The following is a 65,627-nucleotide window of genomic DNA, read 5'->3' on the forward strand; positions in this document are numbered from 1 at the left end:
TCAGGCCCCACCCACCTGCTCTGACTCCTTTTCGGCCATTCTCAGCCTCTCTCCCCAAGCCCCAGTCGCCCTGGGATTCTCTTTGCTTCCTAAAATACAGACTTTCAGGCCAGAGATCTTCCCACTGATCTGTATGCCTTTCTCCCTCTAATCCTCTTTTGGCTCCATTTTATATGTCACTTCCTCGTCCCACTTTTCATTACTCTTTATTATTCATTACCAGTTATGGCTTTTGAAAACCTCCGTCTCTTACTATCTCTCTCACTTTCTATATCCTTGACTTCCAGCCAAATGCAGAAGATTTGCAGGGAACCCTGAAGGCCCCTTGGGGATAGCAGGGCCATCAGATAGGAGTTGGGTTCTTGAATATGCTGAGAGGAAGCCCACCCTTCAACTGCTCCTTAATCTATCCATGACACCTGGTGTATGAGTTAACTGTTGTTGTGTAAAAATTATCCCAGGACTCTATGGCTTAAAATTTTAAAAAGCAATTTATCTCACTGTTCTGTGGGTCAGGAATTCAGGAGCAACTTAGCTGGGAGGATCTGACTCACAGCCTCGTGAGGTTTGTAGTGAAGCTGGCCAGAGCTGCAGTCCTCTGAAGGCCTGGCTGGGGCTGGAGGATTCCCCTTTCACAGGGGTCACTCTCACAGCGTGGGCCTCAGTTCCTCAGCACCTGGACTTGCCTGTTGGGCTGCTTGTGTGTCTTCCTGCCATTCCTACCCCCTACTTCATTTTATTCTATTCATTACAAGCCAGTCACTGAGTATGGCTTACATTCAAGGGGAGGAGAATTAGGGTCCACCTCTTGAAATGAGAGGTATCATGAATGTATGGACATGTCCCCAAACTGCCACACCCAGAAGGTTCCATCCCTGGCTGAACACTTCCACCAACTTGGTGCCTGTGCGGGGGTAGAAATCAACTCAGATAACCAGAAGGTTGTTTCACTTTGAACTCAGGGCCAGAGGGCCATAAAATTCTTTGGACACATATGCTTCCTGGTACTCCTGCTGCAGCTCAATACAAAGTTCCTGTGCCCTCTTTCTGAGATAATTAATCCCAGCTTCTCCGCACGCCTCACTTCTCTTTTCCTGCTCCTGTATCTACCTGAATCCACATCTATATCCACCTCCAGCTCAGACAGAACTGTCTCTCCACCTTTCAAACACTCAGGATCCTCCTCATCTGCTCCACCTTCCCTACCTTTCTAAAATTTTTTAAAATATGTTTTGTTTGGGATCTAAACTAAAGTGGGATCTTTAGTTGCGGCATTTGAACTCTTGGGCTTCCCGGGTGGTGCTGGTGGCAATGAACACGTCTGCTACTGCAGGAGACATAAGCTGCGCTGGTTTGATCCCAGGGCGGGGAAGATCCCTTGGAAAGGGGCGTGGCTACCCACTCCAGTATTCTTGCCTGGAGAATCCCACGGACAGAGGAGCCTGGCAAGCTATAGTCCATAAGATTGTAAAGAGTTGGACATGACTGAGGCGACAACACACACAGACACACACGTGCTAACTCTTAGTTGCAGCTTGTGGGATTCAGCTCCCTGCCTAGGGATCAAACCCGGGGCCCCTGTGTTGGGAGCTCAAAACCTTAGCCACTGAACCACCAAGGAAGTCCCTCCTCTCCCCTCCCCTATGGCTTTCCCAGAGTCCTCACTTCGCTATGTGGTTCCTTGTTTGTCATCTTTTATTGAATGCATGCTCCAGGAGGGCAGAGATTTTTATCTCTTTTGTCCACAAATTGATTCTCTACACTTAGAACAAGGGCTGGCTAATGGTGATGACTCAGCATATACTTGCTGGTGAATGAAAACCCATGGGAGGAGGGAAACTCCATCTGTTCTAACGGGAAAAAGATGGGAGCAAGGGAGAAGCAGGAGGAAAGGAATGTGCCTTGGGCTTCTTACCCTGGGCAAGAAGGCTCCTGAGAGCGGAAGGTGTCTTTTTGTTCACAACTGAGTTCCCGGCACTGAGCCCTACTCTGACGCAGAACAGGTTCCACACAAGTGTGTTGATGGGCTGAGTGCCGGCTGATTGCCCAAGCCACACCTTTCTTTGTCTGTGCTAGACCTGGGCAATAGGTGCTGTCCCTGGACCTGTCCTTTGTATTGTGTGTCCCTTTCACTGAACCCCTGGTGGCCAAGCTGCGTCCTGATGTGGCCTCAGACCTGGCTGCCTGCCCCCTGCGGTGGGCAGAGACTCGGACTTTGAGCTCTGTTCTGCCCTCCTAGGACACCCAGGTGGTCTAACCCAGTGGTGGCTGTCCCCTGGCTTTGCCCAGAGACTGTTGGGAAGGACACAGCCCCCCGACCCTGCTTGGATTGGGGGTGGATTCATCACAGACCCTGAGGGAGTTGGGGCCAGACAGTGGGACCTGGTGGCTTATAGGAGGGCTGTGGTGTGTCAGGGAGCCAGACAGTCCCACCTCAGCCACTCTCCAGGGTGACTTAGGGTAAGTTCCTTGCCCTCTCTGAGCCACTGCTTTTTCATCAGTGAAACAAGTTGTCACAGGACTGAGAAGATGGACATGTTGCAAAGTACGGAGGGTGAGAGTGGGGCTGTGGGCCACACTGCCCGCTTCACTTATTTATAGAAATTCTCCTTTTTAAATTTATTTATTTCTCTTTAGCCGTGCTGGGTCTTCGTTGTGGTGCACGGGCCCTTCTCGCTGTGCCGGGGCTTTCTCTAGTTGCCATGCTCGGGCTTCTCCTCGCGGTGAGTTCTCTTGTTGCAGAGCATGGCCTCTAGGGTTCACAGGCTTCAGTAGCTGTGCCGCACAGGCTTAGTTGCCCCTAGGCATGTGGGATCTTCGTTCCCTGACCAGGGATCAAACCTGTGTCCCCTGCGTTGGCAGGTGAATTCTTAACCACTGGACCACCGGTGAAGTCCCCACACTGCCTGCTTTAAATCCTGACTTTGTCTTTCCCTATTAGCTGTGCAAACCTTGGGCAAGTCGCTTAACTTTTCTATGCCTCGGTTTCCTCATCTATAAAATAGGCATGAGAATAGGACCTGACTCACAGGACTGTTTTGAGGGTTAAACATGTGTCTGGTAGACAGTCCGAGCTCAACATGCAATGGGCTGTATAACTATCCTTGCAATTTATAGCACATGTACAGTACTTTTTTAAATTTTTATTCTGAGCCCTGCCCTGATGGAGGTCACAGACATTGGAGCAATTACAACATAGGATCGCACAAGACTGTGCTCCCATTGGGTCAATGCCACTGGTGCCAAGACAAAGGAGAAACTCACTCAGATTCTTAGCTGATGCTAGAAAGTGTCTCTGGGTATGTGAGAAGGGTTTTCTGAGCAAATAGGAGACAGAGAGCATCTTACAGAAAGAGGAGCCAAAGAGGAGACACCTAGTCTGAGGAACAAGCATATTTCAGGGAATGGGACAAGTTAGTCGGCCACAATACAAAGAGGGTCATGTGGAAAGGGGGAGGCAGGCTGGATATAGATTGTGCAGGAATCCAAACGCCCAGTTGAGAAGGTCTTTGGCAGAGCAGCCAGTAGAAGTGGAAGTGGGTGTAGCCGATTGGCTCACTCAGCATCTGTTGCCACCGCCTCCCAGCTGCCTTCCTGGACTGCAGAGGCTGGAACAGTAAAAACCACGTGTTCCAGGCATTCCTCCCACAGTTGCAATCATGCGAGACTTACATTTGGAGCTGAATGAAATGGTGGCTCTCCAGGCATCACTTTGGCCACTGTGATTCTGGCAGGTATAGTGTGGCTCTAGGACTCCTGCACCACAGAGGCTTCCACGTCTCCAGGTTGCACTTGAACGGCTGTGAGTGCACTGCCTGTAATACACGGCCCCAGTTAGACCTTGCAGGCGCCCTGCATTTATAAAAATCCCAGCAGAGACTCTTGCCTCATCCTCCACAAAGCTGTTACTCTTGGGATCCCTGATTCTGCCACAACCTACCACCCACAGGTTACCAAAACAGTTCACTTATCCCTCCATCACCCATTCTTCTATCCATCTATCCAGCCATCCATTTGTTCATTCTCTCCTTCAATACTCACTGAGCTCTTATTTTTGTACCAGGCCCTGGAGCTGGGCCTGGGAACAGGGAGACAAACCAGACGTGCTGCCGACTACCTGGGTTGTCAATGACTGTGGAAACAAAACAAAACAAAACACCTGAAACTTAGAGGTTTGCAACAAGAACAATCATTTATTTCCTTACCATTCTGCAATTTGGTCAAGGCCTTGCACGAGCCTCACACGTGGTGCAGTTCTGCGGGGTCATTCTAGGAAATCGGGAGAGGCTGGGAGTACTTGGGAGTGTTCCATCAAGAAAGTGGCAGGACAGGACTTCCCTGACGGTGCAGTGGCAAGATTCCAGGCTTCCAGTGCATTCTATCATGCCTGTGTGCTAAGTCACTTCAGTCGAGTCCAATTCTTTGCGACTCTATGGACGGTAGCCCGCCAGACTCCTCTGTCTATGGGATTCTCCAGGCAGGAATACTGGAGTTAGTTGCCACACCCTCCTCCAAGGGATCTTCCTGCCCCTGGGACCGAACCTGTGCTTCTTACATCTCCTGCCTTGACAGGTGGGTTCTTTACCACTAGTATTACCTGGGAAGTCCAGCATTCCACTGCATGGATGCATAATTTAACCACTGCCTGTTGATGGATGTGTAGGTTGTTTCTCAATTTCCTCTATTACAAACCCTGCTTTAATGACTTCTGTGTGAGGATAGGTTCCTAGAACTGGAATTCCTGGGTCATTGGTATCGGAATTTTCTGGTTCATTGAAATCTTCAAAATCATTTTATAAATTATTATATAAGTAGCACTAAACAGGGTAAAACACAGTAATGTCCCCTCACAACACCCCACCCCCATTCTCCTTTCTCTAGAGATGTCCATTGTTCAACAGTGTACCCTTCTTTAACAGGTGCATATCATACATATGTATATAAATATACACTCATAGCTTATTTGTGTTTACGTAAATGAGATCGTGTTTATAACATTTTTCTAAAGGTGACTTTTAAAACAATCATTTCTTAATTGATTTTGGGCTGTGCTGGGTCTTCATTGCTATACGTGATTTTCTCTAGCTGTGAAGAACGGGGGCTGCTCTCCGGCTGAGGTGTGCCAGCTCCTCACCGAGCTGGCCTCTCTTATTGCAGAGCGTGGGCTCCAGGGCTCAAGGGCTTCCACGGCTGTGGCCCCTGGGCTCAGTAGCTGCGGCTCCCAGGCTCTATCTAATGCAGAGGCTCAGTAGTTGTGGCGTAGGGTCGCAGTTGCCCAGATCAGGGATCGAACCCATGTCTCCTGCTTTGGCAGGCAGATCCTTTACCACTGAGCCACCAGGGCAGTCCTGAAAGTTACTTTTTTAACGTCATAAAATGTCTTAGAAATTTTTCTATACCAGGATACACAGATTTGCCTCATTCTTGTTACTTAAATATTTCAGATTACAAAAAGAGAAAAATGTAGGCACACGCACATACCCCCCAACCCAGCGCAGGAAAAGAAACACTATAAACACAGCTAAGTATCTCTGTAGGACCATGTTTCTTACATTGCCCCACTTTCATCCTAAATTTGGGGCAGTTCTTTATATTTTCACTAGTAAGTAAATCTCTATCCATAACAAAATGTAAGAAAGGGTGTCATATTCTACGTGTTCTTCTGTAACTTGTTACTTTAATCAACACTTTTTAGAGATTTCTTCATGTTGAATTTGTCGTTCTGCTGCTAAGTCATGTCCGACTCTTTGTGACCCCATGAACTGCAGTGCACCAGGCTCATCTGTCCTCCACTATCTCCCAGAGTTGCTCAGATTCATGTCCATTGAGTTGGTGATGGTATCTAACCATCTCATCCTCTACCAACCCCTTCTCCTTTTGCTTTCAATCTTTCCCAGCATCAGGGTCTTTTCTAATGAGTCAGTTCTTCACATTAGGTGGCCAAAGATTTGGAGCTTCAGCTTCAGCAACAGTGCTTCCAATAGATATTCAGGATTGATTTCCTTTAGAATTGACTGGTTTGATCTTTTTCCAGTCCAAGGGACTCTCAAAAGTCTTCTCCAGCATCATAGTTCAAAAGAATCAATTCTTCAGTGCTCAGCTTTCTGTATGGACCAGCTCTCAGATGAAGACATGACTACTGGAAAAACTATAGCTTTGACTGTACAGACCTTTGTCTGCAAAGTGATGACTCTGCTTTTTAAAACGCTGTCTAGGTTTGTCTTAGCTTTCCTTCCAAGGAGCATGCGTCTTTTCATTTCATGGCTGCGGTCACCATCTGCAGTAATTTTGGAGCAGAGTCCAAGAAGATAAAATCTTTCACTACTTCCATTTTTCCCCCTTCTATTTGCCATGAAGTGGTGGGACTGGATGCCATGATCTTAGTTTTCTGATTGTTGAGTTTTAAGCCAGCTTCTTTCACTCTCCTCTTTAACCCTCATCAAGAGGCTCTTTAGTTCCTCTCACTTTCTGCCATTAGAGTGCTATCTTCCACATATCTGAAGTTGTTGATATTTCTCCTAGCAATCTTGACTCCAGCTTGTGACTCATCCAGCCCAGCATTTCAAATGTTGTACTCTGCACAGAAGTTAAATAAGCAGGATGACAACGTACAGCCTTGTTATATTCCTTTCCCAATCTTGAACAGTTGTTTCGGGTAAGGTTCTAACTGTTGCTTCCTAACCCACATACAGGTTTCTCAGGAGACAGGTAAGGAGGTATGAGACTTCCATCTCTTTAAAATTTTTCCACAGTTTCTTGTGAACACAGTCAAAGGCTTTAGTCAATGAAGCAGAAGTAGATGTTTTTCTGGAACTCCCTTGCTTTCTGCATGATCCAATGAATGTTGGCAATTTGATCTCTGTTTCCTCTGCCTCTTTGAAACCCAGCTTATACATTTGGAAGTTCTCAGTTCATGTACTGCTGAAACCTAGCTTGAAGGATTTTGAGCACCTTGCTAGCATGTGAAGTGAGAACAATTGGAAGGTAGTATTCTTTGGCATTGTTCTTCTTTGGGATTGGAATGAAAATTGACCTTTTCCAGTCCTGTGTTCACTGCTGAGTTTTCCCTCTGTTCATTTTCAGTATACAAAATTCCATCACATGATTAAATTACAACTTACGCATTTTCTTCTAAAAATGCCTACTTGCATGTCTCCTCTACTTATGAAGAACCACAATGAATATTCTCTGCATGTGTCCTTTCTGTACACATGGGAGACTTTCTCAAGGAGTGAAATTGCTAGGTTGAAGGGCAGCTATGTGTTTAAATCTACCAGATATTGCCAAACCACTCTGCTTTACCTTCTTCCACCAGAGTTACTTTGCTTCTTGTTCTTTTTGGCCATGCCTCAGCATGTGGGGATTTGGTTCCCACCAGGTTAGAACTCATGCCCCCTGTGGTGGAAATGTGGAGGCTTAAACACTGGATCACTAGGGACAGGCATGTTAAGACTTTTACTTTTTGCCAACACTATGAATAAAAAATTATATCTCATTTTTATTTGCACATTCATTTCCCTAATTATTGGTGATGTTGAGTACCTTTTCAAGTTTTGTGGATTAACTGGTTTTATTACACAGTCAAGGAATCAATAAAACAGCATTTCATCTAACAACTAGAAAAGTGCTCCAACCATTTTTCTTTCAGGTTTTCTTGTTGATTTGGAAGAGTGCTCTTCATATTCTGGATACTAATCCTTAGTCTTCTCCCAATCTGTCATGTATTGTTTCCTTTACTTATGGAATCTTTTAATTTTTTTAATGGCATAAATTTATTGAGGCTTATCTGACATATGTCATTTGTCCACTTAGAGTGCACAATTAAACAGATTTTTAGCAAATTTATCAAGTTATACAACCTTCATCGTAAATCAGTTTTAGGACATTTCCATCACTTCAGTATGATTCTTCACGTCCACTGTTAACCCTATTTATGGAATCTTGAGTACATAAAAATTTTATGTTTTAATGAAGTCAAATGTATCCATATTTGTTTTCCTTTATGGTTTGTGCTTGTTGGGTCTTTTTAAGGAAATCCTTGACTACCTCATATTTCCCCATATTTTCTTCTGAAAGTTTCAAATTTTTGCTTTTTAACATTTAAGTGAATCAATTTTCCTAGAACTGATTCTTGTATACGGTGTGAAATAGAAATCCAGTTATTTCCCACATGGATAATCAGTTGTGTCTGGAGGAGATAGTTAATACTGAGTCATCTTAAAACTATTTGTTGGTCTATTCATGTTCTCTATTCTGTGTTGCGTCAGTCTTACACACCTTTTCTTTTCTAGGAAATTATTCCTTTCACCTAAGTTTTCAAATGTATTGCCATAAAATTACACCTATCATATTCTTATTATTTTTAAACCTTTGCTGTGTTTGTGGTTATCTCCCATTATTATTCATTATATTTTTTACTTTTAACTTCACTTTATGTTCTTAATCAGCCTTGCCAGAGTTTTGCCTATTAGCTTATTCGAAGAGCCAGCTTTGTACTTTATTAATCTTCTCCCTTTTATTGACATCATAGAAGTATTGAGTGTTCTGCTTCACAGATATGGTATATCTCTCCATTTATTTAGATATTTAATTTCTCTTGGCAATGTTTTGTACTTTTCAGTGTACAAGTCTTGCATATTTTTACACCTCCTGACCTGGGGAGTTCATCTTTCAGTGTCCTATCTTTTTGCCTTTTCATACTGTTCATGGGGTTCTCAAGGCAAGAATACCGCAGTGGTTTGTGGTCCAGTGGACCACATTTTTGTCAGAACTCTCCACCATGACCCATCCATCTTGAGTGGCCTTACACAGCATGGCTCATAGTTTCACTGAGTTAGACAAGGCTGTGGTCCATGTGACCAGTTTGATTAGTTTTCTGTGATTGTGGTTTTCTGTCTGCCCTCTGATGGATAAGGATAAGAGGCTTATGGAAGTTCCTGATGGGAGAGACTGACTGTGGGGGAACTGGGTCTTGTTCTGATAGGGGGGACCATGCTCAATAAATCTTTAATCCAATTTTCTGTTGATGGCTGGGGTTGTATTCCTTCCCTATCGTTTGATGTTATCACCCTTATGGCAGAAAGTGAAGAGGAACTAAAGAGCCTCTCGATGAAGATGAAAGAGGAGAGTGGAAAGAAAAGCTGGCTTAAAACTCAACATTCAGAAAACTAACATCATGGCATCTGGTCCCATTACTTCATGGCAAATCGATGAGGAAACAATGAAAACAGTGAAAGACTTTATTTTCTTGGGCTCCAAAATCACTGCAGATGGTGACTGCAGCCACAGAATTAAAAGACACTTGCTCCTTGGAAGAAAAGCTATGACCAACCAAGACAGTGTATTAAAAAGCAGAGACATTACTTTGCTGACAAAGGTCCGTCTAGTCAGAGCTATGGTTTTTCCAGTAGTCGTGTATGGATGTGAGAGTTGGACCATAAAGAAAGCTGAGCGCCAAAGAATTCATGCTTTTGAACTGTGGTGTTGGAGAGTCCCTTGGACTGCAGGGAGATCCAACCAGTCCATCCTAAAGGAAATCAGTCCTGAACATTCATTGGAAGGACTGATTCTGAAGCTGAAGCTCCAATACTTTGGCCACTTGATGCAAAGAACTGACTCATTGGAAAAGATCCTGATGCTGGGAAATATTAAAGGCAGGAAGAGAAGAGGACGACAGAGGATGAGATATTTGGATGGCATGACATGAGTTTGAGCAAGCTCTGGGAGTCAGTGATGGACAGGGAGGCCTGGCGTGCTGCAGTCCATGGGGTTGCAAAGAACCAGACACAGCTGAGACGGAACTGAACTGAAGCAGTATTTTTAAATTTTTAATTTCCAATTGTTTACTACTAATATTTAGAAATGTAGTTTCTCTTGTATACTGACCTTCCATCCTACACCTGCTGAACTCACTTAGTTCTAGTGGCTTTCCTGTGGATTCCTTGGTGGTGGTTTCGTCACGCAGTCATATCCAACTCTGTGCCTCCAGGGACTATACGGCACACCAGGTTCCTCTATGAGATTTCCCAAGCAAAAATAGTGGAGTGGATTGCCATTTCCTTCTCCAGGGGATCTTCCTGACCCAGGGACTGAACCTGGGTCTCCTGCATTGGAGGTGGATTCTTTACCAACTGAGCCACCAGGGAAGCACTTAGTAGTGTTTATATAGACAATAATGATGACCGTGAGCAAAGACAGTTTTATTTCTTCTTTTACAATCTGTAATTTTTTTCCCTTTCCTTAGTCTCCTGGCCAGGACCTCCAGCACAGTGTTGAGTAGCAGTGGGAAAAGCAGACATCTAGCCTTGCTCATCTTAGAAGTTATATAATTTGTTGGCATAAAATTGTATGATACTCTCTTATTGCCCTTTTAGTATCTGTAGAATCTATACAGATAGCACCCCTCTCAATCCTGGTATCAGTAATTTGTATCTTTCTCTTTTTTTTCCTGATCAATCTGATTGGAAAGTCTATCAGTTTTATTTATCCTTTTAAAGAACCAGCTTTTCCTTTGATTTTTATTTCTGTATTTCATTGATTTCCTTTCTGAATTTGATTACTTCCTTTATTTTGCTTATTTGGGGTTCAATTTTTCTCTTCTCTTTCCAGTTTCTTAAGGTAGAAGCAGAGGTCATAATTCCAATCCTTTCTTCTTTTCTAAGATAAGCATTCAGTGCTATAAATTTCCCCCAAATACTTCTTTAGTGGAATCTCTTAAGTTCTATTATGTTTTCACCTTCACTCAGTTAAAAATACTTTCTAATTTTTCTTGTGGTTTATTCTTTAATCCATTACTTACTTAAAAGTGTTTTGTTTCAAAAAATTTGAGGATTTTCCAAGGATTTCTCTTGATTGCAATCTAATTCTATTGTGGTCATAGAAATACTTTGTATGACTTGAATTCTTTTAAATTTATTGAGTCTTGTTTACTGTCCCAGAATAAATCCGTCTCCCTGGAGAGGAAAATGGCAACCCACTCCAGTATCCTTGCCTGGAAAATCCCATGGACAGAGGAACCTGGCAGGCTACAGTCCACAGGGACAAAGACTAACATGAACGAGCAACTTGGCGCACACACACTATCAGTCTAGGTAAATGTTCTATATTCATTTAAGAAAAACATGTATGCTGTAACAGAACATATAAACTGTTCTGTAAATGTTCATCAGGACAAGTTATTGATATCATTGCTCAAGTCTACTGTGTCCTTGCTGATTTTCTGCCTACTTATTGTTCTGTCAGTGAATGAGAGATTATTAAACCCTCTGACCATTATTATGTATTTGCCTATTTCTCCTAGCAATTCAACCAGGGAAGTCTCATCAGTGGTGATACTGTTTGCTTGGAAATCTACTTCCGTTCAGTGTGCGGCAAAAAGAGTCGGGCCTCCATCCTTAAGCTCGAGACCTCTAAAAATGAGAGTCAAGTTCATTGCCAATGTCAGCCCAGGGTGCTGAATCCCACTATACTGGAAGCACAAAATATCATGGGAACACATAGAAGGGGCCCCCATCCAACTCAAGAAGTTAAGCAATGTTTACTGTGATTATAACTGAGAAGAAAGACATTCCTTGGAGAAGGAAAGGACTTTGTGGACAACATTTAAATGAAGGAAAGAGGAAGAGGGCAGATACATAATTGGGGGAAACACAGAGGCATGTCGGGTCACAGAAGCTCAAGGAGAAGACTGTTTAGAATCAAAGAGATGGGGACGTCCCTGGCTGTCCTGTGATTAAGACTGGATACTTCTACTGCACCGTGCACGGATCCTATCCCTGGAGGATCAAAGATCCCTCATGCTAATCGGTGCAGAAGGAAGGAAGGAAGGAGAGTGCGGTTGAGTCACCAAAGAACTGAAAGCTGCCCACTGGATATAGTCATTAGAAAGTCACAGATGGTCTTATAAGGGAGCCAGCTCAGTGACAGGCTACAGGTTAAACTGATCAGGCCAACTCAGGTTAACAAGTGGTGATAAAGGTGACTGAGGCTAACAGTATGGGAATTGAGTTTGACAGATCCGGTGTCCATCCCAGGACTTGCTAAATCTCTGTACCTCAATTTCCAACCTATAAAATGAGAATGTATAAAATAAGAACACATAAAATGCATTGCAGGAGACATAGGAGACGCGGTTAGAACCCTGGGTCGGGAAGATCCCCTGCAAAAGGGCTTGGCAACCCACTCCAGTATTCATTCTTGCCTGGAGAATCCCCTGGATAGAGGAGCCTGGCGGGCTACAGCCCATAGGTCGCAAAGAGTCGGACACGACCGAAGCAACTGAGCACACGGTACAAAACGAGACTAGCACCACTTAGCTTATCAACTTCAGTGGTTGATGATTAAATGCGATGACGGAGGAACACGCAACGCACGGTGGGCGCATTAACTCTATTCTCTCAATGAGCAGACTGGGTTGGCTGATTGACAGCCAAGATCTGGCGATCTGTGGCAACGGAGGCCCAGGACAGAACGATCTAAGAACAGCAACGCAGTAGGCTTGGGGAGGGGTGAAGGCACGCGACGGTGAAGTCACTCCCTTTGCATAGAACACTCCCATCGCAAGGTGAACTGGAATGAAACGTCTATCTTCTACTCAGTCCCAGGTACACCTCCCTTTTGCGGCGCAGCAAACGTTCCCCTGGGGCAGACTCAGAGCACCCGCCCACGGATTGCGCCCTCTCTACTCGCTACCCTTCTGGGGTTGGAGCTAGCCCTAGGCAACGCTACCTTCCGCCCCTAGCAACGGCTCAACTGCTTTCCTCTTCCTATAGGCCAGCAGTTTTCATTTCTTTTTCTGATTGGTCCGCGTAACTCTATTTTGAGCAATCAGTAGCAGCCACGGGGATCTAACTCACTCCCACCCAATTTGGGGGTGATCGAGGAGGGAACACGTTTTTCTTTCCTGCATCCAGTTCTCTGAGAAAGCACCTAACTTATCAAACTGTTGTGAGTCCCCTTGGAATGAGTCTCTAAGACATTCTGTTTATTTCTCTTAGGCCCGTAATGTCTTTCCCTTGCCTACGCAGCCCCTCCGAATGGTACGGCCCGCACGACTCCCCTCCCACCCTCCTCTCCCGCTAGCAGCTTTGAGAGCCCGGGTCCTCGGGTAAGTTAAGTCCACTCAGCGGCGGAGACGCTACCATCTGTGCTTAGTAAATGGGGAGACTCTAATCTTCCCCGGGTGCCCCTCTGCTGCTCAGACCACCTCTCGCCTCTCTCATCTGTTGCGCGAACCATAGGCGCGAACCCCAGACAGGTGGTGGCACTGCCGCTCCCGGCGCCACCGGCAGCGCGGGTACGGGAAGAGGGCGCGTGGTACGACCCACGCCCCGCCCCGCCCCGCCGGAAGTGAGGTGTCTCACCCTCCAAGTTCCGGCTCGCAGGGGGTGGGGAGTGTTGTTAACCGGAGCCGCCTCCGCAGTCGCGGGCATTGAGCGGGCTCGCGGTGCTGGGCTCCTGGTGAGTGGGCCGGGGTCGGGCCCGGGTTGTGGTTGGAGTCGGGACCTGGGCGTTCCCCCTCGAAGCCTCCGGGGTTGACGCGCCGCCTCAGCCCCGCCGCCAGCTGTCGGCCTGTCAGCTGGTGGTAGACGGGCGCCCGCGCGGCCGCTCTCCCGGAGGCCCGGCCCCGCCTGCGACGCTCGCAGCTCCTGGCGCTTACAGGTGCGCGGCGGTGGGGGCGACCCGGGTCCCTATCCGTCTCGCTCCTGCATCCTGACGGTCGGCCGTTTCTCCGGTGTCCCGAGTTGACACTGCCCCGGGGGTGGCGGCGCCAGGGTTCCAGGCTGACGTACCCCGCCCCGCTCCCGCGGGGCGCGCGTCAGAGCTGCCCACCCTGACCGAGCTGTCACTGGCGCTGCCCCTGTCCGGCTGCGCCCCCCAGCACCTTGCCTTTTCCCAGACCGGGCAGCTTGTTCCCGCTTCTGGAGGTTTCTGCTGTTGCATCCCACCCCATCAAAGTCACTTTTAGGGGCAAAGGGAGCAGGTCCCTTCTCCGACTTTGCCGCCTTTCCTCATTCTTCCCTAGAGGCGGCGGTCTGGCAAGGCAGCGTGGAAAGAGCCCTAGATTTGAAACAGGACTAATTCAGGCTCCAGGCCTTGCGTCAGTGTAACCTCTTAACCTCTTTGAGTCTCAGCCTTCTAGTTTGTAAGATAGGGGAGCATATGTTATTCTTGACGCGATGATGGTGAGGACGAAGTGAGGTTTTCTTTCCTTTCTCCTGTTTATTAACACGGCGTCTCAGGCACAGTGCTAGGTTTGCACGGTATGGGCATCAACAATTCTCTCTTTTCCCCTTGCAGGTCCTCAGGCCAGGGCAATGTTCCGAACTGCCGTGATGATGGCGGCCAGCCTGGCGCTGACCGGGGCCGTGGTGGCTCATGCCTACTACCTCAAGCACCAGTTCTACCCCACGGTGGTGTACCTGACCAAGTCTAGCCCCAGCATGGCAGTGAGTTCAGGGCTCGGGGAGGGAGGAACTCCCTGGGAGGGAAGGAGGAGTCGGCTTGAGACAGGGGTGGGGCTAAAGGTCAGGTAGGTAGAAGAGTGAAGTAGCTGCCAGACCTAATTTGGAACCAGTTGTGTTGGGGATGTGGAGAGGTTCTTGAATGATGAGCCCCGGACAGAACAAGGCAGAAAGTGACCTCAAAACATAGCCTCTCTTCACTCCTAGGTCCTGTATATCCAGGCCTTTGTCCTTGTCTTCCTCTTGGGCAAGGTGATGGGCAAAGTGTTTTTCGGACAGCTGAGGGCAGCAGAGATGGAGGTAAGATGATCATGGCTCCGAAGGTGAGGAGCAGGGAGCTGGGCAAACAGAATGTCTGAGTTCCATATCCTTCGTTGTTCAACCTCCAGCACCTTCTGGAACGTTCCTGGTATGCTGTCACTGAGACTTGTCTGGCCTTCACCGTCTTTCGGGACGACTTCAGCCCCCGCTTTGTTGCTCTCTTCACTCTCCTTCTCTTCCTCAAGTGTTTTCACTGGCTGGCTGAGGACCGTGTGGACTTTGTGAGTTGGGTCAGGGGGTTCTCTGGACCAGAGTGGCTAGAGGGCAGACTCGTGGAGTGAGGGCTGGGTTCGGGGTGTGGGGTGAGCCCCAGACTTCCTGACAGGCCCCCTCTCTGCTCTGCCTCAGATGGAACGCAGCCCCAATATCTCCTGGCTTTTTCACTGCCGCATTGTCTGTGAGTGAGACCCACGGGAATGGAGAGGAGGGAGCTTGAGGGAGAAGAGGCGCCATGAAGGACTGGAACATGAAAAGTCATTACCCATGGAGCATGCCATAGAGCACAGGCTGCCCGCTCCACCCACAGCTGTACAGGAAAGATAATTTAGGAAGTTAATTTGCATCATCTCTGCCCTGTTCCACTCCAGGGCTTCTCAACTGCCTGGCCCCTTGTTAGCTCTTTGCCTCCTCACCTGGAGCTTGGGCCACCCTTAGGGAGAACCAGAGATCCCAGGGGGCCGGGTTCGGTGGAGTGTGCCCACTTGACTAGATGGCTGGGGCCATGGTGGGCTTGAGGGTGGGAGCTGTCTTGGAGCAGGAAGTGGCTGTCAGGCCCTGGGCTGACCCCACCAACCTCCCATTTGGGGGGTCCCCACAGCCCTTATGTTCCTCCTGGGTATCCTGGACTTCCTCTTCGTCAGCCATGCCTATCACAGCATCCTGACCCGAGGGGCCTCTGTGCAGCTGGTGTTTGGCTTTGAGGTAAAACTGGCTTGGGAGGTTGGGAGGACAGGCCTGAGGTGGCACTGCACGTGCCTTGAATCACTTCACAAACCTTTACTGAGCACCTGCTCTGTGGCCAACCCGTGTGGCCACCAAGGAGCAGCTGTCAGTCAGTCCCAGCCCTGCCCACTACACACTCCTAAAAGAGTGGGCAAGGCCTAGAAAAGCATGTGTGGAGGAGCCCTGACCTGTTGCTCAGTTGATGCCAGAGGAGCTTGCTGTTAATGGACAGAAGGAATTAGCTTGATGGACAGCTGGGGAGGTGTGTCTGGTGATGATGGTCCATCTTTGTTGAGTGCTTTCTGTATGCTTGGCCCTGTGCTGAGCACAACCTGCATCTGTTTTGATCAGCAAAGCAATACTGTTACACAGAAGCAGTTAATTCTGTCATTGACAGACATGCAAACTGAAGTTCAGAGTGGTCTAGTGAGTTGCTGAAAGTCCCATCAGCTAGTGAGTGGAGAAGCGAGGAGGACCCTGGTGGCGTCCAAGCCTGTGCTTGTCCCGTGGCACTCCGCTGTGCACAGGCCTGGGGATAGCAGAGTCTGGCTGGAGCAAGGGGGCTGTATCCTTATGTTCCCTGCCCTCTCCACCAGTATGCCATCCTGATGACCATGGTGCTCACCATCTTCATCAAGTATGTGCTACACTCCGTGGACCTCCAGAGCGAAAATCCCTGGGACAACAAGGCTGTGTACATGCTCTACACCGAGCTGTTCACAGGTGAGGAGCCTGGCCCTCGCCAACCTGTACCGGCGTCCCCAGCCCGGCCTGCCCAGTCCCGTGACCCGTCACTCTCTGTCCCCGACGCCCAGGCTTCATCAAGGTTCTGCTGTACATGGCTTTCATGACCATTATGATCAAGGTGCACACGTTCCCCCTCTTCGCCATCCGGCCGATGTACCTGGCCATGAGGTGAGCCTAGCCCGGCCCTGCCACACCTTCGACCCCTCCCCCTCTGTCTCCCTCCTCTACTGAAACTGTCCTTTTAGGCAGTTCAAGAAAGCTGTGACTGACGCCATCATGTCTCGCCGAGCTATCCGCAACATGAATACTCTGTAAGTGGCCCCGTCCCAGCTGCTCGCCCAAGCTCTGCCCCAGGTGCCCCACCTCCAGCTCTGGTCTTGACGTGCCCTTGGCCTGTTCTGACCAGGTATCCAGACGCCACCCCAGAGGAACTGCAGGCGATGGACAATGTCTGCATTATCTGCCGAGAAGAGATGGTGACTGGTGCCAAGAGGCTGCCCTGCAACCACATTTTCCATACCAGGTGGGAGAGGCCGAGGAGCCTGGGCATCAGGGGTGGCTCTGGGAGGCAGAATCCCAGGGACCTGCCAACCACTGCCTGGTCTTGACCCCCAGCTGCCTGCGCTCCTGGTTCCAGCGGCAGCAGACCTGCCCCACCTGCCGTATGGACGTCCTTCGGGCATCGCTGCCGACCCAGTCACCGCCGCCCCCTGAGCCTGCAGATCAGGGGCCGCCACCTGCCCCCCACGCCCCACCACTCCTGCCCCAGCCCCCCAACTGTGAGTGGCCCCTTCATCTGACCATCCAACAGTGTTGGATACTTGCCCTGGACTGGGAATGGGAAATCCTGAGGTGAAACAGAGTCTCTGCCCTCTAGAGGAGGTGGGGGGGCCACAAGGGCTGGTCACAGGAAGAGACATAGATGATTGCAGTCACAAGTGATCTGTGCTGAGCTCAGAGAGGGCCTGTGGGGGCAGAGGACAGGGGACGTCCAGACCCCCTGCCCGCGACCTGGATCTGTCAATTGGACCTTTTCTCACCATGGGTCTTTTCTCTACAGTCCCCCAGGGCCTCCTGCCTCCCTTCCCTCCAGGCATGTTCCCGCTGTGGCCCCCCATGGGCCCCTTTCCGCCTGTCCCACCTCCCCCCGGCTCAGGAGAGGCTGTGCCCCCTCCGTCCAGCAGTGCAGGTGAGCCCTTTGGTACCTCAGCCAGGGGATGGAAGCAAGGGAAGCAGAGGCCTGTCAACACTTGCTGACTTCCTGTTCTTGCTCTTCAGCCGCCCTTTCTCGGCCCAATGGAGCAGCCACAACCACAGCCGCTGCTGCCGCCTCTGCCCCAGCACCTGGCTCTGCCTCTTCTCCGGAGGCCAGCCCTGCCCCCGGCTTCCCCTTCCCCCCTCCCTGGATGGGCATGCCGCTGCCTCCACCCTTTGGTAAGTGGGGCCTCTCCAGGGGTGGTTTGGGGAGGTGGGGTGTGTCAGGCCCAGGCTGAGCCTCTCTCTCTCCCTTCAGCCTTCCCCCCCATGCCTGTGCCTCCTGCAGGCTTTGCTGGGCTGACCCCAGAGGAGCTGCGGGCTCTGGAAGGCCACGAGCGACAGCACCTGGAGGCCCGGCTACAGAGCCTGCGCAACATCCACACGCTGCTGGACGCCGCCATGCTGCAGATCAACCAGTACCTCACCGTGCTCGCCTCCCTGGGGTACGTCTGCGCCTGGGGCCGGGGTGGGCGGCAGGCTGTGGAGCTGCCAAGAGAAGGCCCCCAGTGGTGGTCTTCAGCCCTTTTCTCCTGCCACCCTTTGATTCAGGCATTCTACCTGTAGGCACACCCAAGGTGTCAGGGTTCTTGGTGACTTTTTATCCTGCCCCTGCACAAGGCCTGTCGGGATCTACAGAGGAGTAGGGTTTATTAAAGAGCTGACCTGAATCTTGTTCCTTTACACTTTCCTAAAGTCAGATTACTCATAATTCCTGGTACTTCAGTTTTGTCTTGTACACCCTCTCTTGACACAGGGTGACACTTTGACTGGGAATCACTGCCCTTGATCTGAGACAGCAGATAAAGTCACCTGGAGCTAGCCTGGCCCAAGTTCAAGTCCCAATCCTATCACTCGCTTCATGACCTTCGTTACCTTATTTGAATAGAGGTGTTCTAATTCCTATTCGCAGGGAACGTGTACACAGTGCATGGTACCCAGCAATGTCAGTACAGACTTGGAGGGGAGCTTGAGTCTGAGACTCGTGTGCTTTGTGGGTTATTCGGTGGACTTAGTTGGTCTGGAAGGTGCCTGCACCTCAGATGGGGACTCGGCAGTTTAACAGTGAACGTGGCCCGCAGTCCCTGCCTGTTCGTGGTTTACTGTCTGTGGTACAGAATTCCAAGGAGTCACGCAACATTTGTTCACTGGCGTCCGCTGATGACGTTGGTGCTGGACTTCACCCTGCCAGGCGCACTGAGTGCAGTCTGTCCAGTCAGGCCAGGATGCCACGCCCTCCTCTCATCCCTTCTCTTCCTAGGCCCCCCCGGCCTGCCACCACAGCTAACCCCACTGAGGAGGCTGCCCCTAGCGCTGTTGCTGCCACCTCTTCCACCAGCATCCCCAGCTCTGAGGCCTCCACCCCATCCCCGGGAGCCTCCCCACCAGCCCCTGAACCTGAGAAGCCTTCAGGTAGTTGCGGTCAGCCCCCAGGGAGTGGGCCAAGGGCCTTGTCTGGGTTCCATTTCTGGACCTCTCTGTCCCCAGCTCCGGAGTCAGCGGGCACCGAGGAGCTGCCTGAAGATGGGGAGCCTGATGCAGCGGAGCTGCGCCGCCGCCGCCTACAAAAGCTGGAGTCCCCTGTTGCCCACTGACAACGCCCCAGCCTTGACCTGCCCCCTCGAGCAGCCCTCACTGGGACACATCCTGCCACCAAGTGCCAGCTCCCTCCCTACCTGCACCAGGGAGTAGTAACCCCCAGCTCTGGGGTGGAGGAGGTGGCACCCTAGACCAAGTGGAAAGAGGCTGGAGGCCCCAGCTGACTCTAGCCCTTACAGTCCCCTGGCAGCCATGGGGATTTGGGGTCACTTGCAGGCTTCCTCTCCAACCCTTCAGCCTTGTATTCTGCTGGGACTGTGAAGGCAGAAAGGTGCAGCATCTGAGACGCCCTCTGACCCCCCAATGCCCTTCTGGGAGAAGGGGCAGCCCCTGTGAGCCCCCCTTGTGTGTGGAGTCACGCTGCAGTGCCGAACAGTATTAGCTCCCGTTCCCGAGTGTGGACTCAAGGGGCTGGAGGCAGGCCAGGAACTTGCTCTTGGGCCCGCCCTCCAAGACTGGTACCTAACCTCTTTTCCTACCTAAACTCTCCAGAAGCTCTTTGCGGTGGTCTGCTGTGCCCTTTGTGCCCTGTGGCACTTCCATGTCTTACTGGCAACCACACAACTCAGGGAAAGGAGTATCTGGGGGTAGACGGGCAGGCGACAGCACCAGGGGGCCCTGCTCTGCCCCTCCCCCCCGGGCCCTTTTCTCCCTGTAGTTTGTTTAAGGTGAGACTCTGGTCTCACCCAGCAGGGACCGGGCAGCCTCACTCTAGGCTGAGAGCTCGTGTGTCTGATTCTGAACCACTGCAAGCCTCAGAACATATGGAAAGGCCACTTCTTAACTTGCAGAATTTTTCTTGAGTTTAGAAGGATGGGAGTTATTCCTTGCTATGTCTTCTGGCTTAAATTTTGAATTGGAATGCCTGACCCCCAGGAAAGGGAAGCAGGAGTGCTGAGCTCCTCATCTTTCCAGTTTAGAGAAGGCTCTGGGCCAGGTAGGGCCCACAGGAGCCAAGGCCTTGCCGGCCCTGTCTTTTTCCCCTTGGTTTTATGTTACAAGAGTTGCTGGAGACAGTTTCAGATGATTATTTAATTTGTAAATATTGTACAAATTTTAATAGCTTAAATTGTATATACAGCCAAATAAAAACTTGCATTAATGACTGGTGGAACTGGTGTGATAGGATTGGTGTGCCACACTCCCTTTTTCTAAACTCAGGGTGTAGCCTTTGAGAGTGGCCTGGAATCTGTGGGTTTATTTATATAAGGCAGTACTGTCCCTGGGCACAGTGTTGAATTATTAAGGTCTTCGGAAAATATACCCATTTTACATATGAAAAAACAACCCCAGAGAGAGTAACTACCTTGCTTGAGGTCAGAGCAAGTAGGGGAGCCATGCTTTGAACCCTGTCTTGAGGCAGCCTGATCCTGAGGTGGGGATGGGGTGGGATCTCAGGTGTCTGGCCTTTAGGACTCCCAAGGTGAGGCAAATGTGAAGGTTCCTTGGCTGGGGCAGGATAGGACGATAGGGACAAAAGGTCAGTATCTTCCTGCCTTAAGTACATTGTCCAGCCTTGATACCAGGTCAGCAACCTGAGAGGGATGGCTGTGGGCTGCGCCAGGAACTCTCAAGGAGCCCTGCAGGCCAGCTAATCACTTTAGCTTCCTGGAGCTAGAAGCCCAGTCAGGTCCAACTCTAATACAGAATGAGATGGAGGCCATTTTTTACCTCCATGGGTAAAAGGAATGAGCCCAGGGTCTGACGTGCATGGCACTTGGAAATGAACACCTCCAGGATCTGTGTCTGAGTCACCCTAGGTTCTCTGTAGCCTCTACCAAGCCAGGTCTGACCTAGAAGGGCTCAAGGATTTTTTGCAGCAGTGAAGGTCTGTGGGCCAAGGAAGAAATGTGCCCAATGGTTCTGCCCTGGGCTACCCTCCGGTAAACCAGGCTGGGCTATTGCTTTTGAGAGAGGGGCAGTTAACAACTTCTAAAGCTTGAGTGGCTAAAGTCAAGGAGCTCCAATGAAGGGAGAGAAGGATCACGCCAAAGTGGGGCAGGGAGGAATTAACACTCCCCTCAACCTGGCTGTTTCTGGTGCATCTCCAATGTTAGACAGCTCTCCCCCAGTGCTGACACCCACACAGAGTCCCATTTCCTCCTTTATGCATGCAAGGCCTGCTCCAAAAGCCCTCAGCCCTGGTCTCTGTACCCTCTCTTTCCTTGTTGCTCCAACAGCCTCCTCCCGGGATCCCCAGGACTCCAGTCAGGGGGATGCTGTCACAGAGGCTGCTCAGCTGGGCATCAGAAGCCCTTCTCCAGGAGCCAGGCTTTGAGCTGCTGATCAAAGTAGCCCTTGATCCGAAGGGTACCGGTCACCTCATTGACCTGGGTGATAGGTGTCTTCCCCAGCAGTGGGCTCAGAAAATCTTCCACATCCTTCTGCAGGGCCTGGGGGAAGATGACGGATCAGGCCTGGTCAGGAGACCCTTCCCTCCAGAGGCTCCTGTCCCTTCAGCCCTGAAAGGTCAGAACTGGACCCTGACCTACCCACCCACTTACCCAAATGTCCCCCTCCACCTTCCGGATCACAGTCATCTGACGGTTTCCATGCGTGATGTCCTTGTAGACTGGAATGTTGTGCATCCGAGAGCGCCGCACGAAGTAGGGCAGGTTGGGTGGGGGGTCTGTGACAGAGAGGGACAGGGATAAGTCAAATGTCCTCAGACTTCCTCTCACCTCGCCTTTCTCCTCGGTGTGTACGGGGTTAGTGAACACAACAGCAAAGCCACCTCCAGACTTCAGATCAGGAGACCCGCTCTTGCCGTAAGTTTAGTGCCAGGATCAGCTTGTTCACACTGGTACCTCGAGGCCCAGCACAGGCCTGGCACCAGCAGGTGCTGAAGAAGAAATGAAATCGGGGCTATGCCTCCCTGGATCTTTGGGTCCCCCTCTGGAGCCAATTGTTGCCCTTCTCCACTAGGTCAGGGAGGCTAAAAATCTGGCACAAAGGGATGGCGATTTACAAGAACCAAATACCACGGGCCGAGCTCTGCACAATGCACTTTAATGTGCTGAGCAGATGAGCTCTATTTTGTTGAAACTAAGGTTGGAAGAAGCTAAGCAACTAGATCATACTGACAATGCATGGCAAAACCAAACTTGGACCCCGAAATGCCCAACTCCCAAGCCATGTTCTCAGTTATGGCCGGGGTAGAAGTTTTTGGGTTATCTATCTATGCTTCACTTTTCCCACATGAGAAGACCTCACCCCAATAGTGTGAATGGATGGGTCCTACTAAAACAGGTATCCAATCCCTGGCCCTTTGTTGAACCTAAGATGCCAGCTCTAAGTGATCTCAATATAACCCTCTGGGAAGTCAAGAGCCTGGGCCAGGGCAGAAAGACCTCTAGGGAGAGGGATGTTTCCCTGCAGCCTTCAAGCTATCCCCATCATCCAGCTCACCTCTAGGGGGCTGCCAACCACAAGGAGTGGGATAATGTTCGTGCTTTGGGGGCTTTGGGATGCTGGTGGGGGGTAACAGGCGCTCCACAAAACGGTATTCATCCACAGACTCCAGGAAGCGGGGGTAATCAGGAGTCCCCTGGGTCTGGCTCTGAGACAAAAAAAAAAATCTCTCCATCAGCTGGCAGAACTTCAGTTAAGTAGAAAAAGGAAACATTACAGGCAAAGAGAATAGTATAAATAAAAGGCTGGAGTTTAAATAGTATAAATAAGAGGCTGCTCACTGCACTGCTACCCCTTTTCCTGGGTCAGGAGGTAGGAAAGCACCAGACTTGGGTTTGCCAGGCTGCAGGGTATAGGCTGAGGCCACAGGGTTACCCTCAGGGTACAAGGCTGAGGATATGGTGAGTGCCATGGACGCAATAGACACGAATCTAAGCAAACTCCGGGAGATAGTGAAGGACAGCAAAGCCTGGTGTGTGCTGCAGTCCATGGGGGACATGACTTAGTGACTGAACAACAAAGGGTACAAGTCAGGAACTCAGAAGGGCCTGCCTCTCAGGACTTTTGTGGGACTCAAATAAGAAGTGTGTGTATACCTCTGGAAAGACGAGTAACCCTAGCTCCAACCAATCCGGCATTTTTCATTATTTTAGTTTCCTCTGAAGATTCTACTGAAATATTCCACCTCTCGGTTAAGGACTTTCAGCAATCCTGATAATTTCCCACTCACACTCATCTGAAGTGACCTTCCCTCACCTGGAACATTTCACGCTCAAATTCATTTGGACACAACCAGGCACTAAGTGCCTAGGGGTACTGTTTCACTTAATTCTTTTAATTCGACATGTTAGGGGTTTTACTACCTCCTTTGTACATCCAAGACAGATAAAGACATTAGCAAACAATATACCTAAGGTCACATTACAGTCTATCCTTCCATACTTCTCCCAACAGAAAGCCCGGGCTCCCAAGGTTACAATGAGAATGAAAAGATGAAGCGGCCTATATATCTTGAGTCCTAGGTTCCCAAAAGTCTCGCCAATGATCGGGGCCAATCTTCACCCTCTGGAACGGCTTCTTCAAAAAAAAAAAAAAAAAAAAAAGGACGCAGCCAAAAAAAGAAAAAAACTAGGCAGCGAGAGTCGGATTGCTGATTAACTCAAATTGTCCTCCAATCATATTTCAATCCTGTTAATTTAATTAACTCAAGTTGTCCTCCAATCATATTTCAATCCTGTTAATTTAATTAACTTAAGTTGTCCTCCAATCATATTTCAAGCCCCACATTCGGAAACGCGCTCCAGGCCCTGCAACCTTCTCTGTCAATCTTGTATCTGAGCTCCAGAAAAGTGCCCCCTAGGGAGGGGCGTAGTTTTTAGATTATAAGGCACACAGTGAGCCTCACACCTAGCCCTCTGCCCTCAACTCCAGGATCAGCTCTCTCACCAGTCGCCGAAATCCGCAGCCCGGCGGAACACCGGTCCTCCAGCCCCGCAGCACAAACCGAAACGTAGTCGCCGCCATCTTGAACTACCCCCTAACTAGCTTTCTGCGTGCGCAATCAGCCTGGTCCCGCCCCTTCCTGTTCGCCCCGCCCGGGACCGAGAAGGCGCCTGCGCAGTCCTAAAGAGGCGGAGCCAGAACGGCTTCGGGCGGTACAAATATCAGAGGCCGTTGCGGTCGCTCCTCAGTGACGTCGCACGCAGCAGGCGGAGAGGACGTGCGCTTCCTCGCTCCTTCCTCTTTCTCGACTCCATCTTCGCAGTAGCGGCGGCGGTGTCCGCGATCTAGGTAAGAGTTGGGCTACGGGTGGATCGGAAGGACTTATTAGCAGATTGGGCTGGAGGTTAGAAGACGCGGAAAAAACAGGGAACGAGGGACTGTTCTTGGGGCTGATTCCCGTCGGTCCTCGCTGGCAGTTCGGGCCTTACCCACGTGAGAGCCCGAGACCACCTACTTCCCTGCGCATCCGTCCCCGTCCGCCCACCCATTTACCGATCCTCCTCTCTCCCAGAGTATTTCTTCTCTTAGAAACCACCCCTCCCTATCTTTTTTTCAGTCGCCAACATGCAGCTCTTTGTCCGCGCCCAGGAGCTACACACTCTCGAGGTGACCGGCCAGGAGACGGTCGCCCAAATCAAGGTAAGACTCCCTGGTGCCCTCTGGTTTTTTTGTGCGTGTGTTCTTCATCCTCGCTCCTTGCAGGAACGCTGAACCTTGTTTTTCTCCTTAGGCTCATGTAGCTTCGTTGGAGGGCATCGCTCCAGAAGATCAAGTCCTGCTCCTGGCTGGCACGCCCCTAGAGGATGAGGCTTCTCTGGGCCAGTGTGGGGTGGAGGCTCTGAGTACTCTGGAAGTAGCCGGCCGCATGCTTGGAGGTGAGTTGGGGAGGACTGTCTTTTGAACCGCCTGTAATCTTATGGGTGTAGAGTGTGTCCTCAATCCAGGGTGGTTCTTCCTGTTTATCTCCCTCAGAAGGAACTTTTGAGCGGTCCACGGGAGACTGAGCCAGAGTGTAGTTCTGTTTCAGTCACTTAGCGGATAGACCCTTGTCTGGGTCCTAGTTTCCTCGTCAAAACTGGGTCATCAGACCAGATCACTAAAGTGCACCTTGTCGTTCACTCGCTAAGTGTGTCCTCCTTTTTGCGACCCCATGAACTGCAGCACACTAGGTCTTGTTTAAAGTCAGGAGCTAGAAAATTCTGAAGTGGCACTCCAGAATGTTCCAGACTAGACATTCTTGGTCAGAGTTCAAATCTCTATGACTTTGTTTTCATTTCCTCTTGGGCCCATCTTGCCTTTAAAAGCTTAAGTTGGAGGGAGGGAGAAAGGATTTTGCTCGGTGGTGCCTTCTTGTTCTAACTGCTTGCTGTCCTCCTTTCCCACTACAGGTAAAGTCCATGGTTCCCTGGCCCGTGCTGGGAAAGTGAGAGGTCAGACTCCCAAGGTAAGTGAGAGTATTGGTGGTGGTGTTTGGATTTTGTGTTTTTCTGGCACAGCTAAGCCAAAACCCTGGGCTCTTGCCCTGTTTGGTTTCTTCGTTATTGGCAATGAGCCAGAGGAAGGCCTAGGAGAGGCAACCTAGGTCTGATTATCCCTCCCTTTCCCAGGTGGCCAAGCAAGAGAAGAAGAAGAAGAAGACGGGCAGGGCCAAGAGGCGTATGCAGTACAACCGGCGCTTTGTCAATGTTGTGCCCACCTTTGGCAAGAAGAAGGGCCCTAATGCTAACTCCTAAGTCCTCTGTAATCTTGGCTTTCTCTAATAAAGCCACTTAACCCGATCATACCATTGTTTCATCTTCATTTCCAGGGCCTGAGGGAATGATGTGGTTTCTAGGGCTAGTGGTATGAACAGGCCTCACTTTGGTTTCCTGACATTGTAAACTCAGTGACTGGATGGGAGTGGAAGAGTGGTAAACATGTTTTCAAAAAACTTCCTGTGAAAATTGGTAACCAGAGGCCAGCCTTTTGGGGAATATCAGTCTAGTGTTTCTCTGAACTTGGAATAGGTGTGGCCTTACTGGAGTCCAGGTCAGGAATCTACCCTAGCTTTAGAAAGTGTTGCCTGATCATATTGGCACTGCAGTGATCATTTGTTGTGATTTCCTGACTGGCCTTGCTAACCTAATCATAGACCTCACAGGTGAGGTTGCTTGGTTGATGGGCTCAGTGTTTCCAGAAGTGGAGTTATCTGGAGCTGATTAAAGTTTCCTAGAAACACATGCATACACATTTATTCTGCTAAGGTTTTTGAACCTCATGTTTCTTGGGATACAGCATACTATGGGGTAAAGACCTTGGGCTCTAGACAGGACTGTCTTGAGTCCGGATCCTTGCTCCATTTATTCACTGGCTGGCTGGCTGCTTTTCTTTTTTTTACTGTATTATGCAGCTTACAGGATTCTGGTTTGGCAACCAGGGCTCGAATCCAGGCCCGGCAGTGAAAGCACTGAGTCCTAACTACTGGACTGCCAGAGAAGTCCTCTGCCATCATCTCCCAGATCTTTAACTTTGGTTGCACCATCAGGGATCTAGTTCCCTGACAAGGGTTGAACCGGAGCTCCCTGCACTGGCAGTGTTGAGTCTTAACCACTGGACCACCAGGGAAGTCCTTGCAATCTTCTCTTGAGAGTTGCTTTTGAGGATTAAAGGATATAAAGTGTTTAGATCAGCTCCTGCCATCTAGAAAAGTGCACAAATGTACTGACTATTTTTGTCTTTTATAGTGAGCTTTCTAGAAAGACACTGGCCCCATCTCTTTTAGGAGTTTAGTTTCTTGTGAGGAAAGCAAGAAAGTAGGGTGCGGTAATCAAAGGGGGAGTGAGTGGTGGACAGACAGCTACCCTAGGAAGGTCTCTGAGGATGGGATCTGAGACCTTAAACAGGAAATGATTAAGTGGTTAAATGGTGACTTTCAGCCAGGAAAACTCTGTGGCGGTGTGTTGCAGATCCTGCAAGGTCTTGTCAGATGTGGAGAGGAGTGTGGTTTCAGTCCAAGTGCAGGTCAGGGTTTTAAAGTAAGGGCCTGCTGGATTGTGACTTGTGATCTACTTTCTCTAGCTGACTTTTCTGGAGGGCTGGCAAAAGGAAACCAGTTAGGCTGGTGTCGTCTAATTGAAGAACAAGTAGCTTAGACCACCAGGGGTAGTGTGGGTGTGTGCACTGTTGCTCAGTCATGTCCGACTCTTTGCAACCCCATGGACTGTAGCCTGCCAGACTCCTCTGTCCATAAGAGTTTTCCAGGCAGGAATACTGGAGTGGGTTGCCATTTCCTCCTCCAGGGGATCTTCCTGACCCAGGGATTGAACCCCTGTCTCTTGCGTCTCCTGCATTGGCAGGCGGGTTCTTTACCTCTAGTGACACCTGCGAGCCCACTTCCCTGGTGGCTCAGACGGTAAAGCGTCTGCCCGCAATGTGGGAGACCCATGTTCAATCCCTGGGTCGGGAAGATCCCCTGGAGAAAGAAATGGCAACCCACTCCAGTACTCTTGCCTGAAAAATTCCAGCGACACCTGGAAAGAGGGGATGCAAAAATGAGCAGACTCTTCAAATCCATCCAGAGCTTGGTAGGAAAATAGATGATCCATATTGAGATAAAGAAGGTATTTCAAAGGTAGAACTGACTAGTTGTGGGACTGAATATGAGTAAGGTGAGGCACCAAAGAACCAGAGCTTTCAGGGGTGCCATAAATCGAGGCTTCATAGCTTTTGGCACAGTTGGTGAGTCATCACCCCCAATCTACTGCAAACTCAGTTCCATTAGGACAGGTACCCCATCTCATTTTGCTCTTCGGTGTATTTTCTTTGGAAGTCGGAGGAGCTCAAAAATTTTAATGTTGCTTCCTCAAGAGGGGAAATGCTCCCAACACACCCTGTCTAGGCTAAGTACCCCTCCCTGGTCTTCCTTTCATTCTCCTTCCATTCTTCCCTGGTAGAATGGCCGCGCCTCCAGCGCAGGGACGCCTCATCTCCCATCGACTTGGCACAGTTAGTGCCTAGAGTAGGTCAGTTCAGTTCAGTCGCTCAGTCGTGTCCGGCTCTGCAACTCCATGGACAGCAGCACGCCAGGCTTCCCTGTCCTTCAAGTTTAGTCAAGATTGGGTTTTGGAAAAAAAATAAAAGATTGGGTTTTGCCAAAGCGCTTTATGATGCTAAAAGCAACCACTAGGGGGCGGGCTGGTACCGACCGAGCTCCCTGCAGACGCCCTTTTCGTACGCTCCCACCGCTCAGGGCGGGGCTACCTCACCAACGGCACCTGTGCCGTATCTCGGGTCAAGTGGGGGGCGTCGCTTGACCTCCGAATGAGGCCGGAAACTGCCGAGAAGGGCTTTGACGAAGCGCTCCGTCGGCCCCGCAAAGAGGCGGAAGTAGCCGAGAAGCGCCGGAAACTTCCGATCTGCGGCGCGTGTGAATTCCTTGGCTGTGTGCTGCGCCAGTTGCCATGGAGCCGGCCGGGCCGTGTGGTTTCTGCCCCACTGGGGAGGCCCAGCCGGCTCGCTACACCTGCCCTCGCTGTAACGTGCCCTACTGCTCGCTGCGCTGCTACCGGGCGCATGGCAGCTGCGCCGAAGAGTTCTACCGTGACCAGGTGCTGGGAGAACTGCGCGGTCGCAGCGCCTCGCCCAGCCGCCTGGCCACCGCCCTGCGCCGGCTGCGTCAGCAACGTGAGACCGAGGATGACGCCGGGGACGCAGGCCTCAGGCCTGGCCCGGCGCCCGGCGGCCTCTCAGGACTCTGGGAGCGGCTGGCCCCGGCCGAGAAGGTGGCCTTCGAGCGGCTGCTGAGCCGAGGCGAGGCCGGGCGGCTGCTGCCTCCGTGGCGGCCATGGTGGTGGGGTCGCGGGGCCGGGCCGCGGCTTCTGGAGGAGCTAGGTGATGCCCCAAGCGGCGATGCCGAGGAACTGGAGCCCTCCGCGAGGATGCCGCCGGAACCCGTGAGGGATGAGCCCGCGGCTGTCGAGCCGGTTTTTGGAGACCTCCCCGGGGCCTGCCCTCCCGCCGTGCCCACCCGGATCCCCGCGCTGGCCAGCCTGAGCAGGGGCCGGACGTCGCCGCTCGTGCGCTTCCAGCTGCCCAACGTGCTATTTGCCTACGCGCACACTCTGGCCTTGTATCACGGCGGCGACGAGGCGCTGCTCTCGGACTTCTGTGCCACACTGCTCGGCGTTTCCGGAGCCCTGGGCTCCCAGCAGGTCTTCGCCTCTGCCGAGGAAGCCCTGCAGGCCGCAGCCCATGTGCTGGAAGCAGGCGAGCATCCCCCCGGACCTCTGGGCACACGGGGAGCCATGCGCGAGGCTGCCCGCATCCTGCTGGGTGAGGGCCCAGCCAACCAGAAAAGCTACACGCTGGCAGCGCTGGGGGACCTGGCGCAGACCCTGGGCCGGGCCCGGAAACAAGCGGTGGCCCCCGAAGAACGAGATCGCCTCTACCGGGCCCGAAAGAAATGCCAGTTCCTTCTGTCTTGGACCAACGAAAATGAGGACGCCCTCACACCCCTGGCTCTAGACTGTGCCACGGCCCACCGAGCTCACACTGTGGCGGCCAAGGAGGTGGCAGCCCTCACGGGGGAGCTGGAGCAGCTTTGGGGAGGCCCCCTGCCACCTGCCCGGAGGACTCTTATTGAGGAGCTCCCCGGCTGAACCCTTTGTCATTAATAAAGCTGTGACCGCTCTGTCCTGTCGCCAGTGCCCATTTCTGAGTGGTGGTTCTTGTGCCACCGTCCCCCAGACTCTTGGGCCCACAAACTGCCTGTCAGCTTCTCCTTGACTGGGGCTGACCCAGCCAGTCTTTACACAGCCTGGCCCAGAAAGGGAGAGAAGCGGCACCAAGGATTCCAGCTGTTTATCTAAGGAGGAAGAGCAGCACACCCCCCCTGCACACCCACTCCATTTTGGAGCACTGGCTTCATTTCCCCCTTGCTCCAGCCACCTATCAGGCCGTTCATCCCAGTGTTTTGGAGCTCTGGGCAGGGTAAGGTACAGGCCCTTGTGTCCCGGGTGCGTCCAGGCTCCTGGTGCCCAGTGTGCTGGCAGCTGGGCAGGCACGTGCCCCAACCTGGGGTGTCTGGAGCTGCTTCAGTAGACGTAGGGCACGATTCGGTAGGGCACACGCCGGCAGTATTCGTGCCAGGCCAGGCCGTACTTCTGCAGACACTGCCGCTCGTCCCGGTCCTCACGGTGCACCAGCAGTGCAGTGAAGTAGAGGAAGTAGAAATAGGGCAACAGGTGGAACACCCCTGTGGGGAAAGGGGTTTTTCTGACCACTCAGCCAGCCTACCGGTTCACAAACGTTTCCGCCGCTAATGGCTCACAGGGGCATCGGCTCAATGCTGAAAGGGCTAAAGTCTGCAGGGAGAGCTGGCATGCTAGGCTGTTGCAGAGGTCTGCCCCAGCCACAGCCTGAGTGCATCCCCAGCTCCCTGATTACGCCCTCCACTGGGTTGCAGCCCTGTTCTCCATTCTGCACCCAGACTGGGCATCTTCTACCTTGGCCCCCCCACACACACAGTTGTGGCCCCTCTCAAATAACTCACCACACGGCAAGGACCAGGCCAGAGCCATGATGAGGTCTCCAAGGTAGTTGGGATGGCGGACCATACCCCACCACCCAGACACCAGCAGCCGTCGCCCTGTGGCTGTAGAGATGGTCTCAAGGTCTGGAGAAAGACACAGCGGGATGGGGGAACCCTTGGAAATCCAGCTGCCCCACCTCACTGATGGCACCCAAGAAACCCAGCTCACCAGCCACTCTGGGATCAGAAGGATTCTTTCGGAAGGTGTTTTTCTGAGAATTGGCTCCACGGAAGATGTAGTAACCAACAGCTGGGGGAAAGCGTGAGCAGGCGGTCAGGGGCCTTCCATCTGACCCTGACCAACTACCCACAGCCTAGACTCAGTCTGCCAGGAGACCGAGGACCCAGCCCTTAGCTTTAAAGAAGCATGTGAGGCTTGGCACCTACCCAAGGGGTGCTCAGTAAATAATGAAAGGGGGAAGGGGAATGCTGCTCCTTCCCCACTGACCATTGATGAGGCAGATGAATGAGGCCAGGGGCCACCCCAGAGGCTGTGGGTGATACAGCAGGAACTGGGCCTGCAGGCTGTAGGTGAAGGGTACCCAGGCAAGGTCCCCAAAGGCCAGCATGAAGCCAAACCCGTCATGGATGATGTCCATGGTGGTCAGGACTGCCTCCTGCAGGAACAGGACCCAGACACACTGGCTTAGTCCCTGCAAAGTCCTCAGGGACCCTCCCCTACCTCCCCGGCCCTGTCCTGCCTCACCTCGTACCAAAGGGCATCAGCCACATACAGTAGCTGGAAGCCATTGACCAGCCACATGGCCAGTGAGGGACTCCCCCGAAGTTCTGCTTCCTGCATCAGCAAGGCCAGGTTGATGAGGACCTGGGGGTTAGGCAGAGGGTGAGACAGGGCAGTCTGTCCCCAGTCCATTTCTACAACGGTGACAATGCCTGGAAAGGCAGCGACCAGCCTGTCCTGTCTCAGCTCTCCGTTGCTAACTCTCCAGGCCTGTGTTGAGTGGCTCCAGCCATGTCCCCAGGGGCAGAGAGACTACATTTGTCTGCCTCCTGACCTGTTTTTCCTTGCCTTGTCCTGCAGTGTTCCCTTCAGGAGAGCAGCATAGGGAGCAACTGGACACTGCAGGCTTGAGAGTCAAATCTGACTTGGTTTTGAATCTCAGCTTTGCCACCTGGGCAAGCTGCTCACCCTCTCTAAAGCTCAGCCTCCTTTCCCACCTCCACGTAGAAAATGGAGATAATCATGGCCGTAATGTGTGTGCAGTGCTCAGCATGGTGTGTTTGGCCATAGTAAGTGCTCAGTAATGACTAGCTGGCATCAAATCTGTAATGAGCATCCCCATTCAGGTAGCACTGGGCTTGGTGCTGTCAGTCAGGCTACCAATTCTAATCCTCACCATAATCTTGGGAGGAAACTCTTACTCCATTTCACACATGAGGAAATAGCCTCAAAGGCCAGGATCCAGACCCCTGATGGGCACTCAGCATTCCTCCCACCTCTGGATGAAGCAGTTTCCAGGGTGATGGGGACCTTGCCCAAGACATGCTTCAGGAAATCATGACCACAGACCAGTATGCGTGATTATAAACAAAAAACACAGTTGGCCTGTTGTCAAGGCCACCAATGATGGACAGGTTGCTAAGTCCACTGATGAGTTTGAAGTTCTGCACCGTTCTGACCTCTAGCAGCACAGAATCATCTCTTTGAAATTTTGCACTTGATGGTTTTATTTAAAATGGTCTCTCCTAATTCCCTCCGTGCTTTTTCCTCGCAGCATCCCCTGACATGTGACATATTTTATTCCTATTAGAATGTAGGCTTCATGAAGACAGACTCTTTTTTCTTTCTTCCCTGTAACTATGTTTTTTTTTGTCTCCCAGTACCTGGAGCAGTGCTTAGAGCACATGATGAACTCAACAAATAATTGTGGAATGATTAACGACATGTCAGCACTATTTTGGCCCTGCCTTGCCCAGGCATTGCTCACCCATCCCACCCCTCCCCCTGGTTGGAGGCCCACTTAGCCATGCCCAGCATACCCAGCCGATGAGGCCAGGCCGCAGTTCGCAGAAATATTTGAAGTCAAAGGAACAGATGCGCGGGTTGAGCTCCCGTCCCAGGAAGAAGTCGTAGATGAGATTGCCTGGAGAATAAAGGAGGGTGAAGCTGCAAGCCAGAACTCCCATCTGCCTCTATCCTTACCCGACAGGGTCTCCTCTCACCTGAGTTCCCTCCAGGTGCCAGGGCCGAGGCAGGGGCCACCAGAGCCTTCAGATACAGAAGGAGGCTGAAGATGAAGGCGGTGAGGGTGGCCGCAAATGCCAAGGGCAAGAGCATTTCCGGGAGCGCGCTCAGGGGCAGCCCGGCTGACACCCCCAGGCCCACCAGGAGGGCTGTCAGCACCAGGGCCTGGAAGCCTGAACCGCAGCACATGGTGAGTCCTGGGATTGAGACTCTCCACCTCCGCCGCCCCCCACCCCTGAACACACACACACAACCTAAAGCCCAGGGAGGTTGCAGACCTAGCCACTAATCTGACACTGGCTCTTGGGGGCTCACCCCAGCCACGTCTCTGAGTAGCAGCAAGTGCTAGGAATGGAGAAAGGAGGGGTGTGCAGGGAACCAATGAACCCCCCTATGTCTGTCCTGGGTGTAAAAGAGGCGCAAAATAAGTGTCTGGGGTCGCGGGCGCATCTCTATGACCTTCCCATTGGGCCTGGGGCTCCACCCGCCAAACCCGCAGCTCCACACAAGGACCTTAGCCCCCAGGCACCGTTAATGGGGTAGCGCAGTCGACTCTTGTCCTTCAATTCCTGCCCCTCAGCCACCTGCGGGCACAAAGCGGTTCTGATAAGGGTTGAGGGGGGCCTTCCTTCTCGCCGAGCCCCTGCCCTCCGCCGCCTCCCCCGCGCGTTCGCGAGCAGAGGCCACACCTTGCGCGCCGGCAAGAGGTAGAGCGCCGCCTGCAGGCCGAGCCAGGTGAGACAGAGCAACAGCGCCCACGGGCTCCACAGCTCCTCCAGTCCCGGCAGGTAGGGGGGTGGGCCCAGAAGGCGCGCCGGTCCCGAGCGGGCCACCAGTAGCAGGTGGAACATAGTGACCGGGAGCAGCAGCATCAGCGCCGCGGCACCTGGGGAAGGGGGCGATCCGTCCGGGGGTCTGCTCTCCGGCTCTCCCTGACCCCCACAGGCACCTTTCCATATCCAGGGCTCCCTCGGCATTCCCACTGCCCTCTTCCTTACCCGGTTCTCAGCCCTTGGTCCCGTTCTCTGATTTCTATCTTGCTCCCCTCGAGGACTCCACTCCTATTCCCCTAGTCGGCCCAGTCCTCCACTGCACAAATCCCCAGCTCTGCAGCCCCTTCTCCCTACACTCCCCTGCAAACCCCTAGATCCCACTGCCCCCCGATACCTCACGGTCTTTCACCCTCAGATCCCTGTTCACAGCTCAACCCTCCAGTTCTCCCTCTAAGTCTCAGGCCTTAAGTACCCCTCTCTGCCCCATTACCCAAGGGTCCTCCGAATTCCAGCGGGGCCCGAGAGCCCTGAGAAGGCGCCATGGTCTCCGCTGCGCTGGGGGCTGGAACCTCTCAAACGTCAAGGAAACACAGCCCACCCCATCCCCCAGGAGGTGGGCTCACTGCCGAGGAGGACCGAGCCCAGCTGGGCTTGCACCTGTCTGGGCAGCAGACAGCGACCGCTTTTGTCCCGAGGTCTTTAAATGGACCCGCCCCCGGCCCATCCTGGGCCCAGCGGGTCAGCCAATCAGCTCTCGGGGGCGAGACCAACGTGAGCACCTCCAAAGCCGCCTCTGCAGTCTCACAGCTCCACCCCAGTCCTCCAAGTCCCGCCCAGCCTCCCCGGAAGCGACAGAGAGGAGGAGACAGCACGACTTTATTAGGCAGTAGGCAGAGCTTGAGGGGAAGGGCCACCGGGGCAGGAGACCAGGGGATGGGCGGATTGGGGCGACTGGGCAAGCCCGTGCATGGCCGTGACGGAGCCTAGCCGCGCTCACAGATGACCTCAACGACACTGGGTTCCATGGGCACTGGGTCCGGGCAGCGCAGGGCAGCTGAAGCCACCACTTCGTCCAACAGCAGGTGCACAAGCTCCTCATCGGCCACGAAGCGCCACAGGTAGAGCTGCAGGAAGTGGCAGTCCACTTGCACCTGCTGCAGCCCGAAGCGCCCAAAGGTGCGCAGCCGCACGCACTCCAGCAGTGTCTTCAGGCTGATCTTGATGATGCCGGTCAGCACCGACACCTGTGGACAGGGACATGGGGCTGCAGAGCCACAACAGCAGGTGCTGGGGAGGGGCACTAGACCCCTGAAGGCACCCGCGTTCCGTGCAGGGGCCAGGGAGCCAGTAGCTGTGATGGGGTAGAAAGTCCCAAAACCCAGGTAAGAGGGAGATAGGATGTCGGCCTCATCACCTCGGGGGGAGCAGACAAGGAGGGCCCAGCGATCTGAGGCAGAGATGGAGTCAGCATGGACGTAGGGAGGGGAAAGGCTTACTACCTTGGAGGGAGAGCACCGGGTTCCTGAGCACGGGCTGGGTGGGGACGGAGATCATGGGGGGAACAGCAATCCCCAGGGAGGAGCCACAACTATGGAGGGCGTAAGAACAAAGGCCAAAGAGGCAGACTAGGTGACCCCTCAGACGCAGGCTTACAGCACACCCAGGGCAAGGCCGAGAGCGATGAGGCGGTCATGGTGGGGCGCTGGGTGAGCATTTGCTCCTAGACACATTTCCCAGAAACAGAGACAAGGGGACTGAGTCCCAGGGCTTCCTGGGACCAATGTGGGGCTGCTTCAGCTGACCTTCCCAAGGGGCCCAGGGAAGGCAGGGTCACTGGGGTATTCGAACCTTATTGAACTCCACAGGGCTGAACACATCAATACGCTCAGAGAACAATTTCTGAATGTTGCTCAAGAGGTTGGTGTCCATTGGGGCACTGGATGGGGGGAGACAAGAAATCAGAGCCCACCCCTGCACCCCAGTCTTCCTTCTTCCACCCCCACCGCCCCCCACCCCACCCCCGCCGGGGCTACCCTGACCAGTCAGACCTGGGTGTATAACTGGGTGCATAGCGGCCCTGCTGCCGGGAGCTGCTGTAAACCGAGAAGGTCCTCTTGCTGGAGTCGCTGCTCTGGGCCTTCCGAACACCTTCCTCATACAGGAGCCCCACCTGGTGGCAGAAGGAGGAACTGCAAGGAGGCCAGAGCATGGGGAACTTCAGCCCACCAAGGATGCCCTAAGTTACTCATGTTACAAAAGTTACAACATGTTACATGTTATAAAATAAACACAGGGTAGTGGGGGGGGGGGGCGGCAGCCAGGGGCTGTACTCGCTGGTACTCAGTCATTATTTATAGAACCAGTGGAGTGCAGGAAAGGTGGAACATGAGTTGGTACTGAGGCCCAATCTTCAGTGTCAACCCTGCCCCGATTTCCCGGGTGACTCTGGGCCTCAGCTTCCTCCTCTGAGGTGAAATGGGGGTAATGCCACCATGGGTGAGGCGGAGGCCAGAGATGCAGGCACTGCCTGAACCCAGCTGTCTCGATCCTTAGAGGGCCGTTCCCCTAGCACCGCCGGCCAGCCTGGGGCAGCCACCTGCACGTCGATGGCTGTCGTGTCCTCCACCACCCGCTTCATGACAGCACGCACGTTCCGCGGCTCCAGGGTGCTGAGCCAGTCCCGCGTCTCTACACTCTTGCGCAGCATCTGCGATATGACCAGCCCCTGCACCTTCACGTAGTGGGTCAGCAGGCGTCGTGCCGTCTCCCTGGCCTCCGCACACAGTGTGCTCACGGGCGTCACTGGAGACTGGTCCTGAGCCACGGATGCAGAGGACAGGCAGTCAGTGGGAACTGGGGTCAGCTCTGCCGCCAGTGCCTACCAGGAGCTGGGCACAGGCTTGGCAAGGGGGAGGCTAAGCTGGGCACAGGCAGCCCTAACTGTGAGGACACTGAACAGTCTCCTGTGTTCTTAGCATCACCACTCCCCACCTTGCTATGAGCTAGCAGTTCACCTGCACCAGAAACTGTTCATCGGTGAGGGTGAGGATGTAGGAGATGGTGGCTGTCTCGTAGTCCAGGCAGAGGCGGGAGAGCAGCAGGAGCAGGGCAGGTGGCGTGGCACCCCCCTTCTCCCCGGGGCTGTCGCAGAAGCTCTGAGCCGTCTGGCACATGGAGCGGATGAAGCCCACGATGAGGCTCTCACGCACACCCTGGCTGCAGAACTCGCCCTGTGAGGAGGAGGGGCCTAGATACACAGCAGGCCCCCTCTTCCAGGCAGAGGCTGCCAGTGATGTTCTGTTGGGACCCCAAGTGCCCTGGCCTCTCTCATCCTGTTTCCAGTACCCGAGAGCAGCTCCCCTGCTTGGAGAAGGGACTGCAAGGGGGCAAAGCCTGCACTGGGGACCCTGCTTGGAAATGCCCTCAGAGCCCGCCCCACCCCTCCAGGCTGTGGCAGTCTTCAAGACAGCCTGAAACCAGAAATAGTCGGCGTGGGGCACAGACTGAGGGCCCTGGAGCTGTCAAGCCACATACAGGATGAACAAAAGAATGCCCCAAAAAGGAAAAAAAAAAAAAAAAAAAGGATGCACAGGGACAGGCCGTACCCGGAAGTAGGGCTTGTTGGAGAAAGACACCTCCTTGGCGGTGAAGAGGTGCACAGAAGCGAGCGAGGCCTTAATGTGGCTCAGGATGGAACTGGCCACATTGGCCAGCAGCTCTGCCAGACCGGGGCCTTCCTTCCCAGCTATTCGAGGGGCTGCCAGCGCCTGCCGCACATCCGTCAGGCTGCCCAGGAAGGCCGCCTGCAGGCCCTGCAGATGGTGGCCCAGGCGCTCGCGGGCCACACGCTCCACGATCTCGGTGGCGGCCTCTGCCAGCCCTGCAGCGGCCAGCAAGGCCCCGGGTGCGCGCAGGCGCCGGTGGAAGCGGTCCAGCGCCCGCACCAGCAGGGAGTTGTCTCCGCTGCCCTGCTCCTGCGCCAGCCGCCGCTCCACCAGCGCGAAGTAGTGGCTGCCCAGCTCCCGGGCAAAGGCTGCTAGCTTCTCAGCGCCCGCCGGGCCCTGGGCGGCAAACAGCTCCTGGTAGGCCGCCGCCACTTGGCAGAGGCCACCGACGAAGCCGCTGCCGCCATGGTCAGTGAACTCTAACACGTCGGGAGCTGGAGGGGAAGGCCCCAGCTCAGCCTCCAGGCTTCTCAGCTCCTCCTCCAGCCGCCCTCGGGCGTGCGCCAGGAACTCCTCGCACAGCTCCTCCGCAGGCTCGCCGAGGGCCAGCAGCAGCTCCACGCACTCGGCTTGCTCAGGGGCGCCAGAGCCGCCCTCCCTGCAGGAAGGGAGACGGAGGTGAAGGGCAGGAAGGCAGAATTCGGGGGGTAGGGGAAGAGCAGACCTGGGAGCCCAGTGGCAGTGGCCGGCGGCCCAGGACCCGCACCTGAAGCGCTGCCGTAGCTGCTGGGCCAGGCGAGCCGTAATGACCTGGCAGTCGTCCTGGATGGCGCGGAAGGAGGGCAGGTGCTGGTACTGCTGCAGCACGGCCCGCGCGCGGCCCTGGTATCGCACGGCCTGCCCATAGGCGCCCAGCTCCACGCACTTGGTGAGGCGTGAGGGCAGCTCGAAGAGGAACTGCAGCTTCCGCAGCAGCGCGTGGACCCCTGGGGGACAGGCGGAGGTGGTGTCAGCCTCAAGGGTGGCCCACTTTAACACCGGCTCTGGGGCACGGCCCACCTGCCAGCTTGGTGATGCGCTCGTGGCGGTCCTGCAGCGTGGCGCTGATGCGCGCGCTGAAGTCCGTGATCACCGCCATGTTGGTGGCCAACCGGTCCATCTCGTCCTCCATCTTCCGGAAGTCGTTCTTCATCTTCCGGATGGTGTCTGGGAAGGCAGGGGCGCAGGAGGGAAAGGCGGATGACTAGGGGCGCAGGCGGGACTCTCAGCTTGACAGGCGGCCCGGGTGCCCTCACACACTCGCCCCCTCCCCAGTCGCGCCTGAGCTCACTCCTGGAGGGTCACCTGGATGACCTGGTGCTTGAAATGGGCGGCAGTGGTGCTTGGTCACTAGGAGCCAGAGTGAGGTGTCATGTCAGTGCCCCAAAGGTTTTTTGGGCACCCCCTGTGTGCCCAAGCTGGGATGCAGAGAGAAGATGGCCCATGAAGCCTCAGCCTTTGCTCTCAGGAAATGCCCAGATTCAAAGGAGGGTACAAGGACCTGTCCGCTGGGTCCCAGGGGCATCCTCTATGCCCAGCACCCTGCCTGGCACAGGGCAGAGAGTAAATACTTGTTCACCCTTATCTTTTTCCTGGACTTCCAAGCCGTTGGCCTTCTGGAACATGGCTGACCGTCTCTGAAGGGCCCTTCCTCTTCAGTCCTGACAGAAACCTACCTATGGAGGCTGTTCTTCCTTTCCACCCAGGTGCCTCAGGGCTTGGCCCCTTAAAGCTCCTACACAGCTTCTTCTTCTCCTACCTTTGAAGACCATGGCATCAAACCACGCCCCTTCTTGTTGCCATCCCACTGTCCTCTTTGCCATGCCTCTCAGTTTGGGATCACTCACCTTCTTGAGGGATCACTCACCTTCTTCATCCACAAGGATGAAGCTTAGGACATTCCTCATTCTGTTTGCTGACCTCCTTAACTCCATCAACTCCTGCCTCTGTCTCATCCATGCCACCCTCTCCTTGCCCTCCCTAAGAACTGCCTCCTCTAAAACCTCAAAGCTTCCCTGGTGGTCCAGTGGTTAAGAATCTGCCTGCCAATGCAGGGGACACAGGTTCGATCCCTGGTCTGGGAAGGTCTCACATCCTGAGGAGCAACTAAGCTGGAGTGCATGAGCCGCCAGGACAGAAGCCGGTGGGCCCTAGAGTTGGTGCTCCCCAACAAGAGAAACCACCTCAATGAGAAGTCTGTGCACTGAAACAGAGAGTAGTCCCTGCTGGCCACAACTAGACGAAGCTCTTGCATGGCAACAAAGACCCAGAGCAGCCAAAAATAAATATGTTTTTAAATTTAAAAACATTAAAAAAAATAAAACTTCAGCTTCAAGTCTCACTGCCTTCTGTAATTACAACCACTCATCCTGTGGACCACACTCTAAAATTCCTTTGGCTTTTTCAGGAACTCCAGACCCACGGGCCCAACCACTGGTCACTTCTTGTAATCTCTCTCATGGCTGCACTTCCCTGCTCACTCCTCTTAGAATCGGTGGGGCCCCACCCATTTGCACCCATTTGTCACCCATTTGCAAGCCCCCTTGCCTCTCTTGACCCCGACTCCCATTATTTATCAGCAAGACCTTACCACAGGTTAAGCCCAATTAGCAACCCACCGCCTAAGAAGGAACAGTTGAAAATGGGCCACAAAATCACACTAACTGGCCTCCCCTTAATGTTACTGAATAGGACTTAGGTCCCAAAGCAGCACTACATATTGGTCAGCCATCCTTCAGATGTGTCTGTGTTCCCATTTTCCAAACTAACATTTTCTCCTCAGTCCTCAAAACTCCAATACATTGCCCAACTCTCAAATGGTGACCTTGATTCACACTTCACAGAGAAAATACAAGTAAACATCAACTCCTTCCAAATCACTACTTGCAACAGCTCTCATGGCTGCACTTCCCTGCTCACTCCTCTTAGAATCGGTGGGCCCCTGTGCGTGAATGGACCCCTGTGGGGTCTCCTCCAGTGCCACGGCTGTGATGACTCAGACGTTTCTGCCTCCGGGCCTAACCAGCGCCCAGCTAACAACTTACTTAACACCTTGATGCAGATGGCAAACGGGCACCTCAAATATGACAGGTCCAAAACAGAATTCCTGACTCTCCCCAAACCTGTTCCTCCACTAATCTTTTCCATTCTGGCTCCTCGCCATTTCTTAAGAGTCATCTTTGATTTTTATCTCTCCTTTACCCTACATTCAGTCCAACAGCAAATTGTGCAAAGTTTACCTCCAACATGTTCTTCCCAAGAAAGAAAGAAATTCTTGGCTAAATACTTGTCTAAATACTTAGAAATTCATTTCTTGTCTAAATACTTCTAGTATTTACCAACTGACTTTCCTAACTCCACTCTGGAACTCATCATCAATATGCCTAACAGAGAGCAGTGAGGATGCAGCTGAAACATATCTATTATAGGAGACTTTAATCCACTTCCATCAATCCATGACAGATCAAAAAGACAAAAGCCAAATGAAGCTACCGAAGACCTAAATAACACAATATGGAAGACCTACTTGATTTATATTCAAGATTCCGTAATACACCAAAACCTTACCATGTATTAGGTCATAAAGGAAATCTCAATACATTTACAGAAGAAACTGATATGGTACAAATAGCATTCTCTGATCACAATGCAATGAAATTGGAGATTAATAACAAAACTAAAAAATAAAAAGATCCCATTATTTAGAGAAAATCCTCATTCTTGTCAACTATTGGATCAAAAAAGGAAATCAAAACAAAGGAAGCTGGGTCTTGTTGCTGTGCTCGGGCTTTTCTCTAGTTGCGAAAAGTGGGGGCTACTCTTTCTTGCGGTGCTTGGGCTTCTCATTGCAGTGGCTTCTCCTGTTGCAGAGCATGGGCTCGAGGCTGTGCAGGCTTCCAGTAGCTGGGGCATGAGGGATGAGCAGTTGCGGTTCCCAGGCTCTAGAGCACAGGCTCAGGAGCTGTGGCGCACGGTCTTAGTTCCTCCGTGGCATGTAGGGTCCTCCTGGACCAGGGATAGAACCCATGTTTCCTGCACTGGCAGACGGATTCTTCACCACTGAGCCACCAGGGAAGGCCTGCTACACTTTCTTGAATTATGATTTCTCCTTTATGGCAATATTTTTTTTAATCTATTTGTCTACTTTCTAATTCTTATGGTTTTATTTTTCACTTGTTAAATAATATTCAAACATAAAAATGATCCATTTAGGAATGTATTTATTATGCATAATAATGTTTATCTTTTAGAGACATGTAGCTCTTTCAAAAGCTACTACAGGTACTAGGACAAAAAACCTGATTTTTTAAAGGTTATTTTTAGATTTGCTTTGTGTTTGAAACAAGGCATTAAACATTGTGTTTTACCTATAAAATTTTAACTGAGTTATTTAGCATCTCATTACCTGTTTCCCCATTTGTAAAATGGATATATAGTTAACTACTTCATGTATGTGTAAGAATTTAATTAATATATGTTAAGCACCGCAATCAAGTTGGTTCTTTGAAAAGCTCAACAAAATTGACAAACCTAGCTAGACCAAGAAAAAAATGAGAGAATATTCAAATTACTACAACCAGGAATGAGAAAGGGGATGTTACCACCTGTACAAGTATAAGACTTGTACGTTGAAAACTAAAACAGTTTGAAAGAAATTAAAGGATAGTATTAGTCAAAGTTGCTATTATTTATAATTACTAATAAACTAGTTATTACCAAAAAAATTCTGAAATTCAATTAATCTGAAAGCTTACCCTATACCAGAATTATACTGTCTTGATTTTGTAGATTTGTAGTAAATTCTGAAACCAAGAAATGTGAGTCCTCCAACTTTGTTCTTTTTTAAGATTTTTTGGCTATTCTGAATCTCTTGCATTTCCTTATAAATTTTAGGATCAGCTTGTCAATTATGCAAAAAAAGGCATTTGGAATTTTGATAAGAACTGCACTGAATCTGTAGATCAGTTTGGAAGTATTGCCACCTTAAATATTAAGTTTTCCAATCTATGAATATGGGACATCTTTTTATTTATTTAGGTATCCTTTAATTTCTTTCAAACTGTTTTAGTTTTCAACATACAAGTCTTATACTTGTACAGGTGGTAACATCCCCTTTCTCATTCCTGGTTGTAGTAATTTGAATATTCTCTCATTTTTTTCTTGGTCTAGCTAGGTTTGTCAATTTTGTTGAGCTTTTCAAAGAACCAACTTTTGGTTTCATTGATTTTCTCTATTGTTTTCTATGCTCTTAATTCTAATCTTTATTATTTCCTTACTTTTACTTACTTTGGGTTTAGTTTGCACATTTTTCCTCTTCACTTTCTTAGGTAGTAGGTTATTGATTTAAGATCTCTATTTTTAAACTTTATTTTGGGCTGCGTTGGGTCTTCGTTGCTGTGCACAGGCTTCTTTAGGTGAGGTGGGCAGGGGCTACTCTCTAGCTGCAGAGCGTGGGCTGCTCACTGAGGAGGCTTCTTTTGCTGCAGAGCATGGGCTCTAGAGCTCACAGGCTTCGGCAGTTGTGGCGCACAGGCTTAGTTGCCCCAAGGCATGTGGAAACTTGCTGGACCAGGGGTCGAACCCATGTCCCTTGCATTGGTTGGCAGATTCTTAACCTCTGGACCACCAGGGAAGTCCTCTCTTTTTTCATGTAAGCATTTACAGCTATAAATTCCCCTCTGAGCACTGCTTTTGCTTCATCTCATAGGGTTTGGAATGTTGTTTTCATGTTCAATCATCTCAAAGCATTTTCTGATTTCTTTGTGATTTTTCCTTGATGCATTGGTTACTTAGGAGCATAGTTTGACAAATTTGCAAATTTCTCAAATTCCTGTTATTGATTTATAATTGAATTCCACTATGTTCAGAGAACACTAATCACTTGATTCCAATCCTCTTAAATTTACTGAGACTTGTATGGCTTACGATATGGTCTATCCTGGAGACTGTTCCATGTACACTTAAGAAGAATGTGTATTCTGCTGTTGCTGCAGGAGAGGGTTTTGTATGTATCTGTTAGGTCTATTTGGTTTAAGTGTTGTTTTTTGTTTTTAAAATTTTATTTATTTTTAAGTGAAAGGTAAATTGCTTTGCAGTATTCTGCTGGTTTCTGCCATACGTCAACATGCATCAGCCGTAAGTATACACATGTGCTCTCCCTCTTGAGCCTCCCTTCCACCTCCCACACTATCCCACCCCTCTAGGTTGCCACGAGCCCCAGTTTAAACTCCCTGAGTAAGTGCTGTTTAAGCCTTCTATTTTCTTGCTGTCTTTCTAACTGTTCGCTCCATTTTTGAAAGTGGGATATGGACATTTCTAACTATTATTGCTGAATTTCTTTTTCTGTCTTTAATTCTATCCAATTTTGCTTTATGTATTTGGGATTCTGTTGTTAGGTCCATAAGTGTTTATATTCGTTAACATCTTAATGAGCTGACTGTTGTAAAATGTCCTTCTTTTTCTTTAGTAACAATTTTTGTCTTACATATTATTTTGTCTGAATTGGTACTACTATCCCAACTCTCTTCTGGTTACTGTTTGCAAGAAGTATCTCTAGAGTTCTTATGATAAAGACCATAATCCTTATCTTGTCTACAAAGGGCCCTCCTGACGTGGCCCCACAGGCTCCTCCAGGTTCATGTCATGCCTTACTCCCCTTAAAAACAAAAACAAGAAAAAACCTAGCTCGTCATGTTTCCACTCTTACACCAGATCTTCTTGCAGTTTCTCGGGCACCACATCTGCCATCCAGTGTTCAAGTTGAAACTAGGGCATTCTGTTTATTCAAAGCTCCTCAACACTATGTCCTGTCAATGGTGCCCCTAACACTTCTCAGTTTACTCATCACTGTCCACCTCCACCATCACCATCCTGGAGTAAGCTCCCAGAATCTCTGGTCTGGACTACTGAAATGGCCTCTCTAACCCCCTCTCCAATCTATTCCTTCCTATGCAGCTAGGAGGTAGAGGGATCTTAGCTCGATTAGCTAAGTATGCTTTAGATAAAGGTTAGATTCCTTAACGTGCTCTGGAAGGTCTCTAGTTGAACTCTATCTGCCTATCCACCTGACTGGCTCTGGCCATAGTCTGCTCTCCCTCCTGCTACAGTAGACGGGCTCCTGGCCTTGTCTTCAGGTGAACCTCTCCACTGTGCACTGCTCAATCCCCTCCTTCTTTCCTGAGGACCTTGCTTCTGTAGTTTCTCCCTCTCTTGCACCACGGATGAGCACTCCATGAGCTAACATATTGGTCAAGCTTATCAATTTCTTAGAATGCTTTTCTTCATTTATCTTCTAAGACACCCAGGGTCCTGGTTGTTCTCAAACTTTCCCAAATGTTTGCTTCTTCGAGAAAGAAGATTTGTGAGAGTTTCCTTCCCTTCATGACTTCCAAATCTTAGGATGCCCCAAGCTTCAATCCTCAGACCTCTTCTCTCTGTACACTCCCTCCCTAGATCTCATCTTGTTCCACTTGGGTCTCAAGTTCCAGCCTTCTCTGAACGCCAGATCCCTCAACTAACAAACTTTTAAGAATCTTGAGCCATTCTACTTTCCCACTGCACCCACCCTGGTCCATACAACCAGCATCTTGCCTGGACTGTTTTTTTTTGCCTGGACTGTTAAAACAGCCTTCTAATGGGTGTCTCTACCATCCTTGCCTCCCTATAGTCCACTTTTGACAGGGAACAGAAGGGTCCTTTTAAATCAAAAGCCAGGTCACCCCATCTTCTGTTCATTTCATCTCACTCAGAGTAAAGATAATATACACTGCAGGTAGACCCATGAGATCTGCCTCTAGGACTAAGTACATGTGGGTTAAAAATTATTACAGAAGTCTGAGCAGTACATTTCCCCAACACAGGACAGAAGCTAGCGTGGATGAAAGCTGAACACTGCCTAGCACTGTCTTGAATAGAGAATAAAGGGAACAGAAGAGGGTGGGGTGAAGCCTTTACATGATCTTTGTCCCTTAATGACATACATTTTCTGTCTCTTTGCTTCATTTACAGAAAGAGAAAGGAAGAGGAAAAGGGGAAAGAGGAGGGAAGAAAGGAAAGAAGAGAGAGAAAAGGAAAGAGAGAAATAAGCCCATTCTTGATTCAGACTTGAAACAGAAGAAAGCTACCACTAATGAAAGAAACTGTTACCGAGGCATCCTTAGTGTCTGAGATTCTAAGTGCTTCAGATAAATTCATTTCTTTTTAAAATTTCATTTTGTCTTTTTCTCCCCTTTGGTCCTCAAAACAGCCCTCTGAGAACAGTTATTACCTCAATGGTTATCAAACCACAAAAGCTCTAAGAGAGAGATGAGAGTGTATTCGCGTCAGGGTAGGACCATAATCTGGGTCTGCTCTGTCTAAACCCTCTGCTGGCTTCCCCAACACTGGAGGAACTGGGGGGTGTGGGACGTGAGGATTTGTGTCCCAGTAGGAATCACCTGTCGCTGAGATGAACTTGTTGTAGTTCTCATAGACCAGGGTCTGCATGTCGCTGTCTAGAGCCCGGATCTGCCGCACCATGTCCGTCTCACTGTCCATCAGCTGGGCCAGTGGGCACTCTCTACGCAGCTGGAGGAAATTAGGTGGTTAGTGTCCAGGACAGGGGGCACTCATGTCCCCAACTGGTAGGCTTTTGGTGCAAGAAAATCCTGATCTCACCCCTGTCAAGAATTCCAGACAAGGAAACTATGTGGCATAGCTCAAGAGTTTCCAGGTTAGACCCTATTTGAGGTTTGTCAGCATTTCAAATCCTCAGATTTAGCAAGTCCTGGTCCTTCCTACGCCACTCAGCGCCTGGGACACGACCCCTATTTCGGGTCTAACTGAACATCAGCCCAGGAGACCTCAGACTTCACACCACTTCAGGCCAGTTCAAGTCTGCCCACGCCCCCTTATCCTCCAGCTCTGCCCCTACAGCTCCACCCGGGGCTGTCCTGCTTTTATGAACCCTTCCACACCCCCGCAAAAAGTCGGAGGCATGATCTGGGGCGTAATATATCGGGGCCTGTTCCCCCTCCCCCTACACACACCTTATCCAGGTATACTTCCGGGTCGAAGTGCGCCCCATTGAGATCTGTAGGGTCCAAGGGGTCTGGCCCCGAGGGGCGTCCCGCCGCCTCCCCCTCTGAGAGGCCGTAGTAAAGCTTCAGCATTCCGTGAGCCTTCCGCCGACGCTCTGGAGCCTCCGCCTCGGGCCCTTCCGGGGAGTCCCCAGGTCCAGACCCTGGGCCAGGCGCAGCGGCTGCCGCCGCCATGGCTCCAAGTGCAGCCCACAGGCGTGAGGCTGGGCAGGGGACAGGGAGGAGGCACTTCCGGGAGCCATAAAGTTGGTGTTGAAACGAGGCAGTCCTTCAAGTGAAACGTCCCCCTGCAGCCTCGAGTCCTTCGAGACTAGAGTTCCCCCGCATGTTTTCTCCCCGAGCTCAGAGGTTCCGGGAAAGCCCTGGGTTCCCGCCCCCCACGCCCCACCCCCCACCCCCGCACCCCTTCACCCGCCTCTCCAGCTTCTCAGATGGAAGAATTTTGCGAAACTGGTTGGGTCGCTGTCTTCCCGGAAGGAGGACGAGTCGTGGCTTCCACCCTATGTCCCTAGATGCAGGCAGTGGAGGGAGCGCGGGCCAGTGGAGCCAGAGAGCGTGTGCCTGGCATCCTGCCACTGCCTTGTTGAGGGGAGAGGGGGTGGGCAGCAGCTCATTTTCCTTCATTCTTAATATCGGGGTACATATTTAACAAGGAGACTGTGAGGATTAAATGCATATATTCTCGCCTGGAAAACCCCATGGAGCCTGGCAGGCTACACTCCATGGCGTCTCAAAGACACGACTTAGGGACTAATGGACAACCACAGTGCCTCAAGGGAAGTGTCTCTCATGGCCTGGTCCTCTGACGCGCATCAGAATAGCCTTCAGAATTACCTGTGGCGAGTTGTGAAGACTGGGCTCCCCTCAGACCTAGCTTCTTTTTTAAAAGTCTTTAAGTAGTTCTGATGCACTTACATTTGAGAACTCCTGTTATACCCTGAGAAGACACACTTGGTAGATCTTAACTCACTGATAAGGCTTCCCTGGTGGTTCAGTGGTAAAGAATCTGCCTGCAATGCAGGAGACCCGGGTTCCATCCCTGGGCTGGGAAGATGCCCTGGAGAAGGGAATGGCAAATCACTCCAGTATTCTTGCCTAGGAAATCCCATGGACAGAGGAACCTGGCCAGGCTACAGCGCATGCACTCCGGAAAGACTAACTTTGTTCCTCCAAGTGACTGTTGAAATGCGCTGCCTAGAGGGGTTAGGCGGGGGTGTTGAAGGTAATTCTCAGGTTTCTGGTTGGGACAAATGCACAGCTGTTCACTGAAGTAAAGAGCTGAAGGTAAGGAAAGACTTGGGAGTTCAAATTGAGACACACGGAGTTTGAGTGGATGAAAAAGGAGAAAAAGACTCTGTCAGTGTGGTCTTTGAAACATATTATGGGTTGGGGGTCCGGGGTGGAATGGAAACCACTTTATTTATTCTTTGGCAGGCAAAACCATTTACTATCTTGTTTTTCACAGAAAGTTTGTTGATCCCTACATCTATGGGATATTCAGAGGCTGTCTAAAAATGTATATATGAAGATTTCAGCTTATGAAGCTATAATCTTAAGAAAAATGAAGACAAAAGTATAAAGATTTACATCTACTCCAGGAAATCTATAAACTTTAAAAAAAATCGCAGAATACTGTTATGAAAAATTATCCAACAGTTGGAATAAAGACAGTGTAGCATGACCTTCCAATACCATACTGGGGCATTGTTTCACAAGCCTACCCAAAGACTATTTAATTACCCACAGGAGTGTACATTTGTTTGATCTTGCTATTTAGATAGTGTTGGAGAGATGTGAAACATCTCCAGTGAAAATATGCAGTGGAAAAATAACCTCAAAATTTTGTATTTATTGCCCTGTAGGACATCAACCAATCTTGTATCTAGTAATCATATCCTAACACTCTTCTTCAAATGCCTATCAATACCTAGCGCCTCATCATGCATTACACGAGTGAGGGGGAACCCCTTCACTGACGAGTTAATATATCTTAGTTGTGTTTATTCAAGTATATTTTTAACTTTTTAAAATATTTATTTGGCTGTGCCTGGTATTAGCTGTGCCATGTAGGATCTAGTTCCCTGACCAGGGAATCAAGCCGGGCCACCTGCATTGGGAGTACAGTGTCTCAGCCACTGGACCACCAGGGAAGTCCCATGTTAACTTTTAAAAAAATTATATTTTAACAATATGTGTGGCGTGATTTTTTTAAGTTATGCATGTAGAGACATACATGCCGGTGTATGAAGTTACATCAAGGAACTCAAAAGATGCCCACTCACCAAACTGTTGAAGGGGTTACTTCTGTGGTGGGAGGGGTGCGGAGGAAGATTCCTCTGTATGCTTGTGTATCATGCAAGTCTTCCTCAAGAACATACTCTACTTGGATAACTTTTTAAAATGGCATTGAGGTAGGAGACCTAACCAAAAAAAAAAAAAAAGTTCATCTGTATTCAAATGAAAACTACAGTGTGAACAAGTATTTCAACAGTGTGAACACAGCGGGGGAACAGGCATCACCCGTTCAATGTGTTAAGATGAGGTCTGAGGGTTTTGTGATTAATGACACTGGGCAGCAACCATCGTTGATGGGGTCAGGTTCTAACCTTACTCCTTCCAAAGGCAGGAGATTTCAGATCTTGGCCAGGCCTGGGACCTGACTTCTGGGGCAGTCAGGCAGGAGGAAACAGGGCTGGCCAAGTTAAAAATCAACTTTTTCTCCTTTAGTTTCTGGGAGATTGCACATCCCTCCACACCATTTTGGGCCAGTTTTCGGCCTTATTTTGTTGGCAGTCCTGGAGTTCTCACAATTTTCTTTTCTTGGCTTCTGTTCTTGCCCGTTCCACAGCCTTGGGTAGAACTGGATCTTAGTCTCAGTACCAAGTCCCTTACTGTCTGTGAAAACTTCAGCAGACAGTCCCTCTCTGTGCCCCAGGTCTGTGAGTAAAATAGGCTTTGTGCCACCAATACCAGCTTTCTCCTGGGACTGCTGGCAGAGTAGAGGTGATGGGTGTGAGGATGCTAACTGCGGGAAGGTGGCAGAGGGGAGAGCTGGTCAGCATCATATGTTGGAAGAACATCTAGGAGATGGAAAAGCCGGTTGCTCTCCAGGCCATGCCTGGGAGGTTGTGGGAAGGTCCCGGGACAGCTATGGAGGATCCACTGTCCCTTCCATCAGAAGCTGGAACAAATATTTGTAGCTTGTGATCCAGCTCAGGCCGGCCCTCACCTGGTTACACCTTCCAGTTACACCGGAGAGACTTGAATAAATGAGATCACATCTGACCTCACACACACCTAAGATGCCCTGAGGATCTACATGCCCTGCCCCTTCTCTGGATCCCAGTTCTTCATCTGTGGAAGGTGACCACACTACCTCCTGCGTGGACATGTTGCGGACTCGGTGAGAAGACTCACACCAGAGCACAAACGGGGATGAGGAGCGCTGTCCCTCCTCCGTACGATAGGGCCCCCTGCTCTGTACGTTTAGCCTGGCGCCCTCCCCCAATGTAGAGCTGCCCTGGCCACCCATGAAACACAGCTGTATTGGCCGGAACCAGCCCACGTTCTAGAATCTTGTACTTTACAATGTCCTTTTTATTCTAGAATCCCACGGCTATTCCAGACTGGGCGCTCTAGAACCGGAGGGGTCGGCTGCTCTTCCTGGACAGTGTCCGCCTGCTCAAGCTCTGCCGCCCGCCTTGAGTCTGTACTCCTGCCATGATGCGGTGGCGGGACCGTGTGGCTGTGCTCTTCTTCCCACAAGGCATGATTCTCACCATGGCTGCACTGATGCTCTTCTTCATACACCTGGCTGTCTTTGCCAACGACGTGCACAACTTCTGGGTCACCTACCGCTACGACCGCATGAGCTTCCGCTACACAGTTGTCCTGATGGTAGGCTGGGGCGGGGGCTCAAGAGGTGGTCCGGGGAGGCCCAGGGGCTGATGGAAACCCCACTGTTGTGTCAGGGGCCACTCTCCCACGGGATGGGGCCTACAGTTCTCTCAGGTGATCAGCATCTGCTGGGCCGCCATGGGGTCACTCTACGCGGAGATGACATATGACAAGTTTCTTCGCTGCTTTTCCCTGACCATCCTGAGTGAGTAGGGGAGGAAGGTGGACTCGGGGAGGGGGAAGCTTTGGAACGCGGAGACACAGCAAGGAGGGGGCAGGCAAGGCTGACGGGGGCTGACTCCTCTGCCCAGTGCTCAACGGGGCCATGTTCTTCAACCGCCTGTCCCTGGAGTTTCTCGCCATCCAGTACCGGGAAGAGAGCCACTGAGGCCTGGGACCCGGGCTGAGAAGGGGGAAGGAAAAGGCTGCTTCGGGTGTTTTAATAAAGTCTATCATTTATTTCCACCTTTTGGCTCCTTTTGGTCGGCAGGAAGAATGGGGAGGCGGGGGAAGCTGGAGACCCAGGAGGAGCAGGTCAAATGCTTGATCTGCAGGGACCCCAGGCCTAGCCTGCAACCACTCTGGTGGACTTGACTTTGGGTCTGGGATCTTAGTGTCTCAGGCTTAAGAGAGAGGAACAGAGAAGGGCCCCCCAGGCGGCCTCCCCTACGCCCCTCCTCAGGCTCCTAGGTCCTAGGCTGGCCCAGCCATAGGCAAGGATTCAGGAGGGACCCACACGGATGTGAGGGTTCATGAGTGGGTCCAGGTTGGGGTCGCTGTCAGCCGCAGCCCGGCCCAGGCGAGACATGAGGGCCAGCAGGGCCAGGAAGCCCAGCAGCCCCAGCAGCAGCAGCAGCCCCGCCCGCTGCAGCAGGGTCAGCGGCCGCTTCCGGGACCCAGCCCGGCTCCTGGGGGGGCGAGGGGAAAGTCAGGTCAGGCCTCAGGTCCCTGGTGGCCCTGCGGCTGGGAGAGGAGTGCCAGCCACGACCCTTGTCTTCTGGCCCCAGTGCCACCAGCCCTGAGCCTCGTTTCCTCAAATGTGCCATGGGGGCAGAGGGGGCGGCTCATCCCTGCGCCTGCCCGCTACAAGGATGATCGTGGAGCTCAAAGGAGCTGAGGCAACAGCTATGTTCTGGAAGCCAGAATGTGTCAGGCGTAAAGGGAGTCACAAAGGCTGGGGAGGTGTCAGAGTGGGAAGGGGCCTCAAGAGCCTGAGTCTGAAACTCATATGCAGCAAGGAGGGAAAGAGCTGGAGAGGGGCACACTCCAGCCCAGGCCTCCATGCAGGGCCCCAACACCAGGTCCCGTTATTACCCAGGACAGGCCTCCTTTATCATGAAACCGTCCCCCCAGGGCCTCTGGCTCTCACTCCCCCAACTCCTCGTTCCTAGCATCCTGCCCCACCTGACCCTGTGTACCTGAGCAGCTGGGCCAGCCACCCCAGGGCTGGCCGGCGCCGGTACTTGTCATCATCATAATCCCGGTGGAGGCCTGGTGCCCGCTCATCATCCCGTGTGTCATACACCTTCCTCGGGGCTGAGGCTGCAGGGGCAGAGCCACCAGCATCCACAGGTTCAAGAAACTGGCCCAGAGAGGGGTGGGGAGGGGGGAGGGCAGGAGACCCTAGCACTTTTCAGCCTGACAGAGCATATTGGGATCGTGGGGAGGTGACGTCTGACGGAACAGGAAGGGTTCTGTGGGTGGGTGGGAGGGTGGGTGGACTGCTGAGCTCCCTCCGCATACCCGCCCCCCATTCTATCCCCCTCTGGCCTGGACAATTCCCCAGCTCACCGTGAGTCAGAGGCTCTGGATTGCCCATGTGGATCACCGTGTGCTGTTCAGGCCGGCTCGGGGAGGCAGGGGGCCGGGGGACTTGGCTGTAGAAAGTTGGGGCAGCAGGAGCACTGGCTGTCTCTTCCTGTTCGGGGCTACCGCTGGCTATGGGCAGGAAGAGAGCAGTCAGCAGGGTGGGAAGGCAAGGACCCCATCAGCAGTGGAGGGTACCACTTACCATTAAAGCTGGACCAGTCAGAGAACTCGGATGTGTTGAGGGGTTCAGGCTCTGGGCTCACCAGCTCGTCAATCTGGAGGAAAGAACTGATGTCACCAGTCTGCCCAGTGCTGTCCCCACCCACCCCTCTGGCCCAGGTGGGACCCAGGGCAGAAAGATTCTCACCAGAGGAAGACCCAGTCCTGCCCGGGCCCAGTTGACTGTGGCCAGCTTCTCTCTCAGGGCAGAGGCCACGGGGCCAGCCAGGTTGGTTGGAGGGAAGATGGGGCCACTGCAGCTGGGGCACTGGTAGCCAGCAGGTGCTGTGTTTCGGGGGAGCTGGGCAGCACGCTCATTGAGGCAGGCCCAGTGGAAGAGATCTTAGAGCCCACGAAGTAGTGGAGGAAAGACATGAAGAAGACACTTGGGACCCCTAGTCCACTAGCCCACTGCAGAGGTATCTGCACACATGTGTAAGCCCAGGGCCCCCTCCTTCCCAGGTAGATTATATCAGTGTACCTTAAGACTTTGGTCTTCCTGGCCACCACTGTCTAAAATAGGGCAGATGCTAACAGGCTGCCTAGCCCCTAGGGGGTCGGGGGAAGTGGGAAGAATATGCCACCTACCCTCTCTGGGAGTCCTCTCTGCACCTGCACTCATCACAAACTCACTGGGCTAAGAGCTCAAAAGGTTACTAGACATATACACAAGCACCTGTATGCGTGTACACATCCATCGGCACAAATGTACACGTTTATATACACGCAGTCAAACACAAGTGCCATCCCCAAATCCACACTTATAGGCACACTAACTCTCACATACACTCAAGTATGCTAATACCCAAGCATTCACACCCAGAAATTCTGCAACCTCACAACATGCTCATATATTCATATACAACACTGACCCATTCACTCACCCACAGTACCAATGAATACACTAACAGGTAAAGACACAACACGCGTTTAACTCATGAACATATAAACACACACTCACAGTGAGAAACACATACGTTAAGCTCAAAAAGTGGAGCTAAGGCTCTTACAGCAGAGTCGGGTCAAGATCATGACACATGCCTCTGTTGACTTCTCTTAACTGACGTTACTGTGGGAAATTCAGTTCCTCTCTGTGTAATGTTGGAATTAGAAGTAGATCCTGAACGTCTGAGAGCCCCATGCTTTCAGCTCACTACAGGTACAGCCAGCTACTGCTCAGAGCCACAACCACACCCGAGAGATTGGCAGGCAGGAAGCTAGGAGCTTAGTTTTTAGGGAAAAACACTAAGGCCTAGAAAGGGAAAGTGGCTTGCCTGAGCACACACAGCAGGTAAGTTACCTAGTGGGACCAGAATCTGAGTTCCAGCCTCCCAAGCTTGAAGGTCTCACTGTCCTGCTGCTTGGGGAGCCGCTGGAAACCAGTCACACTGGTCTTGTCCAGATCCCCACCCCCAGGGTGCCCAGGCCTCACCATAACAGATGAGGCGGGTTGTCTCCCGAGCAGCCAGGGGTATGTTACACAGGCGGCAATTGGGGTTGTAATCGCTATCTTGGAGCCACTGCAGGTAGGACTGGACGATGCACTGAAGTGGGAGAAGGGGGTCACAACTGGAGCCAGGGCTCCACAGCCCGTCTCCCCAAGGCCCAGGTGCCTCTTTTTCTGTCATCACAGAGGAGATTCATTCTTTTGTTTGACCAATCAATAAACATTCACTGAGCACATATGTGCCAGACTCTGTCTTAAGCATTGGGGATACAACAGTGAACAAAATAAACTAAGTCCCTGCCCTTGCGGAGCTCCCCATTCTAGGGCCAGACCTTTCATAAATTTGGAGGAAAGTCGACGACCTGCCCACCTAGTGCCCTGCTCAGTCTCTAACATGAACACCCACCTTGGCGTGATTGGCTACCAGGCAGTGCTCGCAGACGTTGACCCGGTGTTCGAAGCAGAAAAGGTTGGTCACCTTCCTCTTGGGGCACTTGCAAAGTCCCATAGTCGACCCTGAGGAAAGCGTCACAGTTGGCAGGAAGCCAGGTTCTGCTGACCTCGACACATTTACCAGCCCAGTTTGTTTCCACTGTTAACTTCCCTAGACACCGCACGTATCCGCTCCAACCCCAAACTCCTGCCCACCGTCCCTCTATATTCTGGGCCACGGCCCCTGCATAAATCCCGCCTCCTGAGACCCCCGCATTCGTCCCTCATCCCATCCTCGGGCAGGCCCCTCCATCAGTCTCTCCGATACCACCGGCCCCGCCCCCAGAGGTCCCTCCTGAGCCCCACCCCCTCCATGCCCCGCCCCCACCTTCTCCACAGACCCCACTCTGTGTGTTACTAATCGGCTGCGGCACCGGTCCTCACGGGCGCGAGGGCCGGTCCGAAGAGCGGAAGGTCAGACCGCGTTCAGCCAAGCTCTCGCCCAGCTCTCTCCAGCTCACAACGCTCCGATTATCCCTCGGCTGCCACGTCTCTTCCGGGTGCGGCACGCTCTGATGACGTCAGGGTGCCAGTGACCCGCCCCCCGCCCCTGTAGACGCTAGACATGGAGGAGGGTGGAAAAAGGAGTGAGCGGAGCTCGCGGCCCTCCCCCTTACGTCACTTCCGCTTCCTCCCGCGCAAGGCGGGTAATTCGAACGTTTACCCTTCGGGTTGGCGCGCGCTCTGGTGGCGGCACCTGCGGCAGAGGGGATAGAGACCAGAGCTAGACATGTCCGAGAGACGAACCCGGTCCGGAGGGGCCGCCCAGTGCCCCGGTGAGCGGAGGGGGCGCGCGGGAGAGGTGGGGTTGAGCCGTTTGAGGGACGCAGTTCGGTGAGGAACCCCCTCCCCCGCCCGCCGCCCTCCAAGGCTCCCTCGTCTCCTGGCAAGGAAGGCGCCCCCAAAGGGCCTGTTTGGGAACCTTCTCTCTCTTTCTTCAGAAACTGTTGTCTAGACTCAGGCCTAGAGTCCTCCCCTACCTCCTAAATTTTTCTGATTGCAGGACCCAGCGCCCCAACTCCCACTCGGTCTCTGCGGAGGTCCCAGCGGAAATCAGGCTCTGATCTCCCAAACACCCTCCCGGAAATCTTGCCTAAGGTGAGCCTCAGGTTCCTCCTGCCCTGGAAGCCTCTGGGCTAATATAGACCTCATGTTCACTCCTCTTCTCCAGGCGCCTCAGGAGGCTCCAGTCAGAAAGCCCATCGTCTTGAAGAAGATCGTGGCCCATACTGTAGAGGTGAGGGCTGAGAGAGGGGTTGTAGGTGGAGAGCCAGGATCGGGAGTCGGCTGTGTGATCAACTCGTTGTCTCCACAGATCACATCCATTAACTCTCCTCGAAGAAGCCCCCGGGTAAGTTCATTTTCATTTTCTTAGTTAAGGGGAGTCCAGGACAGACACTCTACAGCTGGGGTGGGATATAATGGCTGCTCATGTCTTGTGGCTCCGCTGGTAAAGAATCCGCCTGCAATGCGGGAGACCTGGGTTCGATTTCTGGGTTGGGAAGATCCCCTGGCGAAGGGAAAGGCTACCCACTCCAGTATTCTGGCCTGGAGTCACAAAGAGTTGGATACAACTGAGCGACTTTCACTCATTCATGTCTGCCCAGGGAGTTGTTTTTGCTGTATTTTGAAACAGTTTGCCTTTGGACACCTGCATATGTTGCCAGGCTTGCTTACTTCCTACACACTTGGTGCGTTTAATGCCCTGGTATTCTCTACCATTTTCCTTCTAAAGTTGAGTTGGATCTTACTACTTTTTCTTTCTAGCCTCTTTTACTCAGTAACTTATAATGTCTTGAACTGTTTTAGCAGAAATTATTGTTAAAGGTGTCTCATTAACAGAAGATCTGTACCTGAAAATATAACGAATGAGAAATGTTACCTGCCTTTGAGTAGCTCAGAGGCTTCTAGTCAAGTGGGGAGAAAAACAAGGGATAACATAGTGTGCTGAGGACTGTAATAGAGGAAGTAGTAGATGCTGTAAAGATACCTAACCCAGACCAGGTAGCTCAGGGAACGTTTCACAGAGGTGTTTGAACTTAGTCTTTGAAGACAAGTTAGCAGTGTTCCAGGCAAAGGAAACTGTGTTTGTAGACACCTGGAGTCCACAAGGAGAAGCACAAGGTTTCAGGAACTGCACTTTTGGTCTGTCTGCAGTAGACCTTGTCAGGAGAGGGAGTGTACTAAGCCAGAGCAGATCCTGATGAACTTGGACTTCGTCCTTCGTTCTGTGGGCAGCTTTGGAGAGTTGCAAGGTAGTTACTGAGGCAGCCTTGGGTGTTTTAGAAAGATCCTTCTTGGGACTGGTTGGAGAATGGGTTGGAGAAAGCCTTCTGGGGACTGCAAGACCAAGTAGGAAGACATCAAAGGAGTCCTAACGTGAGACATTGGGCGCATGAAGTAAGGTAAAAGCAGAGTGTTGCTGGAGTACTGCTGGAGAGCCCCATCACACAGGACTCAGCTCAAAGGATACCTCCTCCCTGAAGCCTTCCCGATAGGCCTTATGAATAGCCAAGAGTACTTTGTTTGTATATTTGTTGTCCGAATGATAAATTCATGAGATATTGGACCAAAAAAATGTGCAAGGACTTAGATGGCTGTAGGGACTGACAAAGTGGTAGTCTGGGTGACCCTCATTTTGTTTAGCATTCCTTTTAATAAGACTGATGGGATAGATTCCCCAGAGCCTATAGCCAGGAAGTGTCTCATGATAACTAGTGAAATTCTTTTAAACCACAAGGGTCACTAAATTTGTCCTGTTTCTCACCTTAGTTATCAGAAAGCTCAGTGTCAAGTTTTGTGAAAGTCAATTGAGTCTTTCTGTGTTGAACACCTGCTCCATGCAGGGCTCTGCTGAAGGTGCTGGGCACAGGCCAGGTCAACCAGACAGATGAAGACACCTGCTCACGTGGGACGTGCACATTCTAGTTGAGGTCTCAGCCAACCAGCAAACAGTCAAAATCAAGTAGTGATCTTGCTGGCCAGGAAAGGGGTCACTGTGACAGAGGGTGACGGGCAGAGGTAAGGAGGGGCTAGCCTCCGTTCCATGGTAAGGGACCGTCTCTCTGAGGAAGCAGCACTAGAGCTGAGGCTGGAATTATGAGAAACCAGCGTGTGAACATCTTAATACACATGTCAGATTAAGCATTTTCCTGTTCACAACCTTGCCATGGCTCCCGGGGCCTCCCCTTTAAATAATGGCCTGCAGAACATGCCCTATAACACCCGCGTTACCTCTCGAATCCCATCACCAGTTCCTCGGCTCACTCCCTCTCACTTCACCCTCACTGCCCTTCTGTCCTTGACCCTGACTGGCACAGTTTCACCTCAGGACTTTGCACTTTCTGTTCTCTGCCTAGGACAGTTCTCCTCTGGATGACTGACTCCTTTGCTTCCTTCAAGTGCTACGTCTGTCTCGGTGAGGCCTACATTGACCTACACCTATTTAAAATTCCCGCTCACCCCATGTACGCTCCATCCTGTTCTGTTTTCTTCCCAAGGTGCTTAGCGCCTCTAACACGTGACTCGAGTCCCCCTCTGGTCTTTTTCCCACTAGAATGGAAGCCCTGTGGAAACAGGTGTGTCTTCTTTGTTTTCTTCCCTGCTGTCTTCCCAGTGCCTGGCAGGTGATCAGTAAGGACTTAGTGACTGGATGGACATTTTAGATCCTTGGGCCTTTCTTGAAGTCAGTAACACAGTTAAATAACTCGGAGGCATTCTCTCTTCTGTCCTGCTACAGATCGCCTTTTTATCGGAGAAAGAAAACAACCCTCCTAGCAAGAAGCTCACTAAGGAGGACCTCTTCCAGACCTGCACTGTCCCTGTCACTGCCCCCTCCACTCCTGTGCTTTGCCCCGTGAGTGCTGAGTCCAACTCCTGGAAAGGAGACGTGGACGCCAGAGACTTGGAAATGTCAAAGAAGGTTAGGCGCTCGTATAGCCGCCTGGAGACTCTGGGCTCTGCGTCCACCTCTACCCCAGGCCGCCGGTCCTGCTTTGGCTTTGAGGGGCTGCTGGCAGCTGAAGACTTGGCTGGAGTCTCGCCAGTGGTGGATTCAGTGTTAGCTGAGGTCCCCAGGGTTTCTGTGAAGCCCTGGGCCCCAGACACAACTCTCCCTGGAATCTCCCCTCTGGTTGTGAAAGAGAAACGAAAGAAGAAAAAGCTGCCGGAGATCTTGGTGAGTGAGGGGCAGGGGTCTTCCTCTGCTACCACGCCAGACACGCGGGGGGACACATCAGGACACAGGCACGGCAGGGGCTCAGCCCTGGCTCTTGTGGTGGAAAGGCAGTGCCTGCAGAGTATGGGTGGAGATGCACAGCTGACGTGCCCCCTTCGCCACTCACCTGCCCCCCATTTCTCTTCCCCCAGAAATCGGAGCTGGATGAGTGGGCCGCGGCCATGAATGCTGAGTTTGAAGCCGCTGAGCGCTTTGATCTCCTGGTTGAATGAGATGAAGTCGGGGTGTCCCTGGCCAGACTCTGCCCTCCTCCCGCTGTACATAGTTCCCTCTCCTTGTGGAAAAGATGCTTGGGGTCCCCTGCGCTGGTCTTGTTCCCCACGCGTGTGCTGTTGCTGCACGTGGGGCCTGTCCTCTGGGGGTTGGTGCAGTGGCAGCAGCCATCCGAGCTTCCAGAAGGGGGACCTCCCTGGCTCAGTGTCACATTGGTGTCCTGTCTGTCGTCAGTGACCTACCATCCTCCCCTCGCCTCCCAGAGTATCCCAGCCACTTTCCAGTCAGGCCACAGACTCGGGAGCAGGCATCACTGGCCCAGCCAGAGGAGGTTAAAGGGCTGGGGCTCGTGGGGAGAGAGGGCACCTCTCTGCTGCTGTGGGGACGTGCTGCTGTTCTGCACCAGCCCGCCGGAGACGGGTGCGGGGGCCGTGGCCAGCCTCGGGCTTTCTCTCCTGAGTCACCTCTGCTGGGGCTTGGTTCCCCTCCTTGAGCCCATCTAGTAGCGAAGCTTGGGTTTCCTCTTAGATTCTGTAGATGGTCCGGGAGCACTGAACCCATGGATTGGAGAAGTCCTATCTGTGAGGAAGAATCTGGACTCTCAGCCTATAGAGTCTTTTTTGTAGGAGAGAGGGAGGCCTTGGTTGTGTCTCAGACGATAAATGTCTACTACAAGGAAGCTGTATTTTGTAGTTCTGTGTGTTGCTGCTGAGGTGTTGGGTTAAATGCAGGCTGATGGAGCAATGGCTGCTTGAGATGAAGAAGGTATCTCGAGGAAACGTAGAACCTGAGGCTCAGGGATTCTGGGTCGATGCCTGCAGAGGGCCGGGAAGGGGCCCATGGCTGAAGGCGTCCTCTTGTTAGTCATACCTGTTTTTTATAAAGTGTACAGTCTACTCAGCTCTAGAAGAAAAACTTTGGGGTTGTATGGTCCTGGTGACCTTAGTGTTTTGTAAAGTTCTAGGAAGCTTTTCTCACGTGCCAGAAAGGGGCCAGGTTGATAGCAGCTTTAACTTTCAGCTTCCTTAGCATCCTCTCACATGAGGACCCTGCCTGAGGTAGGTACTAGGAGTTGAACTTGGGGGAGGAAGGGGTCATCTCATTGTCTCTGGTGATCCGCATGCCCCAGCCCTTGTTTCTCTTTTCTCAATACTAGTGAAAGGTGAGCTTTCAATGGCTGCCCAACCACAGCTTCTGCAGTAGCCCAGGCCACTGTGCCTTTTGATGATTATGGATTCATGGAAGTAGAAGCTAAGGAATGCAGAGGGGCTAGTGGATAGCAGAGGACATCAGGGAAGATGAGTGTTTGCTTGGTTAGGGTCCCTTAAATGGCACAGGCCTGGTGGGTACCAGTTAAGCTCTGCAAGGCCTAGGAGCCCTAGACTACCCGTCCAGTGCTTCATGCTTTCTCACGCAAGCGCCTTTGCCAGGGTGAACCCAGACGCCCTTGAACTGGACTGTACCTGGAGAGTTGTCCTCACTGACTGGCAGGACGACAACTGGGAATTGTCTTTGTCCTGAAAGCCGGAAGTCACCAGATGATGTTCAGTTGGTGTTGTTACTACAGACTTCTCTCTGTCCCTGAAAAACTAAGAATAGAGTTGAAGAAAAAACTGAGACTTATTAAAATTAAAAGAAACAAAAAATTTTCTGACTGTTCATAGACTCTTTTCTTTTGTTGGCTCAAAGGCAGAGCTGAGGGTGTGGGACCCAGGAAACCATGCTTTCTTTGGGCTGGTTGTCTGTTTTTAAGGGGGACCGCCAGCCTGGCCTCCAATAGCCCTGTGGTAGATCACTCCCACCCCCAGGTCTGTGTTTTCTGTCCAGTCACTCCTCCAAGATGGGGAGCCCCATACCCTCATGTCCCGGCAGGAAAGAAGTCGGTCTGGGGTGAGGCTGCTAAGAGCTTCACTCTTAGCACCTGGGCACCAACCCTCAGCTCTTACCCTGCTTCCTCTCCTTGACAGATTCCTGTGAAGGAGCCAGTTCCTCACTGGCTCAGCCTGGGTGCTCGACAGCAGTGGGTGCAGAACACCCTGGGGAGCTAGTCAAAGCTGTGATTCCCAGGAATTCTCCCACCAGGCCAGAGGAGGCCCAGGGACATAAATGCATCTTTATGCAGGTGGCACCCCCACTCTCCCTTTCCTCATCCTTTCTACACTTGCTCTTGCCTCCTCGTTTTTAGAATAAACATGCCCCTCCTTGCTCAAGACTTCCTAGGTTGTTGGGTTTTTCCGCTGCACTGAGTCTTCCTCGCAGCGTGCAGGCTGCTTTAGTTGCAGTGCTCATGCTCTCTAGTTGTGGTGTGTGGGTTTAGTTGCCCAGCGGCATGTAGGATCTTAGTTCCCTGACCAGGGATCGAACCTGCATCCCCTGCATTGGAAGGTGAATTCTTAACCACTGGACTACCAGGGAAGTCTCAAGATTTTACTAGTCTTTATCTCCAAACCATACATCTCTACTGAGCTCAAACTGGAATCTAGAACTGTCTTCTAAAACTCTCAACTCAGAAGTCATCTCAAATTCAGCTCATCTACCAGCATGCCTTTTTCTGTGCTTGTCGTGTTATTGTCAACACCACCTGCTGACCCGGTCACACAGCCAGGAACCCGGGATCATCCGTAGATCTACCCTCGCCTTCACCCCATCCCATCAGCCAAAACCTCCTCAGCACCTCTCCATCCCACCTCTGTGGCCCCTGGACATTTGCCCTGGCCTCCTAGTGGATCTCCTTAGAGTGAGTTTTCTAAGAGACAAAATATGATGCTGTTTCTCTCCTGCTTAAAACCCTTTGATACAATAATCCCACACGTTATCTGACTCAATCCTTAACAACAGCCCTGTGTATTACATGGATTTCTGTCCATTGTACCATCAGGCAAGTCCAGAGTGGTGGTTTTTTTTTTTTTTTTTTTATTGTGACAAAGTACATAACATAAAATTTACCATTTTAAGCATCTTAAATGTACAGTTTGGTAGCATTAAACACACTCACAATGCTGTGCAGCCATCACCATCATTCATCTCTAGAACCTTTTCATCCTCCCAAGACAGTAAGTAATTCCCTATTCCCTATTGCCTCAGCTTCTGGCACCCACCATCCTATTTTCTGTCCATAAGGAGCCAGAGAATGTTTGCCCTTTTGTGTCTCATTTCTTTCTTAAAGTTTTTAAAAATTTGTTTATTTTTATTTTGGCTACACTGGATCTTCATTGTGGCACTCAGCTTAGGTGCCCTATGGCACATGGGATCTTGCACTGGAAGGTGGATTCTTAAGCACTGAATTACCAGGGACATTCCTTTATGTCTCATTTCACTTACCATGTTGTCAAGGTTCATCCATGTGATAGCATGTGTCAGAATCAATTCCTTTTGAAGACTGGGTAATATTCCATCATACCTATTGTATATAACAAAAATGTATATTGATACAATTCACTTCTGGGTAGAGTATCCAAAAGAAGTGAAAGCAGGGTCTCAAGATACTTGCACACCCATGTTCATAGGAACATTATTCACAATTGCCAAAAGTTGGAAATAGCACAAATAACCATCGATGGATGAATGGATAAAATGTAATATATACATTTTTGTATATTCTATTGTACCTATAAATACACGAGTTTGATCTTTGGTTCAGGAATATCCCACGTGCTGCAGAGCAACTAAGCCAGTGTGTCACAGCTGCCTAGCCTGTGCTCTAGAGCCCGCGAGCTGCAACACTGAGTGCATGTGCAGCTCCTCAGCCCATGCTTACAGCCTGTGCTCTGCAAAAGAGAAGCCACCGCGATGAGAAGCCCACAGTGAAGAGTAGCCCCTGCTTGCGGCAACTTGAGAAAGCCTGCGTGCGGCAACAAAGACCCAGCACAACCCCCCAAAAAATAAAAGCAGCCATGAGAAAAACACCCTTTGATGACTTCCCATTGCCCGTGCAGTCGTGTAATGGATGTTATCAGGTTTTGGCTGCCGAGAGTGTCAACCCCTACAAATGGCCCAACAGCAAGACCCGCTTTTCTCCTTGGGCATGAAGGGGTCAGACACTTGCCCTGATCCCAGAGATCAGAACATGCGCATCTGACCTGAGTCAACCAGCCAGACTGCATGAGGACCTGGACCGAGGACCAGGAGGAGAGGGAAGGATCGTTGAGGATTCAGTGAGGTGAAGGCCTCACAGGTCCAGTGGCAGCCCTGGACCTCTGTGGTCCAGTGTGGAGATGGCAGAGCACTCCGGTTGGGTCCTGTGGTGGGGTCCTCATGTTCTGGCAGCCAGCATCCCACACCTCCGGCCCTTTGAGTCTTCTTCCTCAGAGTTCCCTGACTCCCCAGTACCCTTCCTCGTTAGCTTAAATTACCCAATGCTGCTTTCTCTTTATTTGCAACCCAGAGCCCTGCTGGTCCAGACTGCTTGCTGGCGCTCATGAGGACTGCAGGGTGAGGCTGCTGGCCAGGTCTCCAGTCTAGGGTCCAGAGACCCAGTGCAGGCCCCGAGCTGCTGCAAGGTCCTCACCTGCTGAGTTCCGCCTTGATCAGGTGTGGCTTTGGCTCAAGTGTCACATCTGCTCAGTCTTTCCTACCCGCCTGTCCCAAGGGTTCAATCCCTGATCCAGGAGGATCCCACGTGCCCCGGGCAACTAACCCCCTGGGCCACAGCTACTGAGCCCACGGGCCCTAGAGCCTGTGCTCCACGACGAGAGAAGCTACCGCAGTGAGAAGCTCGTGCACCGCAGCTGGAGAGTAGCCCCCACTCATTGCAACTAGAGGACAGCCCATGAAGCAACAAAGACCCGAGCAGCCAAATATAAATAAACATTAAAAAAACAACAAAAAACTATAGGTTTCCCAGATATCTGAAAATAGAGCATTCCTGTGAAACCTTTTGTAAACTGAAATGGTGTAAAGTGAAGAAGCAGTTACCTTAGGACACTCAGCTTGCTAACAGAGGCGTAGCATAAATTGAGGTGAAGCACAGATGCTCATGGTGCTGCGATGGTGGGTGCAGTTTCTGGTGGAGTTGCTTGGAAGGGCTATTCTGGCTGCTTGGAGTGCAAGCTGCCTCCAAAACTCGAAACCAAAACTGAACGTTGTTTTTGCTTCTTACCTTTTTCCCTGAAAATGTGAATTTTCTCCGGTTTCCTAAAACTGAACATTTCTTTCAGTTAGCAAGAACAGGTGCTAGTGTTAGGTCTTTTTGTAAAAGCAAGTGGCATAAAGTGAACTTTGGAAAAGTGGGGAATAGCTATCCCCACCTCATGTCATTTCGATGAGAATGAGAGGAAATGATATGAGTAAAATGCATAGTACATGATAAGTACTCAGTGAACAATAGTTATTTACAGGTAGACCTGACCATGCCCACCTTTCTAACTCCCCAGACCATGTGCAGACCCCTCGCAGCACCTTTAAGCTCACAGTCTGTGTGTTGGACATACACATTTACACAGTAGTCTGAGCTCTGAGGGTAGAGGCTGAATCAGTCATATTTAGCTCTGTCCTCCCAGTGTCCAGGCACATGAAGGATGAAGAGGGGTGATGCTTTCCCCCCAGCCTGGCCCATGGCAGCTCACAGCCTCCTGGAGAGCTTCGAGCTCCCTGGAGGAAAGAGAGGGGTAGGGTGAGTCAAAAGCAGTGGCACCTGGGTGGCCTGAGGCAAACATGAGACCTCAGCCTCCCCCAGTACAAATCCTGGACCCAACCACAGGGTTCACACTGATCCCCATGGCCCTGGGTGTAGACTTCACTCTCTTGCACAGGACAGTTCCCTACCCAGCTCCCCTTCCCCACCGCTTCATCCTGAGTCCTGAGACCCTGTGACCTGCCACCTCTTCAGGCTTGAAAGAAGAGGCTTGAAGGCCTTGGCCCAAGGTTTGAATGGTCCTGAGAAGGCTGCCTTCCCCACTCCCACCTCCAGCCCATGTGCTCCCACCACGTGACTGGCAAGTTGCCAAACTGACAGCCATCAGACTGGAACTCAGCCTTGGCTCTGAACCCCACCTTTGTTTCTTCTGCGACCACAGCGAAGTTACTTAGCCTCTTCAAGTCTTGCTTTTCTCTTATGAAAAGTGGAGCTGATTCCACCTCTGTGATAGAGTTGCTTTGGTCAACTGGTTGTCCAGGTTGATGATCACATGCATAGCTCCTGGTAGAATATGTAATAACTGACCCCAGGCATCTATATGCAGTCCATAACAGCCTCCCCAAAGGAGGGAATTCCTTTCTATATCCTTTCCACATTCAGGGAAGGGCCCGGTACAAATTCAAGGCTCAGTATAAATATTTGTGGGGTGGAATTCCAACTGAGCTATTTCAAATCCTAAAAGATGATGCTATGAAAATGCTGCACTCAATATGCCAGCAAATTTGGAAAACTCAGCAGTGGCCACAGGACCGGAAAAAGTCAGTTTTATTTCCATTCCCAAAGAAAGGCAATGCCAAAGAATGCTCAAGCTACCACACAATTGTACTCATCTCATGCTAGCAAAGTAATGCTCAAAATTCTCCAAGCCAGGCTTCAACAGTACGTGAACTGTGAACTTCCAGATGTTCAAGCTGAATTTAGAAAAGGCAGAGGAACCAGAGATCAAATTGCCAACATCTGTTGGATCATTGAAAAAGCAAAAGAGTTCCAGAAAAACATCTACTTTTGCTTTATTGACTATGCCAAAGCCTTTGACTGTGTGGATCACAACAAACTGTGGGAAATTCTGAAAGAGATGGGAATACCAGACCACCTGACCTGCCTCCTGAGA

At 51.5% G+C, this 65,627-nt stretch overlaps 9 protein-coding genes across 12 annotated transcripts; 5 read left to right on the plus strand and 4 right to left on the minus strand.

Moving 5' to 3' along the window:
• Window positions 1-13,381: 13,381 nt before the first annotated feature.
• SYVN1 (synoviolin 1) lies at window positions 13,382-20,430 on the plus strand. The gene is made up of 16 exons (XM_068978859.1): window positions 13,382-13,458; window positions 14,299-14,447; window positions 14,670-14,762; window positions 14,852-15,004; window positions 15,132-15,180; window positions 15,601-15,704; window positions 16,322-16,448; window positions 16,541-16,640; window positions 16,718-16,783; window positions 16,879-16,995; window positions 17,088-17,251; window positions 17,533-17,661; window positions 17,751-17,906; window positions 17,986-18,172; window positions 18,988-19,139; window positions 19,215-20,430. The coding sequence occupies exons 2-16, from the start codon at window positions 14,316-14,318 to the stop codon at window positions 19,319-19,321; spliced, it is 1,836 nt and encodes a 611-aa protein (XP_068834960.1). The 5' UTR covers window positions 13,382-13,458; window positions 14,299-14,315; the 3' UTR covers window positions 19,322-20,430.
• MRPL49 (mitochondrial ribosomal protein L49) lies at window positions 20,387-24,260 on the minus strand. The gene is made up of 4 exons (XM_068978860.1): window positions 24,183-24,260; window positions 22,734-22,884; window positions 21,830-21,954; window positions 20,387-21,718 (listed from the first exon to the last, which is right to left on the minus strand). The coding sequence occupies exons 1-4, from the start codon at window positions 24,258-24,260 to the stop codon at window positions 21,572-21,574; spliced, it is 501 nt and encodes a 166-aa protein (XP_068834961.1). The 3' UTR covers window positions 20,387-21,571.
• Window positions 24,261-24,442: 182 nt separating this feature from the next.
• On the plus strand, window positions 24,443-26,004 carry FAU (FAU ubiquitin like and ribosomal protein S30 fusion). Its single transcript, XM_068977922.1, has 5 exons — window positions 24,443-24,527; window positions 24,796-24,878; window positions 24,970-25,114; window positions 25,628-25,683; window positions 25,847-26,004. The coding sequence occupies exons 2-5, from the start codon at window positions 24,804-24,806 to the stop codon at window positions 25,970-25,972; spliced, it is 402 nt and encodes a 133-aa protein (XP_068834023.1). The 5' UTR covers window positions 24,443-24,527; window positions 24,796-24,803; the 3' UTR covers window positions 25,973-26,004.
• Window positions 26,005-28,678: 2,674 nt separating this feature from the next.
• Window positions 28,679-29,875, plus strand: ZNHIT2 (zinc finger HIT-type containing 2). Its single transcript, XM_068978819.1, has one exon. It carries the CDS (start codon window positions 28,679-28,681, stop codon window positions 29,873-29,875), a length of 1,197 nt encoding a protein of 398 aa, XP_068834920.1.
• Window positions 29,876-30,180: 305 nt separating this feature from the next.
• On the minus strand, window positions 30,181-34,589 carry TM7SF2 (transmembrane 7 superfamily member 2). 2 transcript variants are annotated; one of them, XM_068976248.1, is made up of 10 exons: window positions 34,277-34,589; window positions 33,703-33,899; window positions 33,543-33,597; window positions 32,992-33,186; window positions 32,809-32,912; window positions 31,514-31,633; window positions 31,256-31,424; window positions 30,977-31,057; window positions 30,769-30,891; window positions 30,181-30,471 (listed from the first exon to the last, which is right to left on the minus strand). In XM_068976248.1, exons 1-10 carry the CDS (start codon window positions 34,326-34,328, stop codon window positions 30,311-30,313), a joined length of 1,257 nt encoding a protein of 418 aa, XP_068832349.1. In that variant the 5' UTR covers window positions 34,329-34,589; the 3' UTR covers window positions 30,181-30,310. The 2 variants fall into 2 exon arrangements, with proteins under 2 accessions (XP_068832349.1, XP_068832350.1); XM_068976249.1 differs by lacking the exon at window positions 30,977-31,057.
• VPS51 (VPS51 subunit of GARP complex) lies at window positions 34,583-46,798 on the minus strand. Of its 2 annotated transcripts, XM_068976246.1 has the most exons (10): window positions 46,517-46,798; window positions 45,926-46,055; window positions 38,511-38,657; window positions 38,218-38,437; window positions 37,392-38,109; window positions 36,801-37,016; window positions 36,383-36,601; window positions 35,835-35,956; window positions 35,635-35,722; window positions 34,583-35,030 (listed from the first exon to the last, which is right to left on the minus strand). In XM_068976246.1, exons 1-10 carry the CDS (start codon window positions 46,739-46,741, stop codon window positions 34,770-34,772), a joined length of 2,346 nt encoding a protein of 781 aa, XP_068832347.1. In that variant the 5' UTR covers window positions 46,742-46,798; the 3' UTR covers window positions 34,583-34,769. The 2 variants fall into 2 exon arrangements, with proteins under 2 accessions (XP_068832347.1, XP_068832348.1); XM_068976247.1 differs by lacking the exon at window positions 45,926-46,055 and having other exon boundaries at window positions 46,517-46,602.
• A 3,489-nt stretch (window positions 46,799-50,287) lies between these two features.
• On the plus strand, window positions 50,288-50,852 carry TMEM262 (transmembrane protein 262). Its single transcript, XM_068979205.1, has 3 exons — window positions 50,288-50,464; window positions 50,570-50,669; window positions 50,776-50,852. Exons 1-3 carry the CDS (start codon window positions 50,288-50,290, stop codon window positions 50,850-50,852), a joined length of 354 nt encoding a protein of 117 aa, XP_068835306.1.
• Window positions 50,853-50,933: 81 nt separating this feature from the next.
• ZFPL1 (zinc finger protein like 1) lies at window positions 50,934-54,908 on the minus strand. 2 transcript variants are annotated; one of them, XM_068977958.1, is made up of 8 exons: window positions 54,773-54,908; window positions 54,346-54,455; window positions 53,925-54,036; window positions 52,641-52,834; window positions 52,476-52,548; window positions 52,256-52,402; window positions 51,883-52,006; window positions 50,934-51,372 (listed from the first exon to the last, which is right to left on the minus strand). In XM_068977958.1, the coding sequence occupies exons 2-8, from the start codon at window positions 54,445-54,447 to the stop codon at window positions 51,186-51,188; spliced, it is 939 nt and encodes a 312-aa protein (XP_068834059.1). In that variant the 5' UTR covers window positions 54,448-54,455; window positions 54,773-54,908; the 3' UTR covers window positions 50,934-51,185. The 2 variants fall into 2 exon arrangements, with proteins under 2 accessions (XP_068834059.1, XP_068834061.1); XM_068977960.1 differs by having other exon boundaries at window positions 54,760-54,908.
• A 208-nt stretch (window positions 54,909-55,116) lies between these two features.
• Window positions 55,117-58,914, plus strand: CDCA5 (cell division cycle associated 5). The gene is made up of 6 exons (XM_068978990.1): window positions 55,117-55,207; window positions 55,435-55,529; window positions 55,603-55,668; window positions 55,747-55,782; window positions 58,171-58,608; window positions 58,800-58,914. The coding sequence occupies exons 1-6, from the start codon at window positions 55,162-55,164 to the stop codon at window positions 58,878-58,880; spliced, it is 762 nt and encodes a 253-aa protein (XP_068835091.1). The 5' UTR covers window positions 55,117-55,161; the 3' UTR covers window positions 58,881-58,914.
• Window positions 58,915-65,627: the final 6,713 nt, after the last annotated feature.

The sequence above is a fragment of the Capricornis sumatraensis genome, chromosome 8, assembly GCF_032405125.1.
Source record: "Capricornis sumatraensis isolate serow.1 chromosome 8, serow.2, whole genome shotgun sequence".
NCBI lineage: Eukaryota > Metazoa > Chordata > Mammalia > Artiodactyla > Bovidae > Capricornis > Capricornis sumatraensis.

Excerpts from the sequence above, each read along its gene's own strand:
- SYVN1 (XM_068978859.1), top strand. The coding sequence starts at position 14,316 with ATGTTCCGAACTGCCGTGATGATGGCGGCCAGCCTGGCGCTGACCGGG. Across the intron at positions 17,907-17,985 it reads GCCGCTGCCTCCACCCTTTG|CCTTCCCCCCCATGCCTGTG; the intron begins GTAAGTGGGGCC and ends CTCTCCCTTCAG. Across the intron at positions 18,173-18,987 it reads ACCGTGCTCGCCTCCCTGGG|GCCCCCCCGGCCTGCCACCA; the intron begins GTACGTCTGCGC and ends TTCTCTTCCTAG.
- MRPL49 (XM_068978860.1), bottom strand. The coding sequence starts at position 24,260 with ATGGCGGCGACTACGTTTCGGTTTGTGCTGCGGGGCTGGAGGACCGGT. Across the intron at positions 21,955-22,733 it reads TGGTTGGCAGCCCCCTAGAG|ACCCCCCACCCAACCTGCCC; the intron begins GTGAGCTGGATG and ends TCTCTGTCACAG. Across the intron at positions 21,719-21,829 it reads AGGTGGAGGGGGACATTTGG|GCCCTGCAGAAGGATGTGGA; the intron begins GTAAGTGGGTGG and ends ATCTTCCCCCAG.
- FAU (XM_068977922.1), top strand. The coding sequence starts at position 24,804 with ATGCAGCTCTTTGTCCGCGCCCAGGAGCTACACACTCTCGAGGTGACC. Across the intron at positions 24,879-24,969 it reads AGACGGTCGCCCAAATCAAG|GCTCATGTAGCTTCGTTGGA; the intron begins GTAAGACTCCCT and ends TTTTCTCCTTAG. Across the intron at positions 25,684-25,846 it reads TGAGAGGTCAGACTCCCAAG|GTGGCCAAGCAAGAGAAGAA; the intron begins GTAAGTGAGAGT and ends TCCCTTTCCCAG.
- ZNHIT2 (XM_068978819.1), top strand. The coding sequence starts at position 28,679 with ATGGAGCCGGCCGGGCCGTGTGGTTTCTGCCCCACTGGGGAGGCCCAG.
- TM7SF2 (XM_068976248.1), bottom strand. The coding sequence starts at position 34,328 with ATGGCGCCTTCTCAGGGCTCTCGGGCCCCGCTGGAATTCGGAGGACCC. Across the intron at positions 31,634-32,808 it reads GGCCTGGCCTCATCGGCTGG|GTCCTCATCAACCTGGCCTT; the intron begins GTATGCTGGGCA and ends CCTAACCCCCAG. Across the intron at positions 30,472-30,768 it reads GGCCTGGTCCTTGCCGTGTG|GGGTGTTCCACCTGTTGCCC; the intron begins GTGAGTTATTTG and ends CTTTCCCCACAG.
- VPS51 (XM_068976246.1), bottom strand. The coding sequence starts at position 46,741 with ATGGCGGCGGCAGCCGCTGCGCCTGGCCCAGGGTCTGGACCTGGGGAC. Across the intron at positions 37,017-37,391 it reads CCAACAAGCCCTACTTCCGG|GGCGAGTTCTGCAGCCAGGG; the intron begins GTACGGCCTGTC and ends TCCTCCTCACAG. Across the intron at positions 35,031-35,634 it reads GCCCTGTGGAGTTCAATAAG|GTGTCGGTGCTGACCGGCAT; the intron begins GTTCGAATACCC and ends CCCTGTCCACAG.
- TMEM262 (XM_068979205.1), top strand. The coding sequence starts at position 50,288 with ATGATGCGGTGGCGGGACCGTGTGGCTGTGCTCTTCTTCCCACAAGGC. Across the intron at positions 50,465-50,569 it reads GCTACACAGTTGTCCTGATG|TTCTCTCAGGTGATCAGCAT; the intron begins GTAGGCTGGGGC and ends TGGGGCCTACAG. Across the intron at positions 50,670-50,775 it reads CTTTTCCCTGACCATCCTGA|TGCTCAACGGGGCCATGTTC; the intron begins GTGAGTAGGGGA and ends TCCTCTGCCCAG.
- ZFPL1 (XM_068977958.1), bottom strand. The coding sequence starts at position 54,447 with ATGGGACTTTGCAAGTGCCCCAAGAGGAAGGTGACCAACCTTTTCTGC. Across the intron at positions 54,037-54,345 it reads TGGTAGCCAATCACGCCAAG|TGCATCGTCCAGTCCTACCT; the intron begins GTGGGTGTTCAT and ends CTCCCACTTCAG. Across the intron at positions 52,549-52,640 it reads CAGGACTGGGTCTTCCTCTG|ATTGACGAGCTGGTGAGCCC; the intron begins GTGAGAATCTTT and ends TCTTTCCTCCAG.
- CDCA5 (XM_068978990.1), top strand. The coding sequence starts at position 55,162 with ATGTCCGAGAGACGAACCCGGTCCGGAGGGGCCGCCCAGTGCCCCG. Across the intron at positions 55,530-55,602 it reads TCCCGGAAATCTTGCCTAAG|GCGCCTCAGGAGGCTCCAGT; the intron begins GTGAGCCTCAGG and ends CCTCTTCTCCAG. Across the intron at positions 55,669-55,746 it reads TCGTGGCCCATACTGTAGAG|ATCACATCCATTAACTCTCC; the intron begins GTGAGGGCTGAG and ends TTGTCTCCACAG.